Source organism: Phyllobates terribilis, unplaced genomic scaffold (genome assembly GCF_046119375.1).
Source record: "Phyllobates terribilis strain yellow unplaced genomic scaffold, ASM4611937v1 Scaffold_10__3_contigs__length_209671492, whole genome shotgun sequence".
Classification (NCBI taxonomy): Eukaryota; Metazoa; Chordata; class Amphibia; order Anura; family Dendrobatidae; genus Phyllobates; species Phyllobates terribilis.
In genome coordinates, this window is record NW_027362770.1 from 146,240,781 (window position 1) to 146,312,869 (window position 72,089).

At 45.9% G+C, this 72,089-nt stretch overlaps 2 protein-coding genes across 4 annotated transcripts; one reads left to right on the forward strand and one right to left on the reverse strand.

Annotated features, from left to right (window-relative positions):
- Positions 1-4,366: 4,366 nt before the first annotated feature.
- Positions 4,367-12,294, forward strand: TTC1 (tetratricopeptide repeat domain 1). The gene is made up of 7 exons (XM_073649902.1): positions 4,367-4,696; positions 4,901-4,961; positions 8,252-8,364; positions 8,814-8,850; positions 10,364-10,512; positions 11,739-11,793; positions 11,880-12,294. The coding sequence occupies exons 1-7, from the start codon at positions 4,463-4,465 to the stop codon at positions 12,011-12,013; spliced, it is 783 nt and encodes a 260-aa protein (XP_073506003.1). The 5' UTR covers positions 4,367-4,462; the 3' UTR covers positions 12,014-12,294.
- Positions 12,295-17,377: 5,083 nt separating this feature from the next.
- Positions 17,378-46,187, reverse strand: PWWP2A (PWWP domain containing 2A). 3 transcript variants are annotated; one of them, XM_073649893.1, is made up of 3 exons: positions 43,449-46,187; positions 23,717-24,687; positions 17,378-17,530 (listed from the first exon to the last, which is right to left on the reverse strand). In XM_073649893.1, the coding sequence occupies exons 1-3, from the start codon at positions 46,118-46,120 to the stop codon at positions 17,517-17,519; spliced, it is 3,657 nt and encodes a 1,218-aa protein (XP_073505994.1). In that variant the 5' UTR covers positions 46,121-46,187; the 3' UTR covers positions 17,378-17,516. The 3 variants fall into 3 exon arrangements, with proteins under 3 accessions (XP_073505994.1, XP_073505993.1, XP_073505992.1); XM_073649892.1 differs by having other exon boundaries at positions 17,396-17,530; positions 22,978-24,687; XM_073649891.1 differs by lacking the exon at positions 17,378-17,530 and having other exon boundaries at positions 22,471-24,687.
- Positions 46,188-72,089: the final 25,902 nt, after the last annotated feature.

Here is a 72,089-nt window from a genome sequence, read left to right on the forward strand (position 1 = left end):
TGACCTGTGCTTAACTTCACTCCTGACTTGAATCCTTTTCACTTGCAGGGGCACTTCTGTCAGATGCAGAACACACACACCACCTTTCTCTTCAGCTCCAGCCAGACAGTAAACAACTTCCCCACAATCCCCCTGGGGCTCTGCTAAAACACTCCCCTTCTCCTGTGACTGTGTTAACCCCTCTAGTTGCTGGATGCTTTTGGAGCACAACACTTCCTGTCTCATGTGCTTGTGTTACTTCTAATAGTTGCTGAATGCTTTTAAAGCAGCAGCACTACTTCTGCATGTCACAATATATTCCTATAAGGCTGTAATACTTGGGTCGGGAGACATGCGGCCAGTCTGTGCATTGCGGTCCATGATTGGACCAAGATCCAAGGACGTCTGCATGAGCCCTTAAACAGTATTTACCTGCAGATTGACACAATTGACATTATATATTATTATATTCCCTTTGGGAAGAGGTAGGTCTGTGAAGGTGATAGGTGATTCCGCTGCTATTTGCTAGGACATAGTAATATGAAAAGACTTTCTTTGCTTGGAGAGTCCTGCCGAGAATAGTAATTTGGGGCCATTGCAGACTGTAGGATTCAGAAAAGGAGGTAAATGTCTGACCAGTGGGTGTAGAAGGTGTGGGGATTGTAAAAGGGAGAGAAAATTGAGGAGATTCAGAATGAGCAGAGGAGAAGAAGTAGACTTGAGATTGCGTAAAGGAATAAAAGTGTGAAATGGATAGGAATGGAAAGGTGATGGAAATAGGAATCGAGAGCGTGATGGAAATGGGTTGTGGAGTAGGATATGAACTGGGACGTGTCATAGGTCTGGGAGGGGAGATGAGGAATGGTACTGGAATATTACCCAGGAATGAGACAGGGGATGGTGCAAGATATCACAATAATTAAAAAAATATAAATAATAGGACGACAATAGCTTCAAAAAGCAGAGGAAAAAAATGTGAAGCAGACAAAGAATAAACGATCAGAGGCCAACATGCCAGAAGGAACATATGGTAAATAGTACTGACAAAGTTCGTCAGACCATATCTGAAACTAAAACATTCTTTGATAATAAGATAGATTCTTCCTTGATGCGGCTGAACCACAAGGGGCTAGTTTAATAGATTAATGTCCATCATGCAGTGGTCATGTAACGACCACCCACAGTGTTATGATTAAAATCAATCATACTATACCTTACATTCACATCAACCTCTATGGACATTTAACGTGGCGCAGGACGGCAGCCGTGGGCGAGGTACTCGTCTCCAGCACCCAGGGACGTTACATGAAAGTGAGGGTCCTGGCTGGGTCTGAGGACTTGTGCTGTGAGGGAGCTACGCCCTGTAACCGATGTTGCTGGTTGGCCAGGACCAGATGTTAACTAGTTCATGAAAGGAGACTGCCAGTTCTTAACAAACAAAGCTTTATTAAACAGCTATTGCATGTCAACTATGTACACAGGATAGCGGGTACAGAACTTCTCACACGTTTCTTCATTAATACAGAGCATCTCAATACATAGTCTCATTACTTCCTCACCCTCACACGCTCCGACCACCACTGGTCTCATTTCCTTCACCATCACCCAACTTAGTACAGTCCGTGAAACTCATTTCCTCTTCCCGCAGTTCTGTGTCTTGTTCTCCTCAAAGAGGAGAGAGTTTATCAATATGGCCGGACTCAAGTTCAAGCTCTCTGACACTTAAGGAACTCAAGTTCTATTTCGTCCCAGTTGCATGGATTTATACAGTGTGACCAAGTTGTCAAGCACTTTCCAAGTGATGCTAAAATCGCTTGGAAAAGAGCTTGATAACCCGCATGCAGAAATCAAATGTGCAAAACGCGTGATAAACGCTTGTCCCTGGCAGAAAAAATGCATGTACGATCCGCAGGCGTTTTTTCTGCCAGGGAGGTGCGGAAACGTTCAGGAAAAATCCGGAGCATTTCTGCATCGTGGGCACATAGCCTAAGAGCTGTAAACTACTCGGGGGCCGTGCTACTAGACGTACCTTCTCCGGACCCTTCTCACTTGGTCACTCTGCTCTCTGGTCAGTCCTCTGAGCTGGCACTGTGAGGATTCACAGTTTGCAGTCATATAAAGTGACTAACTTAAGGCCGGTCAACCCCTTTAACCAAAATGGCCATTTTTCTGCTATTAAACCCCTCCTCCCCATTCCAAAAAAAAGTGCAATAAAAAGAAATCAATATATTTCCAAAAATGTTATCAATAAAAATATCGACTCTCTATGTAGAAAAAAATATAAAAGTTATGTCTCAGAGAATGACAACACAAGACAATTTTTTTTTACAAAGTTATGTTTCTTTTTACAGTTTTTTTTACATTGTTTAACTATAAAAATAATAATAAAAAAAAGTACACGTTTGGTATCGCCATAATCGCACTGCCTTAGAGAATCATGTTACCAGGTCATTTTTACCGCACACTGTACGCCATAAAAAACGAAACACAAAAATAACGTCAGAACTGTGTTTTTTCACTATGCCACTCAAAGTTTTTTTTTTTTACTGTTTTTCAGTACATTATATGTAGAGATGAGTGAACTCGAACTGTAAAGTTTGGGGTTCGTACTGGACACTCAGTATCCGTTGCTGAATTCCGAGCACGGACTTCTCCCGAAAGTCTGTTTTAGCATTCGTAAGTGTTCGGAGTGAGAGAATCTGTGGCGGTACTCTGCTTCCTTTAGCAGCCCCCGAGTCCTTACTACGAGCATTTTACAGCACCAAAGTTTGGGTCCCCATTGACTTCTATGGGGTTTGAGTTCAGGTAGAGTTCTGGTACCCGAACTTTGGACTACAGTTCTGACGAACCCGAACATACACGAGTCTGCTCATCCCTAATTATATGGTAAAGTGAATGGTGTCAATTAAAACTACAACTTGTCCCGGTAATTAGTAGGGAAAAAAACAAACAAAAGCACAAAAATTAAAATGAAGTCTTTAAAGGGGATGTTTGGCTTTAGCCTACAAGTCTGCAGTTGCTCTATGTGACTGCAGACTTGTGACTCCTCACATTGCACACACTGTGATGATTCTCCAATGTTGACACCTGGAGTGGGCGGTCATGTTAACGCAAATGTATGATTTGCTTACTTCCAGACACATTCTGACTAGACATGCCTGGCCTCATTTGCATTGGAGAGGCCACGCACGTCTGGTTGGCATGTGAACGCAAGAATGCAAATTGCTTGGTAACTGAGAATCCTCACAGCATGCAGTGCGCACACTGTAGGCTAAGGCCGGACAACCCCTTTCAGAGGTTAATAAATTATATTACAAAAATACATAACATTTGGATATAAATTTATATAAACAACCCCTTCACGACCTTGGACGTATGAGTACATCTAAGGTCGTGTCCCTGCACTCTATGCGGGCTCTAGCATTGAGCCTGCATGTTTTCGGGCACATGACAGCTGATCTGTAAAAAGTATAGGAAAAAATGTTTTTAAAAATATTTAAAAATGTTTTAAAAATATAAAAGTTCAAATCACCCCCCTGTCGCCCCATTCAAAATAAAACAAAAAAAAACATATTTGGTATCGCCGCGTTCAGAATCGCCCAATCTATCAAAATATAAACTAAATTAATCTGATCAGTAAATGGAGTTATGAGAGAAAAAATCAAACCGCCAGAATTATTTTTTTTTTTTGGTTGCCGCAATATTGCAATAAAATGCAATAACGGGAGATCAAAACATCGTATTTACCCCCAAATGGTATCAATAAAAACATCAGCTCGGTGCACAAGAAATAAGCCCTCACTCAGCCCCAAATCCCGAAAAATGGAGACGCTACGGGTCTCGGAAAATGGCAACTTTTTTTGCAAAACTTTGGATTTTTTTTCACCGCTTAAATAAAAAAGAACCTATACATATTTGGTGTCTGCGAACTCGTAATGACCTGAAGAATCATAATGGCTGGTCAGTTTTATCATTTAGTGAACATGGTAAAAAAAATAAATAAATTGTGAAATTACACTTTTTTTTGCAAATTCACCGCACTTGGAATTTTTTTCCTGTTTTCCAGTACACAATATAGTAAAACCAATGGTGTCGTTCAAAAGTACAACTTGTCCCGCAAAAAATAAGCCCTCACATGGTCATAGTGATGGAAAAATAAAAAAGTTATGGCTCTGGGGAGAACAGGAGCAAAAAACGAAAGAAGAACGGAAAAACCTAAGGTGGTGAAGGAGTTAATGAGCAGATTCTAATTTACTACAATGACATTATTATATAAAGTTTTGTGGCTGAAACAAAGCCTGTGTTTATTGTTCTTTCGCAATAAAGTTTATTGAAATAATGCCGCTTAGCAGAACAGAGCGTGACGTCAGCAAACGAGTTTTCCGGAAGTGACGTTCGATTCCTGAGGAACCCGAAAGTGAACGCCGGAAGTGACGTTTGACATCGCTATAGTGAGTCGGAAGCGATAGGAGCTGAGAGAGAGATGGAGGCTCCGGGGATTGAACGCTCCGGTGAGGAAGAGGAGGACTTTCATGACTGCACCGAGGAGCTGGCGGAAGCGAATAGGAAGAGGGAGTCAGCAGAGGGAGAGGAGGCTGCAGCGCCGGGTGGGGAATCAGAGAATGGAGAATGTGCTGCATCGGGGGGAGAAGATGTGGAGCTGGATGAGACGACACTGCTGGAGATGGAGAAGGACCTGACCGAGGAGGAGAGAGAGGTGACCAATGATGGGAGTGGATGTGATGGCGGATGAGAGTAGATGGAGCCTCTATGAGGCCTGTGGCTGTAATAATGAGGGGTCTGTCCCCCCTGTGTGGCTCTGGCCGCTGTGTAATATTCCCCTTTATCTTTGGCCGTGTTCACACTTGCAGCAGTGATGGGGTCGCTGTAGGTGCAGTAATGCCACATTATCTGTTCATAGGAAAGAAGAAAGCAAAGCACCGAGCTAAAGGAAGAAGGGAATGAGCTCTTCAAGAAAGGAGGTAAGAGCCCGTCTGCTTCAGATAAAGGGGCGTGTGCGGATTAAAAAAAAATATATATATATTTTAAAGGGGTTTTTCCCGGCTGCTGTTTCTTTAAAAAAAACACTGTGACTTAATCACCCTCCCCGGGTCCAGCTGACGTTACATTGACGATAACTGATTGTCTGCAGCGCTGCAGATATCAACAGACACTGGGAGCAGTGGCTCAACCCAGAGAGGCTGAATAAAGCACAACAAACTGCAGCCAGGGGACAAAGTTTAAAAAAAAAAAAAAAAAGGAAAATCCCTTTAATTTAAAGGGAACTTTGGCTACTCCATTTCAGCGATGGGCTGCTTGCTGCAGTGCTGATGAAATCATTGTTTTAGTTACTGCAGATCTACTAGTTCCCTGTATAACCCCGCCCACATCACTATCGGTGTACACTGCATAGGCAGAAAGCTGCCGATCAGTAGTGAGGGCGGGGTTATGCAGAGCTCATGAATATGAAGGAGCGGGTTTACTAGTCTTCTAGAGATGATCGCCTGTTTATAAAGCAGGGATTTTATCAAAACTACAGCAAGTAGCCCAGTAAGTGCCATATCGCTGGAATCAGGGTCTCTGCCCCTACATCATGCTGCTCTTGGATTAGGTGACAAAGAACCTGGTGACGCACTTCCTATAAGTTAATATAGAGTGGAGCAATCTGTACCAATTATTACTGACTATATTTATCTTATACTATTCTAATAGAGCCGGAAGCCGAGCTCTAGATATATGTCGATTTACAATAACCAATCAATGGCAATTTTTTTTTAACTGAATAAACCCTTTTTAGGCCACGTTCACACGCTCAGTATTTGGTCAATATTTTAAATGAGTATTTGTAAGCCAAAACCAGGAGTGCGTGATAAATACAGAAGTGGTGACGTGTTTCTATTATACTTTTCCTCTGATTGTTCCACACCTGATTTTGGCTTATAAATACTGATGGAAAATACTGACCAAATACTGAGCGTGTGAACGTGGCCTTAAAGTGATACTGTGATAAAACTATTTTTAATATTATAGGGTTATGTTCTCCATCCTCATGCTCTTCAATTTCTCTAGCTCCCCAATATAGTCCATTGTTTTCGGTGCTCCGTGTGCAAATAAGCAGAATCGTATGAAAATTAACATAACTGGTCTCGGTTATCCACCCTCACGTCAAGCAGTGGAGGATGCAATTTGCCCCCTCAGAGAGGAAGAGGACTTGAACTCTAGTGCCACCTATAGGAAGTAGCAATCCTGAAAGTCAATTTCGTCCCTTTATTGTAGCATGACTTATAATAAAAGCCAAACCAGAATCTAAATTTGCAGACCTGTGTTTCGGGGTGTTTGCCTCTCCTCAGAGCAAAGACTAAGATCTGATTTGACTGTATGAGAGGCGTCTGATTGGGGTATAAGGGGTAACGTTTCTCCTTGTGTACAGTGACATGCCAGGATAGGGAGGATTGTAGGCCATGCAATGCTCCTCTGGGAAATCAATTGCATGGCCTATAAGTCTCCTTACACAGGCAAGTCACTACACAAGGAGAAACGTTACCCCTTAGACCCCAAGCAATGGAGGAGACTGTGAAAGCCGCTTCTCTGCAGTGTAATAACGTGCCTCGATGCTGTTTGATGCATCCCTTTCCGTCAGCCCCCTTGCTTGTCATATATAGGTTATTAATGGTGGGCGCCTCCGTGCTCCTCGCCTGAAGTGTAAGGGTATGTGCACAAGTTGCAGTTTTGCCTCAAAAAAAAAACACAGCATTTTACTATTCCAGCAAATTTGAATCCATTCCATATCTGCAGCATGTCGAGTCTTTCAGACTTTGGAGTGGGGAATCATTAAAAAAAACATTTTCCACAGAATTTTTCCTGCTTCTGGAACGGGATTTGCAGAAGAATTTTCAGAACTTGTGCACATAGCCTAACTCTGGTAAGGGACTGGAATAACATGTATGCATATGGATCGCTGCCACTTTTAGTGGATTTGTCGCCCCATCCAGCTCTTCCCCAGCTGCGCCCGTTTTGCCAGAGCTGTCGAAACTGGAGTGATAACACCAAAACTCCAAAAAAAAAATTTTGAGCAACAATTTCACGACATTTGAAGGTTTTCGTCAGAATTGTGCCACAAACACCATGATGAAATCGTGGCCATAGTTTTTATTTTTTTATTACTCCTCTGCGTTCTTTGGCTTCTAAAGTTTACTGCACCTAATATGCTAATTTTGCCATCAGCCAAGGGGGTGTCAGCATAGATTTGTTTTCTGGGAATAGTTATTTTTACTCCTGTAAGATATATATATATGAATGGGAAGAGGCAGAGCATGCGATGGTTGCTGGGTGTGACGCGGGGGGGTAACCCTGCCCACAACCCAGCAGCCACCTGGATGCGGAAGACAAAGACCCCGGCTGCTGCCAGCACTTGTCATGATGTAAGCGGATGTCAGAACTTGGTGCCGCCGGGGGTCACGTGATGGCGCTGCTCACAGGCACTATCTGCAACCTAAGGTAATTACAAAAATCCTTAGGGGCCCTGGGGGGGATACATTGGGGGGGATAATATAAAGTACTGGACAACCCCCTTTAATCATAAGGTATCATCACACAAGGAGTAAAAAAAGCAACTCCCTAGAGAAGACCAGAACTGGCCTTTTTCAATATTATTCATTCTAACCTTATACTGAGGGTTACTCACTCCTGGTGCTGTCAGTATAAGCGCTGGTAGAGGAGGAGTGCTGCGCTTTAATGTCATTCCATAGATCCAGAGCATTGGACGGTGCAGCTCTAGTCTCCCGATACTGTCATGTGTCATCCATAATGTAAAGACAGCAGTGCTGGCAGAGGAGAGCTGCAGAGTGCAGCAACGCCTGTCACATACACTGCTGGCTATCAAGGCATTATTTCTCGATCTCTAGGATAGATCTAGAGCGTTGATCATACTGAGAAAGCCACTTGGGGGGGGTTCTTTTTTTTTCTTCCCTTGACGCTGCCTTCTTATGATTGGGCAACGTCGCACAGGGGAAAAAGTGAATGCTCTGTTAACATTCTCTTGGTTGCAGGGGAAATTAGCATGTTAGCTGTTCTGAAGTTGAGAAGCCCATATCTCCACAACAAAGAGGAAAAATAAAAAACAGCAAGTTTTCATATCTTCGGCCCCAGTTTAACATGTAAGAAGTGGTGAAAGGTCCTCTCTACATTACCATTAAAAGTGGATTATGACGTCTGTAGGCACCAATGTTTTAACTTTGTACATCACTTGATTATTCTTTTACCTTTTCCTCAGATTTTGTCGAAGCTGAAGACGTCTACTCTCAGGCCCTTCTGAAGTGCCCGGCCTTTTACCATAAAGAGAGGGCTATTCTGTATTCTAACCGAGCGGCGGCCAGAATAAAACAGGTAAATGTTACGTCTGGATAGAAATTCATCTTATTGCCGATCCGATAAATAAAAGGAAAGGATGGTCCCCTTTGGGGCGCTCTGGACTCTTAGGCACCGCCTGGATGTAGGGAAAAGAAACTGTGAAGGAGCCATCAGCCTCAGGATTGTGATGCTATACCCTAGCGCAGTTTTCGTCAGTATATATTGGGAGTCAGAAGCTTCTGCTGGCGTACAGTATAATCTGAACAGGTTCTTACACTGGTAAAGGGGAGACGTGCTCCCCATCCATCCTGATCACACTATGGGCATCCTCCTACATCGCCTCGCTGATGGTACTAGGAATGGAAAACTTGATGTTGGATTATTTGGTAGAACTCCCACTATAAACACTTTGTTGGGAATTGGGGCTCGACACATAAAGGGTCTGAAATTTTAGTTCCACTGTAACCTACTTGTATATTTCACAGGACAAGACAGAACCTGCAGTAACCGACTGTACAAAAGGCATGTATGCTCGATTTACTTACTTTAACCTGTCTGGTAGTGAATTTATATCACTATTATTTTTCAGTATCCCCTTAATGATTGCCGTTGTGTTATTTAATTATTTTTTTAATGCCAGTCATTAAAGGGTTTGTCTGGTCCAAATCAATAAGACAGCCGACTTATGAATCCCCCCAGCACACGCCCGGTGCGATGCGGGGCTTCGCCAGTTTCTGACCCGGGACCGGAGGGTATGTATGAGTTACACATACTCCCGGGCAGAGCCTGTCTAGTGGCCATACACTTGTATTGAGCGAGGCTGCTGCCCGTTCAGTGGGGTCAGCTTCGCTCCATACAAGTGTAACTCATACATACCCTCTGATCCCAACTCAGAAACTGGCGAATCCACACAGTGACTGCAGGCTTGTATTTGGACCGGACAACCCCTTTAAAGGAATCACAGTCTTCAGTGCCGCTTGTTTACGGTGCTGAGGAATAAGTGTATAGTCCGTCTCCCCCAATGGGGCGAAAATGTAGCGGTTATCAGATGTATAATATGGCTGACATCCTGCTGCTTCAGTCACAAGCGGTTTTAACTCAGATCACAGTGGTTTAACCCCTAGATGATGCTGTCAATTGCAACAGTGGCTTCTAGATGACAAAAGCAATTGCATGTCCCTAACACACCCTCTTAGGCCCTGCCGTGAGCAAGATCTAACAGGATGTGTCAGGGCTCGTGCAGACGACCGTATTCTCGGTCCAAGTGCGGATCACACTTGGACCAATATTTTCGGATATGTCCGATTGATTTCACTGGACTGAGCCGGTACGAGGAAAAAATCGCAGCATGAACGATTTGCCTTCCACATTCGGATCTCACTTGTGAGTCTGTGGAAATCATCGGACTGCACTTGGATGACATCTGAGTCCTGTCCGATTTTTCACGGACTGAAAGAATGGAGAAGATTGAGAAATCTTTTCATCTATCTTCTCCTCATCCGAGAGAATTGGATCAAGCTATGATCAGAATGTAATTAGCATGATGGACCCGATTTTTCTCGGTTGATACGGTCGTGTGCCCTTAGCCTAACACTGACCGGTCTCATGCATTGCTCTACACGAGTATTGCATGGGATCAGCGATCAAATCATTCAGGTGAACAATGTTAACAAAACTGCTAAAAATGTCGCCGTTTCATAATACGGAAACGCAAAATGGAATAAAAAGCGATCAAGAAGTTTAACCTGTACAGTTGTGTCAAATGCCTGCTCCATGAGCTCGCATCTTTCCCGGCAGATGATGGCTGTGCTATTCAGCCATCATCTGTTTCTTAACAGCCGCACATGGAACAGAGCTCTGCCCGTGGCTATTAAATTAAGTGCTTGTCAATCCAACAGCCACGATGCAGCATTCACCGGGCGCTGATGAGTTGCCATGATGGCCAGGGTCAAAATTGGCTCCATCACTAAGGGGTTATGCTGTTGTTATAATATTTTATTTTTATAATATATAATTATTTTTTTTTTGTCTGCAGCAATAGAGTTAAATCCTGACTATATCCGTGCACTGCTGAGGAGGGCTGAACTCTACGAGAAGACTGATAAGCTGGATGAGGCCCTGGCAGATTACAAATCAGTCCTAGAAAAAGACCTGTCATGTCGCCAAGCCAAAGAGGCCTGCCTGGTAAGGGGCACCCACGACTTTCATCGCAGTGAGATGATCAGACTGGTATTTATACAAGATCACATCGGACCAGGACCTGCCCTGTTTACTTGAACAGGTGGTTCTGCTGCCGGTCTCAAAGTGATTATGTATTGCTAGGAGGATATGTAATCACTATGATTGGGGAGATCCAGTCTCTGGGACGCCCATTGATCTCAGATGAAAGGGCTGTGGCACTAGTTTAGCGCTGTGGCGCTGTGATCCCTTTACTGGTTTCCCTGCAAAGCTGCAGCCTGGCTGCCATTGTGCAGGGAGAGACCATGCTGCGGATTAGCGGTGGATCCATAGGTCACTGATTTTTTTTATTTTTTTTCCTGACATATTTTAGTGATGTGCTAGCACCCCAGAAGGGAATACCCCTTTAAGGTTACTATACAATTCATATACCTGCTGGCTGAACGGTGCCATAAATCCTTTACATTTGGCTTGGTTCCGGCAGCAGCATGTCTCCTGCAACAAGAAGCAATCAGGCATCTTAAAATCCTACATGCCCAATCCACTTACTCTTAACAGTTGTCGAGAGGCCGCTATTTAGGGAACTTAAATCTAATGTGAATGGTGAACACCTTATACAGTTTCTGAAAGAGATGAGCACAAGCAGAGACACATTTCTATTGATTTTAAAATGGGATCAGTCAGCAGGTTTTTCTATGTAATCTGACAGCAGCATGATGTAGGGGCAGAGCTCCTGATTCCAGCAATGTATCACTTATTGGGTGCAGCAGTTGTGATAGAATCACAGTTTTCTCTGCTGCAGATCTAGTGGAGCTGTGTGTAACCCCGCCCACACCACTGATTGGCCGTTTTCGGTGTATACCTGCAGAAAGCGGCCAATCAGTGCTGGGGGTGTGGTTGGACTAGAAGGCACAAGACTCCTGGTCCTGTAGTGATAATCTCCTGCTGATAAAACACTGATATTTTTTTTATTGAAGCAAAAACACAGCCTAGTAAATGACACATCCCTGGAATCAGGGTCTCAGCCCCTACATCATGCTGCTCTCAGATTACATAGCAAAAAATTGCTGTTGAATTCAATTTAAAGGTAATAGAACAACACGCCCTGTTTTGTCAATTGGTGAGGCACCTGACAAAACAATCAATCTACATTTTGTACATGGTCTCAATCAATGAGGTTTTTCTGTAGTGAAACTATTAACCCTATCATTTTTTTTTTTTTTTTAATAAAGCGTTTGCCCCGACAGATCGATGAAAGAAATGAGCGTTTAAAGGAGGAAATGATAAGTAAGCGGATAGAGCAAAGCTTCTACCTTATGAACAGTACGACCTCCGGCTGTGAAACCTTACACTGCGTTTTGTCTTATTCTCAGGTAAATTAAAGGATTTGGGAAACCTGGTCCTTAAGCCTTTTGGACTCTCCACACAGAACTTTCAGGTTAACCAGGACGCCGGCACGGGCTCGTACTCCATCAACTTCGTGCAAAATCGCAACGATAACAGATGATCTGCCTCCAGCTGAAGGGTGTGGATCATCACAGTCGGAACAGACCGGAGTCTTCCTCCTGAGGAAATCGTCAGATACTTCACCTCATCAAACAGAGCCTGCCTGCCGTCCCGTGTCCATAGATATTCCAGTTTTTTTTTTTTGCTTTCTCACTTTGTACCTGGCTGTGATACGGCGAGAGCAGTTGGGACAAATGGCCGTTCTCATTACATGTTTGTGAACCGATCAATGTTTTAACTATTGGGACTAGAAATATATAAATTATTTAAAAGGAACCAAAAAAAATCCTGTTAATGTATCCTTTATCTATATGACCTGGCATAGTTTTTTTTTTTTTTGGGGGGGGGGGGGGGGGCGGCGTAGGTTTACTGTATATTTTTAATAGCTAGGGGGCGACATTTGCATTTGTTTGTTTTTTTGTATTTTAATGATCATTTACTTAAAGGGGGGTCGTACCATCAACAACATATTCCCAATCCACACAATAGGTACAATTATATAATGGCTGGTGGTGGACTGAGAGCGCCCCACCGATCATAACAAGAACAGGGGTTCCCAAAGTCCCGTGTTAATGGAGCTGTAGTGAGCATGTGCAACCACTGCTCCATTCACTGCCAATAGAAGTGCTGGCCATGAGTATTTGGGCTACCCGTTCTTGGGATTGGTGCAGTCCCTCAAGGGCTTATACATTTATCCTTGTGGATAGGTAATATTCTCATTTAGACATTTATCAGGGAAGACAATCTTAAAGGGGTTTTCCACTATGGGGCAACCTTTTATTGATGTGCCCAGAGGGAAAAAACAAACAAAACATACCTCCCCTGCCAGCAAATCATTTCTCGTCTTATGCACATTAATAAGAAATTGTGTAATGATTTTAAAGGGAATGTCCACCTTTATGCATCCTGATTTCATGTCCACTAAAAAAAAAAGTTTGTCAGCACAGAATGATGGCGGATGTCATGCTAATTGACCGTCGGCTCACCGCAGTGAGGTAGCGGGTAGCCAGTAGTCAATCGGTATGACAGCAGAGTGTAAGAGAAGAAGCTGCTCTGTCTACGGGACGTACGCAGGGGGAGGTCCGTGAGGATGTAAGAAATCATAATACTTAAAAGGGATTATTCACTACTGGACACCCCTTGGATGGTCCTGCTCTCGCGCGACTGTTGCAGCCGGTCAGTGACTGCTGATTTGCTGCAACAGTCACCTGATGTTGTTTATATGGTGCACATTATAGTAAGTATGGATGTGCCACCTCTGCACACTTTAGAAGACAAAAAAAAAAGACAACAAGGGTGAAAGTTTTTCAAGTTCTGGCAAAAATAGGGTGCACCATCATGTCATGCCAGATCAGAAGTGAAATATTACGACAACACGCTCGAAAAAACTTACAAAACATTCATCTTTATTGAGTTTACACGTTCTCTTGCATGGACGTAACACAGTGAAATAAAAGAATAAAAAAAATAATAAAATACAACGTGGAGTCTTTCAAACCACATGAACAGTTTTTAAACAGCAGATCAAGGAAAAAAAAAATAACACTAGAAAGTAAAGTTCTCAAATGAGAAATCCAGATCTGGATGAAGTGCTACTCTGTACGCGTCATGTTCAGCGGACGCAGGTTAACGCTATAACGGATTAGTCACTATGCCGTAATTATAGATAGGAATAACGTGTAGTTCTCTCATTTTACATGATGCACATATCCGTCAGACACCTTACGGATGGGTATGACGGTCTTCGCCCCAATCCATTAATCTTCATGGAATGGACCATGCCATGGATACGGCAGGAAAGGAAAAGGCCTGGACCGGTTCAGTTACTGCTCAAATCACAATCCCGCAATGCAACAAGCTGTCAGCAATTCCCAAAATTGTCCTGAGTATCTCTTTTTTTTTTTTTTTTTTTTTTTTGTATGGGTTCAATATGTTATCCCTGTGAGGATATTAATGCACGCCAAAGGGATAGTGAGATACTTGTACAGAACTTATAACTGAAATTTTACAGCCGTGAGACGGCCTCAAGGCCTTCCCCCAACTGTTGCAAACTTGTATTGCTATATGATAAGTTTGGTTTAGTGGAACCAACAGGGTTCAAAACTTGGTAAAAAAAAAAATCCTGAATCAGTAATCTGACAGTGGTCTAACTTGTGCCTGACCTGATCTCCCGACTGCCTGACAGTGGCCCACCTTGTGCCTGAAATGCTCCCCCAACTGCCTGACAGTCATCTGACAGTGGCCTAACTTGTGCCTGACATGATCCCCCAGCTGCCTGACAGTGGCCTAACTTGTGCCTGACCTGATCCCCCGACTGCCTGACAGTGGCCTAACTTGTGCCTGACCTGATCCCCCGACTGCCTGACAGTGGCCTAACTTGTGCCTGACATGATCCCCCAGCTGCCTGACAGTGGCCTAACTTGTGCCTGACCTGATCCCCCGACTGCCTGACAGTGGCCTAACTTGTGTCTGACCTGATGCCACCCCCTACTGCATGAGTCCAGACCGTAAAATAAAGGTAAAATCAAAAAATATTTACAAGAGTCACAATAACCACAAAGAATAAAGCAGACGCTGCATATAATTTACGGAGGGGCAAGTAGGGGGAGAAAATAAAATATCAACTGGAATTTAACATTAAGGGGCAATTTGCATTAAATAAATGTTTGGAAACATGTCATCAGATTTGTGTGAACTGCTCAGTCTACCCTTCTTCACAACTGACACATTAATGGAGAAAGGGGCTGGCTTGGAGGTTGAAATGAGCCAGCCCCCTCCCCACACACACACACCAACGCAGGAAACGCTCGCCCCTGTCCAGCTGAGAACTAAATTAAGCATCGGAGTATCACGTTATGAGTAGATGAATTTACGGCCTTTTACTGCGGCGCCTATGACAACACTTCTGGTTCGCGTCACCTTTGTGTTATCATGGAGGCATTAGGCCACACTGCAATTTTCACTTTTATATTACAGGTAAGAAATTTAAAGGGATTGTACATGTCATGAATATGAGATTGGGGAGGGTCCTATTCTGGCGCCCTCAGAAGTTATCTGTTTACTGCACCTGCTGTATAGGGGCTATTTTCGGGTGCATGGCCCAGTTGATCAGTGGAGGCAGTTTGTTATGAAGCTCCATGCTAACAAGGTGATACCCGTTCTGTAAGGGAGCATCAATCAGGTCGTGAAAAATCACATGTACATATTAAAATATTTAAGCCTTAATGACCCTATGGGCATTCAGCTGATATTCTAGAGTTCCTGACACTGATATGACTTTACGGGAAGATGTTGAAAAATAGGGCTCTGAAAGGCCCCGTCAAAAAGGGATAGTGGTCCTGCGTGCGTGTCATTGTCTCTGGGACTGCCGAGGACAGCGCTCGTGTGGCTTCTATTCCAACAGGGCATTTCACAGCCCAATTCTCAGAATCACTGATGGTCCTAGCAGTCGGACCCCCAGTTATCAGCATTTTATCACCTATCCTACGGGATAATTCGTCAGTACATAAAAGGAAGGTATCGTCAGAAGATGACCTATTGTTTAAAGCAGGTTTTTGTGTTAAATGTATTTTAAAAAAAAACAAAACAATATTGACAATTTTTGTTTTTTATATTAAAATCTGTATTTAAAAAACATTTGTGTGTGTATATGTAATTTTATATATATATATACACACAATAATGAGAGAACTTTACACACTGACCACTGGGGCTATTTTAGACTTATATAGCTGGTTACTATTCACAATAGGTGGTATTGCCCACTGCTGACTTTAATCTTCCTTTTCTTCCCAATGGCCTTTGCACGTGCTCATTAGATGCTTTGCTATGAAAAGATAAGGGCGGAGTCAGTCTATTGCTGCTAATGTGCATGTGAATTTATTGAAGTACGAGTTTGGAATAGCTCCAGTGGCCAGTGTGAAAACAAATATTTATAGATATGCAATTTTTTTTTTAATACAGATTGTGATATAAAAAATAAAACACTACACAAAAATTAAAAGTATATATATTTAAATGGGTCATTTACTGATGACCCATTCCTTTTAAAGGGCTCCTCCGGCCACCTAAATATTTTTAAAACTGATCAAAATAGGGTAAAAAAATTGCTATTTTAAATTATCAAAGTTATATTATTGTCAGAAAACTTTCAATTTAAAGTTCTACTTGTGTGAATGCTGTGGGACATGGAGTCCCAACTGTCCTCAAAAAGACCTGAACCACCCTCGCATGAGACATTTGCTACCTTAGCAAATACTACAACTACATTTGAAGAATTTCTTCTTGTAAGCCAAATGGCTACTGTCAGTGCTACTCCGTTGCCAAATCCAGTGCAGACTTCATCCGAGGACTAATACAGGACAGTGGGTTATTTTGGAAATGTCAGGCATGTAAAAGTAACATTTTTTTTTTAAAGGGATTTTGTCAGCATGCTTTTGCCATGTAATGTGAGAGCAGCATCATGTAAGGGTAGATACCCTGATTCCAGCGATGTATCACTTTCTATGCTGTGTTTTGCTTTATCAATAAAATCTGTGTTTTATTAGCAGAAAATTATCACTACAGGACTAGGTGTCTCATACCTCCTGGTCCAACCACGCCCCCAGCACTGATTGGCAGTCAATATACAGTGTACACAGAAACCGGCCAATCAGTGATGGGGGCGGGGTTATACACACCTCAGCATTCCGAGATGTGCAGCAGAGAAAACTCAGATTCTATCATAACTGCAGCACCCATTAAACTAAGAGACATCACTGGAATCAGGGTCTCAGCCCCTACATCATGCTGCTGTCACATTACATAGAAAAAACGGCTGACATATTCCCTTTAAGGTATATTAGCAAGTCAGAGAATCCGGCTCTTCTCATGAAACCCCTTTAACATTCAGTTAGACATATATTGTAGGAACAGTAGAAGTCTGGAATGAGTTTTTAAAAGTTAGAAATCCTTCACTTGAAAATCTATGAAATTCTGTACTTCTGTAAGTGGAGATGACTTACAAAATCTTCTGACCCGGCCCGTAAATATTTTGGTCCCCCCCCCCTCAGATTGCGGCTACTTGTCCAGCCGGTAATACTGGTAAGAAAAGCTCACACGGTATAAAATATACGTCACGCCACCAAATAAAAAAGAAAGAAACAAAACGGCTTTCACATCAAGAAAACAAGTTCAGTGATGAACTTCAATAAAACGTTTCAAAAGGAAAAAAAATCTCACTCTACTGGTTTTTGTTTTTTTACAGCCTCATGCTTTCATTTTTGCAATATTTGTAGCTATTTTTTTCTTCTTTTTTTTCTTAAATAAAATTTACAATAGAAATAACAATCTGTATAAGTTATACATTATTTTCACAGCTCGGGATTTTACACTTCACACGTCCTCGAAAAGGACACAAGACACCAGTTCTTTGACTTTCATGTACCGTAGGAATAAAAGAAAAAAAAAAAAAGAAAAAATCTCCACCGTGTGGCGCCATCCGGAGATTTCAAAGGCAGCGGTTGCTAGTCTGTATTGTCTGGAAAGAGAGAAATGGAAAAAAAATAGATATTATTTCCAAAAGGAATGAGTTAACTCCTTAGATACTATTCAAGTCACGGATTCATTGTAATTTTTAGATTTTCATTTATCAGAAATTTCTTGCAATTTGCGCTCCTCTGCCCACAGATTTAATATTTATATCCTACTCCTCCTTTCTATCCGACTCCTACCTCCTATACCACTCCGCATGCCACATCAGAACGGCTGGGGCTTCTGTCAATCATAGGTGGGAATTGGCACTGGAAATTTACATACAGAGGACTCCTAATCTTCCACATGTAATTAAGAGGACTCCTAATCTTCCACATGTAATTAAGAGGACTCCTAAAAGGTTCAGCGCCTACAGACTAAGAGAGACACAAAAGAGATACATATTCTGATTTCGGGTCTTGACTCCTACAATATCTTTTAAACCCGATGACTCTTCAGGAAATTCTGGAGTTATTTCTGAAGCATCTTTTGAGTTTTATTTTTTTTTTAGTCGTTTCACGAGAATTTACCAACATTTTTTGGAGCATTTTCCTATATTTAAGTCTTTTTTTTTTTTTTCAGTCCACTGAATGATGGTTTTGTTTTTTTTTTTAGCAAAAATGATGGCAAAATGCTAAAAAAAAAAAAAAAGACGTCCGGTCGCCTTTTGATCTTTCCCATTAACTTGTAAGGTTCTTTTATTCTTTGCAATGTTTTCAGATAGCATTTTCAAGCAGTTTTCGCTACAGAATCCACCCGAAGAAGACGGCGTGTGTACATAGCCATATATTGGTTATAGTAGTTTGGGGTAGGTAAATTTGGCGAGTCCCTTTAAGTCGCCTGATAAAACCATCTACTGACAATATTTATTTTGTTTTCGTCTTATTAAGATTACTTTCTTTCTGCACGTTATACTAGGTAAAAGTAGCTCAAAAAGGATGGCTTTCCTGTTGGCCAGTTGCATCTTTGGCGTTTCAGACTGGACCTTTGGCGTTTCAGACTGGACCTTTGCCAATTAACTTGATCACGCAGCAGACTTCAACTTAAAGGGGTTGCGCATAGTCTCCTGACCGATCTGACGCTCACATGCAACTGTCCAATGTCTAGTTAGTACAATGCACACCAATAGAATCTGAGAAAGATCCTCGCCGGTGAATGGTTCATTGTCTCCGTGTCTCTCCGCACCTGATAAGGTATCTGGGCAACACATTTAAAAAGGACCTTTTACTGTATTTTTTATGTAAACTGAGTTCCTCCTCCAACTGCCGCTGCTCCAGTGATTCTGGGACAGGTTTTTCTTCTTCTTCTGCGCCCCTCTGTTCCAAAGTTATGCCCCCGTGGTTAAAGAAAAAAAATCTATAAAATTTTTCTTCAACCAACTGGTCGTATACCAAAGAACTTGCTTTTTCTCCGTTGAAGCTGGCTAATCAAAACATGGCCATGTCCACAGAGAAGTTCTGTGATACACGCCCAAATGGTTGAGGGGAAGATTTACATGAAGGGGCATAATATTAAAAAGGAGGGGCGCAGAAAAACTATTCCAGAATCCGTTGGAAAACGTGCTAAAAAAAAAGCAACAAATAGAAAACAGTGAAGCTGTGTCTCACATCACGCCAGGGATGGTAATGTCACACCAAGGACGCCAAAAGAGATTCCTGAGGCTCCCGTCTAGCGGACAGGTACCGCTAACCTGGATCGGAGACCAGCGGATCAATCCGCTCATCTCTACATAGGTCTTAGGACAAGCTATAAAATATTAGATTGGTTGGTGGACCACTAGCTTCTCCACTGATTGAAGGAGCTGCAGCACCCTAGCCAACAGTGTCCCCATAACTGATTAGCAGGCATAGCACCACACATTTCATAAGGACTGCGCATGATACTGCAGCTCAGTACCAATAAATGGGACAAAGCTACTCGCTATTAAAGGCGCAGAACAGTGCCTGATAAACAATGAAAGAGACAAAGCTCAGACCAGAGAAACAAAGTCCCTTCGATCAGCTGATTACATACGGTGCCAAAAGACAGAACCCATGGGTAGCCAATCATTGTTGAAATTCCGCAAAAAAAAGTTTTAAAGTGAATGTCGACAGATTTCACAATTTTTACAAATTATAGGTTATGGGTCTAGCTATAGAATTACAGAGCTCCAGTCTACGACCCACCCAGCCTGACTGATCGTTGCAGCTTATACTGAGCAGTGAGAGATCTCAGCAGGGAAGAGGGACACTGAGGAGCTGTCAATCAGAACAGGCGGGCAATGATTGAGTTCAGCCACTCCAAAGGAAGTACACTTGCTTCATCAGCTCTAAGATCTATTTATCAACGTATGCAGTCTGTATTGTGAAATCTGGTGACAAATCCGCGTTTGAATGGATGAGAAGAGATATTACATGGCTAAAATTGTAAATGAAAATGGAACACATGGGGTCAGTACTATAAAATGTGTAAAATATAAAAATGGTAAACCGCCCCTAGATGAAGTGACCAAAAGGAAAAATAAAATTACAAAATGACCATTTTTTTTTTTTTAAAGATTTTATGAAACCCTACATGTCAGTTTCTGTTTGCAGGAAAGAACTCATGAAAACAGGAGCATTCAATTCATCCTGAAAAATTTGCAATTATTATGAAAAGTTTGGACGTTTATTATATAGTGGTATATAATAGAGGAAAAAAAAATAAAAAAGTCAATGTATTTTTTTTTCTATATATTGGGTCTAAGCATCAAGACATCCAATTCTTTGGAGATGACACTTAGCATCATAATTGTGCACTGTATTATTACCTCATTAGTAGGAAAACATAGCCTTGTCTTACCAACAGGCCAATTATTACATGGAAATTATTTTAATATTCAGTAAATCTTGTGAACTGGAAAAAAAAAATGTATTAAAATAAAATAAAAAAAAAATGAAACTTTCATACATAAATGGTTAGTTCAGCTATTTGTATATAAAATAGATATACTATGTTCTGGTAATGCAGAGTTTAAAGGGATCTGGGAATTGGAAAACACCAAAGAAAATTTCCTACATCAGTAGTGCTACGTAAGGAAAATCTTTTGCGATGCGTGTGAACAAAAGTGGAAAGTTGTGAATTATTATAAGTGTGCACGTACAGTATATTATATATAGCATAAAAAAAACACATTTCAAGTCAAATATTGATGCAAACGGCTTGTCAAATTCATAAAAAAGTATAGAAAAATAAGTGTATATTTAAAAAAAAAAAAAAAAATGGTGATTTCCATTACCATTGGGATTGAATTTAGAGTGGATAGTCCTCTTAGAAAAACTATTTTGTAATATAAGAATGCATCACTCACCCTCCCCGGGTCCAACAAATTGTTTCAGCACTGATGTCACATCGAGAGCGCTGTAGCCAATCAGTGAGCCTCTGAGCTCCAACACTGCCATGATGTCAGCACAGACTCGGCGATGGACCCGACGAGGGTGAGTAAAGCACTTTTTTTTTTGTCTTTTTTACTACTAATGGAGCTTCTAAAGGAAAAACTCCTTTAAAAAAAAGTATACAATACCAGAGATTTTTCAGCATCCAAGTATGAAGCGTCAAAAAGTTCAGATTAGCCAATTTCTTTTTTAATTGTATGACATCGCAATGTCATAAAAAGTATTTTTTTTTTTTTATCTATTGCCTAAGAACATTTTGCCTTCTTTCCTGGTAAGAAACCCCAACCTGATCCACTTTCCTAAAAGTAAAACTAATCACTTCACCAAATACTGTGTAATGCTTCATTTCACCTGTAGAGGCACTGCTGGGAAAAAATGACCACCTGCTGCCGAGTTCCTGCATAGATCACAGTGATCGCTTGGATAAAGGCGATCTCTATGCAGCAGGAATATTTTTTCTTTTTTGGAGAATTATCCAAAGAGTTGACAGAACTAAAATGTTTCATTGTTTAACGAAAAATTGAAATTTATTGTTTAGTTTCACCTTACGGGAGAATTGGATTAATATGATCCCATTTACTATGGCCTGGCCGCTGATTATGAAGCAGATGATCCGCCATTTTTACTTTTTTTTTTCCACAGTAACACACAACAAATTCAGATTTAGTTTATTTTATTTACAATTTTGTACATTTTAGAGCAATACACAATTACATCGGTTCCATATTTTCTGACCTGCAAACAGATACCTTAAACTTTCATGAAAAAAAAAAAAAAAAAAAAAAATATTGGAAAAAAATATATATATTCATTTGATAAAGTACATCCAAAAATAATGTAACAGTGAGACAACGACAAAAGCACACACATGTCTGAATCAGAACAGATCCTAATAGAAAGGAGAGGAATCTGTCCAGAAAAAAATACATACATATATATACACACATATATATATATATAAAAATCATACATATACATAATGTATGTGTATATATATATTTTTCTGGACGGATATATTCCTATTTAACATATTACGGTGGCCCACGGGTGTCATCATTTTTCATCTAGACTTCTGTCCTGGGATGATATAATAAAATAAAATAATAATCCACCTTTTACACTTCAGAATCACTCTATGTACATCCCTCTCCTCTTCACATACTGATCCACCATGATGGAAAATGGACGCTACAAGCCCGTAAGATAGCAGAGGGCTAAGTGGCGGTCAGTGGCCAGTGAGGCTTTCCGTGCCTCGTGTCTTCATAGAATTACAAAATATTTATGGAGTGAAATGTTAAATTACAAGGGGGTTGTCCAGGACTATTAATCGATTGCCTATTCTTAGGATAGGCCATCAATTTATGAGACTGACTCCCAGACCCCCTTGATCCCTTCATTGTTTATCCAGCTACAGTGCCGTACATTCAAGTATGGCTGCTACTGGTACTGCAGTTCAGCCCCGTTCACCGGGTTATTAAAGGGAATCTATCAGCAGGTTTTTGCTATGTAATCTGAGAGAAGCATGATGTAGGGGCAGAGACTCCGATTCCAGCGGTGTGTCACTCACTTACTGGGCTGCTCGGTGAAGTTTTGATAAAATCCCTGTTTTCTCTGCTGTGGTCAGAATGCTGAGCTCTGTATAACCCCGCCCACACCACTGATTGGCAGCTCGCTTACAGTGTACACAGGAATCTGCCAATCAGTGGTGTGGGCGTCGCTACAGATTAGGATGGCACGACACATCTAGTCCTGAAGAGATAATCTCCTGCTGATAAAACACTGATTATACTTAAACTACAGCAAGTGATACCTCCCTGAAATCGGGCTCTCCACCCCTACATCATTCTACTCTCAGATAACATAGAAAAAAACATGCCGAAAGATTCCCTTTAATAAGTAGCTAGGAAAATGGGCGTAGGGCTCTTTTAGCATGGGGAGCGGGGGGGGGGGGGGTGGTAAGGAAACAAAAGAAAAACACTTTATGGTTGTGACTAAGCTAAGGCAAAAAAAAACACGATGTACAATTTCTAATCTTGCCTACCTTATAAGTGGGTGGGATCACGTTTCGAACTGGGTCAGGAGGGCTCGCACTTCGGGGGTGAGCTGCTTGGCAGCCTTAGCTGCCTCTGTGATGGCCTTGCGATAAAGACCCTTTCTCTTCTTGTTAAATCGGGACTGGAAGTTTTCTAAAAAGGGGGACAACTGTGACAAAGCAAGGAAGGAAGTTGTTGGGGACCCAAACCATGATATGCTGGCCTCCTGCCGGACAAGCAGGCCGTTATCTTTTCGACTGATAGTTATGGTGAGTATACGGGCGGGCCACCATGGGAAGCCATATATCTTCGCCCAAACAATGTCCCCAACACATATGGTCCTGCCATCGGGGGTCACGCACTTAGAAACATTTTTGGAAAACACCTTTATTTTCAAGGAATTGCTTAACTTTTTCTCTTCTTTGGAAGAGGAGGAGGAAGATGATGAAGGAGGAGGAGCATGCATGGTGCCTGGGGGGAAATCAAAGTTTTCAGTAGAACTACACTCAGAATGGATGGACTTCATATCATCTGTACTATCGCTACTACACACTGACGCATTGGAAGAGTCTGCTTTTGTTTGATTCAAGGTCATGTAAACTGTGATATTGCTTTTGCTGCCTTCTTTGCTCAGGGCTTGCTGCTCGTCCTGCTCGGCAGGCGGTACGCAGACACTGGCGTTCTCAATAGCACTGTTGACCTCTTCGGGGCCATTGGAAGGGGTCTCTATTTCTGAGGGGGCCTCACCTGCTGAACGGGTGGCAGTGTAGCGGGTCTGGGGTCTGATGGCAATCTTACTGCTGCGCAAGCTCTCAAGTCCGATCTTCAGCGTAGAGTCGTTCTCCTCGTTGCGGTACCTTTGAGGTTTGATGCGTAGTCTTGGTGGAAGGGTCCCTGAGGTCGTGTTCTGAATGCGTCTCGTAAAGTGGACTTTGCCGTGAGTGTTTTTCGAGGAAGAGGTCTCCTTTTGCTTTTTCTGTGCCTTTTCTTTGGCCATTTTTAATACTTCCCGAGCCTTGGCATGATCCATGTTCTTACTCTGTAGCACCTTCTTGGTGTGCAGCTGAGCTTTGGGGGCGTTGGTGTGAGAAGCCACTTTTACCACTTTGCCTCGCCCGTGCCCGAGGTTGGAGACCTTGGCCACCGGATTTTTTTTTTGACTCTCGTTCTGGCTTTTTCCATTTACTTTATGATCAGTCTTAAGTTTCTTATTCACAGTAGTTACACTCTCGGGCCTCCTCCTTTTCCCTTCTTCCAGCTTAAAAGAGTCATTACCAGTCGTCTTCCGGACCTCCCTCTTGTCGGTCACCACATTTTTGCACTTGTCGCACAATACCTGCCTGGGCCGTAGCTTGATAGCGTTCATGATCGAAGTGGGTTCTTCCCTGTAAATTTTCTTTTTGAGTCTTTTGATTTTACGTGGAGGGGGTTGAGGTATCGACTGGTTATAGGTGTCCCTGATAAACAAAGGAGGGGGGTACGGAGCTCCTTCATGAAAAAGTGGTGGCGGCTTTGAAGTCCACAGGTTGTTATTATTATTATTAGTAACTCCACAGGGCTCGCTGGATGCGATGGGGGTCACGTCCACGGGACCATTCCCATTTTTCAGTGATTCGTCTTCTTGGAATGATGTGCTTTGAGGCTGGACGGGTTCCTCTGCTTTATTTTTATACTCGCGTTTAGGGTGAAGCGTTACAGGGATTCCATGAGGTCCAAACCTTGAAACAAAAAAAAAAAAAAATGTAAAAATTATACAAAACTATAGAAATAACCATATACCAAAGATACAAACAAACTGGACACAGACCTCAAAACTTAAAAAGGTGCCCACACCCTAGGTCAGGGATGTCAAAACTCAAACACAGTGCCAAAATGAAAAACTTGGACAAAGTCGTGGGCCAACCAGTATACAGTACAATGGGCCCCACATAGTCCTCCATACAGTACAACGGGCCCCACATAGTCCTCCATACAGTGTAATGACCCCGCATAGTCCTCCATACAGTGTAATGACCCGACATAGTCCTCCATACAGTGTAATGACCCGACATAGTCCTCCATACAGTACAACGGGCCCCACATAGTCCTCCATACAGTACAACAGGCCCCACATAGTCCTCCATACAGTACAACGGGCCCCACATAGTCCTCCATACAGTATACTGGTCCCACATAGTCCTCCATACAGTACAACGGGCCCAACATAGTCCTCCACACAGTGTAATGACCCCGCATAGTCCTCCATACAGTGTAATGACCCGACATAGTCCTCCATACAGTGTAATGACCCGACATAGTCCTCCATACAGTACAACGGGCCCCATATACTCCTCCATACAGTATAACGGCCCCACATAGTCCTCCGTACAGTATAATGACCCGACAGTCCTCCATACAGTATAATGACCCGACATAGTCCTCCATACAGTACAACGGGCCCCACATAGTCCTCCATACAGTACAACAGGCCCCACATAGTCCTCCATACAGTACAACGGGCCCCACATAGTCCTCCATACAGTATACTGGTCCCACATAGTCCTCCATACAGTACAACGGGCCCAACATAGTCCTCCACAGTGTAATGACCCCGCATAGTCCTCCATACAGTGTAATGACCCGACATAGTCCTCCATACAGTGTAATGACCCGACATAGTCCTCCATACAGTACAACGGGCCCCACATAGTCCTCCATACGGTGTAATGACCCGACATAGTCCTCCATACAGTACAACGGGCCCCACATAGTCCTCCATACAGTACAACAGGCCCCACATAGTCCTCCATACAGTACAACGGGCCCCACATAGTCCTCCATACAGTACAACGGGCCCCACATAGTCCTCCATACAGTATAATGACCCGACAGTCCTCCATACAGTATAATGACCCGACATAGTCCTCCATACAGTACAACGGGCCCCACATAGTCCTCCATACAGTGTAATGACCCGACATAGTCCTCCATACAGTATAATGACCCGACATAGTCCTCCATACAGTACAACGGGCCCCACATAGTCCTCCATACAGTACAACAGGCCCCACATAGTCCTCCATACAGTACAACGGGCCCCACATAGTCCTCCATACAGTACAACGGGCCCCACATAGTCCTCCATACAGTATAATGACCCGACAGTCCTCCATACAGTATAATGACCCGACATAGTCCTCCATACAGTACAACGGGCCCCACATAGTCCTCCATACAGTATAATGACCCCACATAGTCCTCCATACAGTATAATGGGCCCGCATAGTCCTCCATACAGTATAATGGCCCCGCATAAACCTTCATACAGTATAATGAGTCCCACATAGTCCTCCATACAGAATAATGGCCCCATATAGTCCTCCATACAGAATAATGGCCCCACATTAACCTTCATACAGTATGAGTCCCACATAGTCCTCTGTACAGTATAATGGGCCACATAGTTCTCCATACAGAATAATGGCCCCATATAGGGGTGGCTGTTTTGGTGTCACGTGCCAAATATAACCACCCTGCGGGCCAGAGTTTGACGTCTGTACTAGATCCATCGCTCTCGAGCATTCAGACATGCGCAGACCATCAGTTTATGTGGTAAATCAGCAGCAAAAACCTCAGAAGTGGCTGCAAATTTTGCAGAGGATTTTCCCTTCCTGAGTGGACGTATGATTACGGTCACGTAGGAAAATGGTCGTCATCACTGAATCTCTTTCATTTCACAAAGTAAACTGCACGGCGGTCATTTCTGACCATCGGTAATCCGTGCTGATTGAACAGGACAATGGAGCGGGCAGCAACCAGTCTACACGTGCTCTGTTCTGCTGGGAGTAGCATTTCGGGGGGTGTTGAATACCCCATTTTCCGAATGTACATTTGATGATGACCTTAAATGTCTTTAAAGGGGTTGTCCCCTTTCAGTGAATGGTTGTTCCTGAGCACAGTTTGGTATTTAAAAAAAAAACCTGTTCTCACCATCTCATGGTCCACCATTGAGTCTCTGCCGCTGCTCCTGGTGTCTTGCATTGGATGTGGCATTTCAACATCATGGCAGCCAACCAGTCAGTTCAGCGGCTCAGAGTTGTGCGTTCTGTCTACACTAGCAAAGCCGCTCAGCTCAAATGATCGGCTGGGGCACAGTCGGCGTATTGTCGGCACCGCTGCCAGAGCAGTGGAGAATCACTGGTGGACCAGAGGAACATGAGTACAGCGAAGGTTTGAGGTTTTTTTAACATTAAAATTGCATTTAAGGACAAAATTAAATGAAATGGGACAACCTCATTAATGCAACATTTTAAGTCTTCTAAAGAAGCTTATCGAAGAAAAAGTTTTCTGCAAGTTTCAGAGGCTGAAATAACAATTCTCGCAAGAGTCATAACTTTCTATAGCTATAGTTCAGGCGCTCGGTGCATCATTGCGTGGCCAAAGAATAAAACAATGTTTTTTCAGCAATGGAGCAACGGATTGCCTTATGTTTTAAAGACCTACCATACTGTTCGGACTACCGGCCGCACCTTTTAATCAGTGCTGATCCACAAGTGTTTTTCACGGATAGCACTTGTACTAGAGAATGCGGCCGTTCACATATCGGTGATTTTCCATGAAACTTTTGTTCCGCACAAAAACGCAGATATGTCCAATCTTGATCTGAGTGACAGATCAAAATGGGCAACGTAAGTCTACAGGTCTGTGAAAAAAAAAGACAATCACTTGGATGCCATCTGAATGTGGTCCGATTTTCATGTACTGTTAATAGGAGAAGGTGGAGAAACTCCCCCCCATATATGAGAAGGACTGATAAAACCCAAAAGCAAATCACTGATTAAACTTGGTCAGTTTTTCTCTTGTGTAAAAAAAAAATGGACGTCTGAATGTTCCCCAAGACAAAGCCTCAAGTTTAGATAGGAAAAAGATTTCATACTAGTTAAAGCTTCTCAGGTGATGGAAAGAAGTGAGTGTGTGGGGAGTGATATCTATACACAACACTGCTACACCCACACAGTGCCCTGCAACATCCCCACTTCCCACACACAGAGCTCCGCTACCCCCACACTTCCCACACACAGAGCTCCGCTACCCCCACACAGAGCTCCGCTACCCCCACACAGAGCTCCGCTACCCCCACACTTCCCACACACAGAGCTCCGCTACCCCCACACAGAGCTCCGCTACCCCCACACAGAGCTCCGCTACCCCCACACTTCCCACACACAGAGCTCTGCTACCCCCACACAGAGCTCCGCTACCCACACACAGAGCTCCGCTACCCACACACAGAGCTCCGCTACCCACACACAGAGCTCCGCTACCCCCACACAGAGCTCCGCTACCCCCACACTTCCCACACACAGAGCTCTGCTACCCCCACACAGAGCTCCGCTACCCCCACACTTCCCACACACAGAGCTCTGCTACCCCCACACAGAGCTCCGCTACCCCCACACTTCCCACACACAGAGCTCTGCTACCCCCACACAGAGCTCCGCTACCCCCACACTTCCCACACACAGAGCTCTGCTACCCCCACACAGAGCTCCGCTACCCCCACACTTCCCACACACAGAGCTCCGCTACCCCCACACTTCCCACACACAGAGCTCCGCTACCCCCACACAGAGCTCCGCTACCCCCACACAGAGCTCCGCTACCCCCACACAGAGCTCCGCTACCCCCACACTTCCCACACACAGAGCTCCGCTACCCCCACACAGAGCTCCACTACCCCCACACAGAGCTCCGCTACCCCCACACAGAGCTCCGCTACCCCCACACTTCCCACACACAGAGCTCTGCTACCCCCACACAGAGCTCCGCTACCCCCACACTTCCCACACAGAGCTCTGCTACCCCCACACAGAGCTCCGCTACCCACACACAGAGCTCCGCTACCCCCACACAGAGCTCCGCTACCCCCACACTTCCCACACACAGAGCTCCGCTACCCCCACACAGAGCTCCGCTACCCCCACACTTCCCACACACAGAGCTCTGCTACCCCCACACAGAGCTCCGCTACCCCCACACTTCCCACACACAGAGCTCTGCTACCCCCACACAGAGCTCCGCTACCCCCACACTTCCCACACACAGAGCTCGGCTACCCCCACACAGAGCTCCGCTACCCCCACACAGAGCTCCGCTACCCCCACACTTCCCACACACAGAGCTCTGCTACCCCCACACAGAGCTCCGCTACCCCCACACAGAGCTCCGCTACCCCCACACTTCCCACACACAGAGCTCCGCTACCCCCACACAGAGCTCCACTACCCCCACACAGAGCTCTGCTACCCCCACACTTCCCACACACAGAGCTCCGCTACCCCCACACAGAGCTCCGCTACCCCCACACTTCCCACACACAGAGCTCTGCTACCCCCACACAGAGCTCCGCTACCCCCACACTTCCCACACACAGAGCTCTGCTACCCCCACACAGAGCTCCGCTACCCCCACACTTCCCACACACAGAGCTCCGCTACCCCCACACAGAGCTCCGCTACCCCCACACTTCCCACACACAGAGCTCCGCTACCCCCACACAGAGCTCCGCTACCCCCACACTTCCCACACACAGAGCTCTGCTACCCCCACACAGAGCTCCGCTACCCCCACACTTCCCACACACAGAGCTCTGCTACCCCCACACAGAGCTCCGCTACCCCCACACTTCCCACACACAGAGCTCCGCTACCCCCACACAGAGCTCCGCTACCCCCACACAGAGCTCCGCTACCCCCACACTTCCCACACACAGAGCTCTGCTACCCCCACACAGAGCTCCGCTACCCCCACACTTCCCACACACAGAGCTCTGCTACCCCCACACAGAGCTCCGCTACCCCCACACTTCCCACACACAGAGCTCTGCTACCCCCACACAGAGCTCCGCTACCCCCACACAGAGCTCCGCTACCCCCACACTTCCCACACAATGCTCTGCTACAATCCCACTTCCCACACACAGCGCCCTGCTACTACTACACATCCAACACACAGAGCTTCGCTATCTCCACACACAGCGCTCAGCTACATCCACACTTCCCACACAGAACTCTGCTACATCCTCACACAATGTTCTACTACATCCAAATTTCCCACACAAAGCTGCTACAACCCCACTTCCCACACATAGCGCTCTGCTACATCCACACATCCCACACAGAACTCTGCTACATCCACACACAATGTTCTACTACATCCACATTTCCCACACAGCGCAGCTACAATCCAACTTCCCACACATAGCGCTCTGCTACACCCCCACATCCCACACCCAGCGCTCTGCTACATCCCCACTTCCCACACCAAGAGCGCGACTACATTCCCACACAGCACACTGTGCTACACCCCCACACAACGTTCTGCTACATCCACATTGCCCACACACAGCGCTCTGCTACACCCACCATGCCCCCCAGTGCACTGCTACACTCCCCCCAACATTTTGAACTTCCTTTCAGGCACGTGACTGATCACATGACATTAAAGGTCCTTCAACTAGTAAGGACCTTCGACACCCATGCAGCTTTAGTGATGCACTGGATCTGGTAACTTTCTTTCCTGCATAGATCAGTATTAGGCTGGAGGAGAGAATACTGCGCCGCTGCATAGTTCTCACAGTGATAGAGGAGAAAACTGACAGTGTCCTTCCCAATCATAGGAAGCCACCTTGGAGCTATAAGATGTACACTTATAGCAAGATTTTTTTCTTGACAAAGTGCGTATAATAGTCAAAAATATCCGGTACATGCACATAGCTGTCTGGGAGAAGGGAGGTGGAATGTGCTGGCAGACTCCATTTAAACCAACCAAGTGAATATAGTAATATCCTCTAGGCCGTGCCCTACAAACCCATCACCGGTCAGACACAACAGGTGCAAATGCCAGTACGTAAACAGCAATGAAATGACTAAAAAGCACTAGGCAAACACGAGGTACGCAGCGGACAAAATACATCATTTACATACTACACCTGCAAATCACTGTTAGAAAACCAGTGTGAATTTTTACCAAAATGTAATAAAATCACTAATTTCAATAAGCGGAAAAAATTAAATGGGAAAATGTATTAAGGACAGTTCCTCTGCAAATTACTCATTGCAGGGTAAGGCTCAATCTAAGTCGTAATCTTCCTGATAAGATCCCAAGCAGGTAGAATTGAGAAAAATGGTTTGCAGGATCCTGGCTCCGCGGCCACCTCTATAGACCATGGCCGCCAGATCAGAAACCCCTCCTACCTGCCCTCATCAGCGACGCCTCTCTTGATTAGTCAGACGTCTGCATGACTTCATCATAAAAGGGAACCAGGCGGGTAGGAGGAGGTTCAATGGGATCTGGTCTGGTGGCTACGGAGTACCAATGTGGCCGCTGGACTAGGGCAATAGATACATAGGGAATAAATGTTCGATCCCTGCGGCTATAAACACTACCCAGTTCCCCATCAAGACTTGTACAATCTCGATGCGACCACGCTTAGCTGTTTTCATTGTACCCGTAGAGACTTTGGCACATACTGGACCGGCCACTACATGATAAAAACAGGTAGGGATGAATAGAAAGGACTTCCAGGTTCTGTGGAGTCACATGATCCTCCGCAGCCAGTCAGCAGCCATGAAAAGGATAAATGTGACACTCCTCCAGCTCTGGACAGAATCAGTCTCCTTCCCCCTCTGACAGCAGACAATATAATCCTTTCTTGCTTTCCCTGTAAAATAAAAAGCCTTCTCAGCTATCCTGCCATGTAAAATACAAAGGACTTGCTCCTGCACTGACCAAAAGGACAGAAAGCCATTTCTTCTGCAGCGAGCAGGATCACTCTGCAGAAATCTGGCTGTTGTGAGTGACTGGGCATGTGCGACCATGTTGTGAGTGACTGAGCATGTGCGACCACCGGCACTACGCAATGTGTTAAGAATACCATGCAAGTACCTGTCAATCATGACCGGATCGTTTTTTCAAACGCATGCGAACTGAAAGCTTCCGACATTACCTTACCAATGGCAGGTCTCCCGTCTCAAACAACACCATCATAGGAGATCGTCAAATTCGGGTCACGAGACCCATACTCTGACCCGGACGCACATGTGTGAATCTGGACTTAATGCCATAAACAATTTTTTTTTTTTATCCATCGCTTTTGCACAGGAAAAATCTTTCCCCAAAATAATGACAACCCAGTTCCCGATACCCACAAGTGACCTTGGCATTTGGACACTTCTGAGTGTTCATAGGGGCTTTTTGTGTTTTTTCTTAAAGGAAATTTGACTTTTAGGATTAAAACTAAATACAAATGCCACAGTAAAAATGGTTTTCAATGAACAGGAAGATCTCACATTGTGAAGCCAAGAGTCAGTGACAAGAAGCGCCGCGTTCACAATGGAGTCATTCAGTCCAATTCCTAAAGGATCGGATGCAAAGTCAGATCCAACTCTTGGGGCAAAGATGGAAAAAAAATATACAAGAGGGCAATTCAGGTCACCCTGAATCCAAATATACATGTTAAGTGGACGGACCCTTGATTTATTACAGAACTGGATCTTTATCAAACAGGTCTATGAAGAGAAGAATAGTTTTGGACGAGTAGCCATATTCAATATACGGCTGGAAATGTGACGACAGTCGCGAATTCGAACCATGTATGTGGTCTACGTTCAGGCCCATAGTCTAATTTTACCAATATACATTCACTTCAATGCAGATTGAATAGAAGGTGGAAACTGTACATCACGCATGGACTACGTTATTGGAACGCTTTACAATTAAATGGAAGTCAATGGCAGACAAATGCAACCGTATGGGCACATCGGTGTATCAGCCAGAGCCATACATTAAGAGCGACAGTATGATTTGCCGTATGGGCGCAGTCGGGAGGTCTCCATATGTGAGACAGACAGCCAATCCTACCAGTGAGCTCAGACTACTTATTCCTAGTTTTACAAGGAGCTGGGGAATCTCACCGGACCGAGAATCTAAAGAAGGTATACCAGAAGTAGCTGGAAGTCCCACCGGGCCGAAAATCTGAAGAAGGTACACGACAAGTAGCTGAGAGTCTCACTGGACCTAGAAGCTAAGGAAGCTGGGAGTCTCACCAGACAGAGAATCTAAAGAAGGTACATAACATGGAGCTGGGAGTCCCACCGGACCTAGAATCTAAAGAAGGTACACGACAAAGCAAAATATATAAGAAAGGTAAGCAGCAGATGTGGATTCTCTGCTTTTAACGATAAGGTCTCATGATGCAGCCGAAAGCCAGTCACAAGCGGAGACAAATGCTTGCACAAGATTGAAAACTCGTATGCACATCTGTCCCAGCGGATGGACCTGGCAGTTAGCCACATTGTGGGCAGTATGGTGACTCGGTGGTTAGCGCTGTTGCTTTGAAGCGCTGCGGTCCGGGGTTTAAACTGTGCCGAAGACATCTGCAAGGAGTTTGTATGTGCTCACTGAGTTTGCGTTGGTTTCCTCCCATACTCCAAAGACATACTGTTAGGAAAACTAGATTGTGAGCTCCAATGGGGACAGCGATTATGTCAGGAATATGATGGCACCATATAGGCATAATAAATAATTGTGGGACGCTAACTGTAAAATAACAGTACTCCTTAAGTGACTGAAGACTGATTGTTTTGTGTTTTTATGCACTTGACTGCAATCCGCAGATCCAAAGACTTCAAGTCTCAGGTGGTCAGCTGTTAAGAGCCAGGGATATTTAGGGGCGACTAAATGGCAGCCATTTAACCGGAGTGATTTCCTATAGAGGGTACGGAGCAGGATAGCCTCCTCTATGATGCATATATGCACTATAGGACACGTGGAGAAGAACTGTCTTTATGTGACAACTCTAAAAAGGTTAATGTGACATTCACGTCTTAAAGCTCTGGACAAACAATATAATCCTTTCTTGCTTTCCTTGCAGAAAAAAAGCCTTCTCAGCTACGTCGCCATGCTACAACAGTCTTCACAGACAGTCATTTCTCCTGCCTAGAGGATCACTCTATAGAGACCGAAACACAAAAATATCCATGTAGGAGGCCTTGTGGCTACAGTTCGCCTGTTACCTGGACTGTGGACACCAGGGCACATGTAGGGAGGTTTTTTTTTTTAGGACACGAGAGCCTTGGAAGATCCACTAAAACTAAAAAGTTTGTTCACTACTGCAGAAATCATTCTTAAATGCTTCATTGGCACAAATGAAAACACACACATCTGGCTCCAGCTATTTCGGCACACTTCTGGCGGTCACATGGCATTGTTATGTCACGTGAGAGCTACAGCCTATTCGTGGCCGCAGATTGGCTGCAGGGTTCACCCTTACGTCAGACAGAACTGTGGATGCACAGTGCCAACACCGCTGGAAAGGCACCAGTCTGGGAGGCAAGTATGCAATTTTTTATTTTATTTTGGGAACTGTAGCATTTAAGATACGCAATGCTGATCACACACAACATTTCCTACACGTTTTAACATCCAAAATTACAGTAGTGGTACGTCCACACAGGGCAGAATATTCTGCAGTGGAAAAATCCACATCGGCAAGTTCTGCACCAAAAAGTTTTTTGGCCTCTTTTTGCTGGAGATTTACAGCAGAATATCACATTTTGTATTGCAATGGGTAAAATCCATCATTGCAGGAGGCCATGTGTACAGAGATGTGTAAGTGACCAGTGAAGAGTTGCACTGAAAGCGATGAAGATGGGCAAGCGCTGTGTCCATCAGTCCCATATACTTGCATGGACTTGCATGGGAACCCTGTTCTCATGACTGGCGGGGGACACAGCAGCAAGACTCCCACACTTATCACCTGTGTCATGAATAGATCATTTGTGATACTTTATCGGATATGTCCTAGCTTTACTTTACTTAGTTCATTGTCTTAAACTCTAGGAGAACCATGGAGACAGACTATAGATCAGCTTCAACCCAACACTGACCGCTGCCCCAACGTGCCAACCAGAAGGCATATAGTAGCTTATGAACGTACAATACTGTGGGTCACTGTGTCCTTCGGAAATGGGTGATCTTGCTTTTTTTGGCCTGAATGGAGCTGTATTATAAAAGACTCGGAAATTGCAAAATCTCAAAAGACAAAGAGCCAAAGAAACAGTGCTCAAACAGAGAGGGTCCCTCACCGAAAGCTTCAAAAGGTCTTTAAAAATATACTCCGACCCAGCGATAACAGATCTTCTCCTATCGTCTTGGATTCTATACACGCAACGTTCATCTAAGAGGTTATAGGTTTAGTTTTTTATTGGCTAAATAGGATTTTTTTTTTCAATAGATTGTGCAAATAAAGCCTCCAAATGCATAAAAGGGAACCTGACATCTGATTCAAGCAGCATGATTGAAGCCAGGTATACTTCCGATCCGAAGATCCAAGGAGAGTGCGCAGTGGCGCTGGGAAGAGACGGCCAGAGGTGTCGGACTAGTCTAGTCTCTGGTCATAGCCCTCGGCCGGATATTTAAAGTATATTTTCTCTGAAAACACCAGAGCGTTTTAGAGAAATATCTACCGGGTTCTTTTTAAAGTCGGGTGAAAGTAACGATCTCAGCCAACCACCTTTGTACGGAGGCCTCATGATTCCCATCTGAGAGGTCAGGAGAGCGAAGGATTGGTCATGTTGACTTTCAAGACCTGATCATTTTGTTTCCCTGGGAGATAAGCCACCGCCAGCAGCATAAGGACTCCCCTCACCCTACACAGGACACTCACAATCAGCCAAAAATGCAAGTGTATGGGTAGGATGGAGAGAGAACGGTCTACCAGATGAGCTATTGGCATCCTAAAGAAAGCTTATCATCCTCTTCCATTCTTTTTCCTCTTAAAAGGGAACTATCAGGACAAAATGACTGTTCAAACAAAGCACAGGTACTCGGTACAGTCATGGTGTAGCCGAACTGTCCAGTGCACATAGCCACCTACTTGTTTTCCATCTACCTCCTGGATCACAACCAGTTCGTTTAGGTGCCTCTGTCAGTGCCTGACAGCAGCATCTAAATGGTTAACTAGCAGCAATCTACATACATAGTTTATAAGGCCGAAAAAAGACAAGCGTCCATCCAGTTCAGCCTATTTCTTGTGCACTGCAGCTATTCCGCAGCGTTGATCCAGGGGGAAGGCAAAAAAAACCCATGCGGTATAGGCCAATTTACATCATTGAGGAAAAATTCACTTCCCGACTCCAATCTGGCAGTCAGATTAAATCCCTGCATTAATTAACTATCACTAAGCATAAGATGTAATTTTATTGTTCTCAAGAAAGGCGTCCAGGCCTCTCTTGAACTCATTAAGTGAGTAGGACATCACCACTTCCTCTCCCAGAGAGTTCCAGAGTCTCACGGCTCTGACCGTAAAGAATCCCCTTCTATGCTGGTGCAGGAACCTCCTTTCCTCCAGACGCATAGTGTGCCCCCTCGTCTTTGTCACCATCCTTGGTATAAACAGGTCATGGGAGAGATCTCTGTACTGCCCCCTGATGTATTTATACATGTTTATGAGGTCTCCCCTAAGCCTTCTCTTTTCCAATGTAAATAGGCCTAATTTTGACAACCTTTCTGGGTATTCTAGTCCCTCCATTCCCTTTATTACCTTAGTCGCCCTCCTTTGTACCCTCTCTAGCTCCAATATGTCTTTCCTGAGCACCGGAGCCCAGAGCTGTGCACAATATTCTAAGTGCGGCCTTACCAGCGCTTTATACAGAGGAAGAACAATGTTCTCATCATATTCCCCTATTCCTCTTCTGATGCATGCCATGACTATTTGCCTTCGCAGCTGCTGCCTGACACTGGGCACTCCAATTTAATTTGCTGTTAACCAAGACGCCCAGGTCCTTCTCCATGTCAGATTTCCCCAACGGTTTCCCATTTAATATGTATGGGTGACTGCTGTTTTTCTTTCCCATGTGCATGACCTTACATTTATCGGCATTGAACCCCATTTGCCATTTTTTGGCCCAACTCCCCGATTTATCTAAATCCTCCTGTAGCTGTGCCCTATCCTCATCTGTATTAACTACTTTACAAAGTTTAGTATCATCTGCAAATATTGCTATTTTACTATGCAACCCTTCCACTAGATCATTAATAAATATATTAAATAATCTGAGCTAGCTCAGGTAGCTGTTGTGGGGTGTGTAACACAGCCAGCATCTGCTCGGTATGGAGCAGGCACAGCCCCTTAGCCCGCTCCATATATGAGAACCTTGTGACAGTTCACAGTCAGTCAGTGTGCACAATGGTAAGGTACACGCTCCGATCCTGGATGGTCCGCATACAGATTATACTTGACACAGGACACCTTTTACTCTGTCGACACGTCATCGATGCAGTGTGAGACGGGGGCTGGCAGACTGCCGACCTTGTGAACGCTGTCCTGTTCAAAGGGACGAACAGGATGTGGACCCCCTAAAATAAAGGAGGGAACTTACAAATCAGGTAATCTTCAAAAATGTAAAAAAAAAAAAAAAAAAAAAAAAGTGTATAATTTGCTATCTTAAAGGGGGTTGTCCAGTGAGAACAAGTTATCACTTATCCAAAGGAAAGATGACCACTTACTGATGAAAGGGTGTCCGACCGCTAAGTGTTACACACCTGCCCCGGTCCGTTAAGATTTTCTTGTGCCCCACATCGGGCTTTACACTGTGTTCCAAATTATTATGCAAATAATATTTTCTCAGATTTTCCCAAATTACCTATATGAATTGCAGTCATTGTAATTTTCCAGTCAAATAACTATTAGAGTACAATTGAAAGGTTTTTGTACAAACTGCCTATGATAACAGTATATTTAAAAAAAAAACACTCAAACTGCACTCAAAATGCATGTTCCAAATTATTATGCACAGCAGAGTTTTCAACCTTTTCATTTTAATAAAGAACAAAAAAAATGGTCATTTTTGAAATTATAAGCATTAGCAGGTTATTACAAACTGAAATCAAACAGTTTTCAACTCAAAACTTTATTCTAGGTGATGTTACATTTGCACATAGGACCCCTTGTTCGAAAGGAGCTTCTGAACGCTCTCGTCCATTGAATTTGTCAGGTTTTGGATGGTTTCTGCTTCAATTGTTTTGCATGAGGACAGAATACCCTCCCAGAGCTGTTGCTTAGATGTGAACTGCCTCCCGCCATCATAGACACTCCTTTTGATGATGCTCCAGAGGTTCTCAATGGGGTTGAGGTCAGGGGAGCATGGGGGCCACACCATAAGTTTGTCCCCTTTTATGCCCATAGCAGCCAGAGATGCAGATGTGTTATGTGCAGCATGAGACGGGGCATTATCATGCATGAAATGATCTCGATGGTCCAGATGGATGGAGTGGAGGATGGCTGGTTGATGGACACCCCATGCAAACACGGCGCTAACAAGGAGGAGGTGGAGTAATGTTTTGGGCTGGAATCATGGGGAGAGAGATTGTCGGCCCTTTTAGGATCCCTAAAGGGGTAAAGATGAACTCCATAATGTATGTTGAGTTTCTCAAACAGCACTTCCTTCCATGGTTCAAGAAGAAGAACCGTGCATTCCACAGCAAGATCATTTTCATGCATGATAATGCCCCGTCTCATGCTGCACATAACACATCTGCATCTCTGGCTGCTATGGGCATAAAAGGGGACAAACTTATGGTGTGGCCCCCATGCTCCCCTGACCTCAACCCCATTGAGAACCTCTGGAGCATCATCAAAAGGAGTGTCTATGATGGCGGGAGGCAGTTCACATCTAAGCAACAGCTCTGGGAGGGTATTCTGTCCTCATGCAAAACAATTGAAGCAGAAACCATCCAAAACCTGACAAATTCAATGGACGAGAGAGTTCAGAAGCTCCTTTCGAACAAGGGGTCCTATGTGCAAATGTAACATCACCTAGAATAAAGTTTTGAGTTGAAAACTGTTTGATTTCAGTTTCTAATAACCTGCTAATGCTTATAAATTTCAAAAATTACCATTTTTTTGTTCTTTATTAAAATGAAAAAGGTTGAAAACTCTGCTGTGCATAATAATTTGGAACATGCATTTTGAGTGCAGTTTGAGTTTTTTATTTTTTTTTTAAAATATACTGTTATCATAAGCAGTTTGTACAAAAACCTTTCAATTGTACTCTAATAGTTATTTGACTGGAAAATTACAATGACTGCAATTCATATAGGTAATTTGGGAAAATCTGAGAAAATATTATTTGCATAATAATTTGGAACACAGTGTACAAGTAGCCTGTCGTGCTCCCATGTGTTGTATTTCCTAGGCCTATGTAAGGCCTTCCAAGACATACACCTGAGTCTTAACATTGAATTAAGACTCTCTAGTAACTCTTTTGTATGTCTGTGCACAGCTCCTGTCCCCAGGCTCCAGGCAGTCTCCTGGACTGGCCGGCAGCTTCCATATTCCGTATTCAGACTATGTAGTCACTCCGGAGATCTGTCTGCTACCTATGATGCGTGTCCGGCAGTTTTCAGGACATCTCCGAGCCACCTGCTGCTTCCATGTTATTTTGTTACTCCGGGGTATTGTCTGCTAAATATCTGCTGTCTCCAGGACCCCATTTAAAACTTTGCTTGCCTCTACGTGTCCGCCTGTGGATCCCAGGACCTCTCCTGTCCACTTGCGGCTTCCAGGAACCCTTTAAACCTTAGTTTGCCACCTCTGCTATTTGTTTCCCGCCTGCTGCACTGATGCCTGTGTGCCAACCCAGTCCTTAGGCTTAGAGGATCCACCTCACCTGTGTGCCTGCTTTCTGTAACAGCGAGACCCACCGTGATCGGCAGAATGGGGAATTTTTATCAATTTTATTCCAGCTGATCGAATGCCAGACCGCCGCTCCATTTATTCTCTGAGGGGCTGCTGGAAAAAGCTGAGAGCAGTGCCTGTCTGCCCCATAGGGAATGAATGGAGCAGCAGTCAAGCATCAGGGGATAAAAGTGCCCTACTCTGAAATTGGTGCAGATCTGAGAGGTCGGACCCCCACCAATCAACAAGTTATCATCTATCCCTTGGATAGGGGACAACTGATTTCACCAGACAACTGCTTTAAGCGTATTTAAAGGGAACCTGTCAGACTAATGCTGCCCGAAACCATGGGCAGCACGAATAAGAGACAGGCTCCATCATTACAAATATCTGTTTTACTCAAGTAAAGGTAGGAGCCGGGAATGAGGCGACTTACTAAACGTCACTGTCTTCTCCCTCACCAGCTCAGCTAGATTGACAGGTCTCTCCTCATACATAGAAAGGGATCCCCAAATTATATAGTATCTACAGTATGGGGCGCGCACGATAACAGTTTATCTATATACATTTTGCAGCCGATTTTGCCTTTAAATTGCAGTGTAGACAGGACACTCGGCAGGGTGGGGCGGGGGTCCGTGCTGCAATTTGGGAGTAGAATTTGCTATGGAATATATTTTGAAAAATGGTTGTGTGCTACAAATGTTGGATATTGCGCATTTTAGGGCAGAAATCCATGTCAAATCCAATGAGGATGATAAAGGGGGTAATTCTTGCGCAGATATACTGCAGCACATCGGCGGCAGAAATCTGCGTTGGCCTTGGATTTTGGCTGCAGAAATACATCTCAGATTTTAATGATGACATATGAGCAGAAGTAACTTGTTTTCACCGTAGTTGGAGGGGTTAAGTGTCGCTATAATGGCGTATTCACATGTCCTTACAAGTTGGTCCGAGATCGAATCACAATGCACGCGCGGACTGGCCGCGGTTTTCCCAACCTGAGCGGTCACGCCTGAGTCGGGAGACCCGCGGCTAGGCCATGCATTGGGGTCCGTGTTGGGGCCGATTTGTACAGACGTCTCAATGTGCCCTAAAGGGACTGTCAGCAGGATTTAACATCCCAAACTTTCTCAAAGACAAGTCCAGCAATACCTTTACATGGTCGATCCTCCTTATTGAAAAATCGGTGTGAATTGACATGCAAATGAGGCTGAAGATCTATTTGTAGATCTGAAGCCTCTGTCACCCCAGCTCTACTCTCCACCTAGCACTGGCTCCTCCTGCTTGACAACTTCTTTGTCTGAAGCCAGAGAAGGCGGCACTGGGTAGAGAATAGAGCTGGAGTGACAGGGGCTTCAGATCTACCATAGCTCTTCGGTCTCATTTGCATATCTATTCAAATTCTGATTTCTCAAACACGGGGGAATGGACTGGCCATGTCAAGGTATTGTTGGACTTGTCTATGAAATAGTTACATGCACATATAAATAGTTTGGGGGGAGTGGGGGTGAAATCCTGATGACAAATACCCTTTAAGATATCTTTCCAAAATGCAGGCGGAAAAATCTTCAGGTTATAAAAATAAATAACTACAGAGCCACAAAAGGCTGGATAAAAAAATTGTGCAGAAATTGACGTGCAGTGTGAACATGTCAAATGTTTCTGTACATTTAACCCTTTGCAAGGCATCAGGTCAAATTTCATAATTTTTTTTTCCGATGGAATTACTGTGCTGTTGGTCGCAGATCGTACAGTAAGGCGTCTGAAATATCACTGGTGTTATGGGTATAGGGATGTACCCAAATTCATGTTAAATAAAGCTACATGACAACCATAGACCGACGGCAGCATGTCCCACAAACCGCGCAGGATCTCTCACACGTCACTAGGCGTGCCCAGAGTAAATATGGATTCCCGATGCCGCCCAGCCACAAAGCAAAGCCTTTCAGACCCCATTGTAGGTTATTTATTAAAGGAGTCGTCCCCTGTCAAAAACCTTTTTCCAATAGTCTCAGTTACCTGTAAAAAAAAACAAAAAAAAAAAAAACAAATGGACATTTACTTCCTCTCCCCAGCTCCGGGTCTGACTCTGCACCATTGCTCAGGTCTGACCACATCAGAAACATGTCAACAGCGCTGCAGTCAATCACAGAGCTCCGTAGGCAGTACAATATGCTGAGCTCGGTGATTGGCTGCAGTTCTGTCGACGTGACATCGTCACTGCAGCGAGACCGGTTGAGCGGCGTAAATTCAGCCCTGGACCAAAGAAGGGTAAGTAAAGGTCAAGTTTTTTATCTCTGCTCCTCCACTGAGAACATATGTATGCCAAATGTGCATGGGAGGAGGGTGGAAGTTGGGAGAAATAGCTGTCGACTAAAATGACCCTCTAACGGCTATCTAAAAGCTGGATTAAAATATAGCATATTAGGCGCCAATTTTTAACCTTAAAAGGGAACCTGTCAAGTCCCAAAACGGTGTTAACCTGCAAGTTAATAGCTGTACGGCTGCCTCAGTAAAAGAAGCTCGCTCGATATAGAGTGACTGACAGCCAGCTCTATACTGGCTGTCAGTCAGTGCCGGGCACACTTACAGCCGTTGCTCACTAGGTACTGTGCGCAGTCTGAAGCCGCACCATTCGAGCCTCTATGACTGAAAGCTGGAGGTGGTCGGAAGGAATAAAGTTAATTTCCTCAAGGCAGCCAGGCTTTCAGTACAGCAGCCACACGGATTAAGAACGCTATTAACCTGCAGATTAACCCCATATCTCCAGGTTAATAGGGTTTTTTGACATGACAGGTTCCCTTTCAATTTGTCAAAAATCTGTGCACATAGAAGAAAAAAACAAAACAAAACAAAAAAAAGCTACTTCCCAAAGTTTGTGGATGAGATAAATGGAGGCCGTCATATCCCCAAATGCAATTAACCTGCAGATTTAGGTGCAGGTTAATGCTGCCCGGCCACCTAACTTAAAGCCCGGCTACCGGGGGAGAAATTAACTGCCGGCTTTCAGTCAGAGGCGTGCACGGTGAGGCTACAGTCACTGCACATTGTCTAAGCACACTCCAGGATTTTGATTGACAGGTCACACTACACGGATGTGCTTCAGAGGTACTTGTCAATCAAAGTGCTTACAGCCAGTGTTCACAATGCTGTGAGTGGGGTGTAGCAGCTCCGGACATGCCTCTATGACTGAAAGCCGGCGGCTCTCTATGACTGAAAGCCGGAGGCTCCGAGGAGGAATAATGTTCATTCTCTGTCCGTAGCCGAACATTCAGTAAGGCGGCCAGGGAGCAATGTAAGTAATTCTATTAAACTGAAAATTAACTCTATATCTGCAAGATAATGGCATCTGGGGACAAGACAGGTTCCCTTTAAGTCAAAACTTTACTGCTACTATAAAATGCTGCGGATTTTAGTTGTGGAAAATATGTACATAAAATCCGAACCCATGAACAACTTGTAAAGCTAGGCCTAAGGGCATGTTCTCACAGGACAGATCGGGTGGATTTATTTAATTAAGCATAATTTGACAACTGTGAATTCCTTAAGAGGTCAAATTACACTGCAGATTTTCTCCGCAGGTCTTACAAAATGCTAGAATTTTATTACACAGCCAATTTTTCAACAGGAAAATCTGCCACTTATCCAAACCGTGTGAGCATACCCCAAGACTGTAGGATTTGAAAATAACCTTAATGATAACGTCAGGCACTAAAAAACAAAACACAAAAAAGGTAAAATGGTCATTTCTCCTTTCCGTACCTTTTCGACAGATCCATTAGAACCCCTGAGAAGATTCTGTCTCCGTGGCGGAAGGAAACCACCATTGCATCCTGAATTATGTGATCGAGCGTAACCTGAACTTCAGAACCAGGAATGAGATTGATTCCCCCAGTAACCAGAGCCTCTGCGGCGGGCGGCAGCTCTTGATGCGGGTCAGGATTGTCCATACATGTATCTACATCTGCCCTAACAGAGGAAAGCGTGGGCTCCTCCGGGAGGTCTTTAGTCTGTACAATATCAGCAGGCGCCGTTGACGCCTCATCGTCTTCTTCCTGTACATGGGCATCAGCGTTAGAAGAGTCCGCCATGGCCGTTTTAGTTTCCCTATAAAATGGATCATAATCAACGTCTTGAGAATAATAGGCAGAACTAGTTTCTACGTTCGGCTCAGTTTCCAAATGACCGGATTGAGAGTCCAGCTCTTTTTCCATAGATGTTAGCTCGGAGCTTATCCCGCTGTCCATTGGAGACACGGCGTCCTCCAGCGTCTGCTCCTCGCTAGGAGAATGGACGTCCTCGGGGACAGAATCAGACATGATTAGTTGCACAGATTCCTGTTCAGGTGACTGATCTGACTGACACTCAAGAGATACATCGTGACTCTCCGGACTGTCAAGTTTCACCACCAGGGCCGGCTGTAAGAAAAGCTCAACTTCCGTACATTGCCTGGATTCACCGAGAACTCCATCATTTTCTACAACATTTTCTAATTGAACTCTCTCTTGAAATGATTTAGGAACAGATCCATTGTCACAGTCAAAGTCTTCGTAAGGGACTGAATTAGGCATTACATCCACCCATTTGGGAACAATGTTGTCGGCAATCTCCGGGTCAACTTCTTCTTCTACAGTACACACCTTGGACTCGACCATCTCAAGCTCAAGCACAGCAGCCTCGGGCTCAACCGAGGACTCTGCCTTGACGGTCTCAGACTCTACCATGCCCAGTTTGGACACGGCAGCCTCAGACTCGACCATCTCCGGCTCAAAGACAGCAGCCCTGAACTCGACCACCTCCGGCTGGGCCACGGCAGCCTCGGATTCGACCACCTCCGGCTGGGCCACGGCAGCCTCGGATTCGACCACCTCCGGCTGGGCCACGGCAGCCTCGGATTCGACCACCTCCGGCTGGGCCACGGCAGCCTCGGATTCGACCACCTCCGGCTGGGCCACGGCAGCCTCGGATTCGACCACCTCCGGCTGGGTCACGGCAGCCTCGGATTCGACCACCTCCGGCTGGGCCACGGCAGCCTCGGATTCGACCACCTCCGGCTGGGCCACGGCAGCCTCGGATTCGACCATCGCCGGCTCAAACTCAACCATCTCCGGCTCAAACGCAGCAGTCTCAAACTCGACCATCTCCGGCTCAAACGCAGCAGTCTCAAACTCGACCATCTCTGGCTCAAACGCAGCAGTCTCAAACTCGACCATCTCTGGCTCAAACGCAGCAGTCTCAAACTCGACCATCTCTGGCTCAAACGCAGCAGTCTCAAACTCGACCATCTCCGGCTCAAACGCAGCAGTCTCAAACTCGACCATGACAGCCTCAGATGTAACCATCTCCAGCTCGGACTCGACTAGCTCCGGCTCAAACAAAGCAGTCTCAGATGTGGCCATCTCTGGCTCAAACACAGCAGTCTCAAACTCGACAATCTCCGGCTCAAACACAGCAGTCTCGGACTCTACCATCTCGGGCTCAGCCATGACAGTCTTAGATTTAACCATCTCCAGTTCGGACAAGGCAGCCTCGGACTCTACCATCTCCAACTCTGACACGGCAGCCTTAGATTTAACCATCTCCAACTCGGACAAGGCAGCCTCGGACTCGACCATCTCCACCTCAGACGTGGCCACAAGCAGGCCAGAAGCCTCAGACACAACAAATTTTGGGTTCGACACGGAAGTCTCAGACACGATCATCTCCATCTCGGACATGACCAGCCCGGAGGCCTCGGACACAACCAGCTCATCACTTAAGTCCATCATCGGCATTATCGGACCATCCGGCTTCAGCGAAGGGTCTTGTTCCTGTAAGAACACATCAGGAGCCGGATCGGTTTCCATCCCTGACAGCGGATCTTGCACGTCCGCCACCTCCACCGGGTCGGTGGTGTTGATGGGATCAGGGGGGGCAGATACCTGCATTTGTAGGGGGGCAACGTCCTCAGGAGGTTCTCGCATTGATGCAAACGTCTCGTGAAGTGATTCTTGGAAGGCGGCTACCTGTGGAGGGTCCGGCGCGGCCAGGACGGGCTCAGGAGCACACTGCAATGGTCCTGATGTGACCTGAGGATGGGGGGAGGATGCACAGAGCAGATGCACCGGCTCAGGGGCTGCTCCTCCATGACAGGGGGCAGGAGGGGAGTTACAGTCTGTCGCCATTTGCATAGGTTCCTCTTCTCCCAGCACTGAGGGCCCCAGGGCAGCAGGGAGCCCCTCCACTTCACTTTCCCAATGAGGCCCTATACACTCCGGCTGCTTCTCAGTGTCGGGTAGCCGCAGCTCTGTCCCTCCATTACCGGCCTCTTCTACCACATCACCGTGCAGCTCCGTACTGACACGGTGCGGCCTATCATCTCCAGAAATCGGCTCGCTGTCTGGCTCGGCTTCTCCTCCCTCCCCCGAACCAGGCGCACCAGCAGCGGCCGCCATTTTCTCTTTCGCGTCTAACACCCCCCTCCTTCTCCTCCTCCTTCTTCCAGAGAGACTGACATAAAAACCCGCCCCCCTGCTACTAATATCAGCAAGTGATTGGCCGAATCGCCCATCAATCAAACGGTATCAAAGCAGCAGCACTTCCCATTGGCCAGTTCCCGAGCTACCTTTCCCAAGGTAAAAAAGAAAGCTGGCCGCCGATTGGTTCATGAGATAATATCCCGTACAGCTCATTGGCTGATAGCGGTGTCAATCTTTAGAGACACGTTGTGCTTATTGGTCGACTTAGAAGTCAATCAAATTTCTAGCCTTTTTGGTCTTGTTGCTAGGCAGCAAGCCAACCGCTATTACCAGTAATGCAGCAGATGGAGGCAGCATGGCCTTGGTGTTTTTATGAGGCGGTGTCATGGCTGCAATGTTCTGCTGCTTGTATGATAAAAATAATAATGTACAATTCTAATAAAATGTTATAAACAGTAAATAAAAGGCACATAATCATCTTTCCCATCCCCCGCTCCATCTGTGCCATGGTCCCCATGGATCTCATGGTGCCATGTTGGCCGTACTCACACGGCAGAGATTGGTTGGGTACCGTTGCACGTGGCGGGAAAACATCTGTAGCCATATGCATCTTTTACCAAAAAGTGTCCGAAAACCCCTTTAAATATAGTAAATATCTAAAAAACCCATGAAATTATATGTTTACACCACTCCATCCGACGCTCGGCATTGTGCTTGGTGATGTAAGGCTCGGATGCAGCTGCTCGGCCATGAAGATCGAGTCCCGATGTACAGTTTTTGTGCTGATGTTAAAGGGATTGTCCGGCCTTAGGTTACAGGTCTGCAGTCCCTCTATGTGAATCCTCACATTGCGCGCACTCTCAGGATTCTCCGGCACCTATGAGATTTGCATGCATTCGGTCACATACCGACTAGACGTGTGCGGCCTCGCTCAATGCAAGTGTAGTGAGCGAGGCCGGACACGTCTAGTCGGAATGTGGCCGGAAGTATGCAAATTACATACTTGTGGTCGCACAGGAAAATCCTCGCAGTGAGGATTTACATAGAGTGACTGTAGACATGTAACTTTGGCCGGACAACAAAATATGGGTCCATCGTGGTCTGAAATTAAAAACAAAAACATTCTCACCTACCGGACCACCGCCGATACTCCACACTATTGCTCTTGTCCTCCATCGGACTGCAGCCACTTATTAGTTGCATTAGTCACATGGCTTCCGACTCAGAAAAAAAAGCAAGGAGGCCATATCTTCCTTCTCAGACTACGCGTGGTACGTGACGTCACCGCTACGACTACTGATTTGCTGCAGCGGTCCCATGGCACCTCTTTCCCACTGGGAACACGGGCTGCAGAACTAAGGAATGGCAGGTGAGTATATGCATTTTTTTTTTATTTTCAGACCACCAGGGACCCTTTTGCAAAATAAAAAAAAGGGATGGACAACTCCTTTAAGCCCTTAACCCCTTCACGACCTTGGGATTTTCCGTTTTCATTTTTTGCTCTCCTTCTTCCCAGAGCCATAACTTTTTTATTTTTCCATCAATATGGCCGTGTGAGGGCTTGTTTATTGCGGGACGAGTTGTACTTTTGAACGACACCATTGATTTTACCATATAGTGTATTGAAAAACGGGAAAAAAAATTCCAAGTGCGCTGAAATTGCAAAAAAAAGTGCAATTCCACAATTGTTTTTTTACCAAGCTCACTAAATACTAAAACTGATCTGCCATTATAATTCTCCAGGTTATTACGAGATCGCATATATCAAACATGTATAGGTTCTTTTTGATTTAAGTGGTGAAAAAAAATCCAAAGTTTGTAAAAAAAAAAAAAAAAGGTGCCATTTTCAGAGACCCGCAGCGTCTTCATTTTTCGGGATCTTGGGCTAGATGAGGGCTTATTTTTTGCGCCCTGAGCTGACGTTTTTATTGATACCATTTTGGGGTAGATACAATGTTTTGATCACCTGTTATTGTATTTTATTACAATATTGCAGCGATCAAAAAACTGTAATTCTTTTTTTTTCTTGCTACATCGTTTACTGATCAGATTAATTTACTTTATATTTGATAGATCGGGCGATTCTGAAAGGAGCGATACCAAATATGTGTATTTTTTTTATTGTTTTATTTTGAATGGGGCGACAGGGGGGTGATTTGAACTTTTATATTTTTAAATTTTTTTAAATATTTTTAAAAACATTTTTTCTCTACTTTTTACTTGCTTCAATAGTCTCCATGGGAGACTAGAAGCTACGATCATCTGTGCTACACATAGCAGGGCTTCCTGCTATGCGTAGCAAAAATCATCACCTCCTATGAACGCCAACCACTGGCCGGTGTTCATAGGAGATCTGCAGCGAAAAGCACGGGGGGTCTCCTGCAGACCCCCCGTTGTCATGTCAACCCATCGGCGCCCCGTGATCATGTGACAGGGGCTCCAAAGGGCGGGATTTGTGACGTGCTTCCGGAGCGATTGCGTTAAATTCCGCTGTCAGAGATTGACAATGGCATTTACTATGTTAGGGGCAAATGACAGCTGATCAAATGAACTGCCATGTGCCAGAAAAGATTCGGGCTCAGCTAAGGAGCCTGCATCAAATGCCAAGACACGACCTATGACGTATCTATACGTCATAGGTCATGAAGGGGATCAGGCAATCTTTTGTTTTTGCGCTTTCATTTTTTTCTTCCCCCTTCTTCCAACAGCCAGAACTTTCTTTTATCTTTCCGTCGACGTTGCCTTATCAGCGCTTGTGGGGTTTTTTTGGGACAAATTTTATTTTTGAATGTCACCATTCACTTTACCATATGTGCTGGAAAAAAAAAAAGGGAAAACAAAATTACAAATGCAGAAAAATTGTGAAAAAAACTGCAATTATACCATTGTCTTAAAGGGGTTCTCCATTACTTGGACAAACACTTCCCAATTATTATATGTAAAATTACCCCTATGTAAAATAAAAGCAGCCTCTAGGCACCTCCGATATTGGTGTTGGGTCTCCCAGACCCCTGCAGCCAATCAGTGGCCGCTAATGGGCAGCTTCACTCTCACTTCCTTCAGGCGAACCTGACATCCAGAGGAGGTGAGAGGGCAGCAGTTCTGACTTTTTCCGGATGTCAGTTTCATCCAAAAATGAGAGTGAAGCGTCCCATTAGTATGACAGAACAATGTCATATGAAACCCAGGAGACCCGGCTACAACATCGCTGGATCAGCGCCAGTACCATTCATGAATATAGGCTACTTTTATTTTACATGAGGGAATATAGTAACTGAGAAGTGGTTGCCCTAGTAGTGGACAACCCCTTTAATTTTTTTAATATTTTAGCAATTGAAAAAATACTTTAGAACATTATAAAAAAAAATTCTTTTTGTCGCCTTTTTCTGAAATCCATAACTTTTATATTTCTCCATTGATGGAGTTGTGTGAGGATGTGTTTTTTTTACATTTTTATTGATACCATTTTGGGGTACGTATGTTTTGATCACATATTATTACATTTTTGGGAGGAAGTTCTGTGATTAAAAAAAATGCCAATTCTTGGGTTTTGATTTTTTTTTCTTCCGCCATCTACTTATTTTTTTAGATCTGATTAGTCTTGACAATACCAAATATGTTAATTTTCATTATTATTTTTTTGTGTCATTTTATTACTCTGTGTGCAGAACTATTAGGCTATTTGTATTTTTGATGATTAATTTTATTATTGAACAACTACAGTGCTGTCGGTCAATCCAAAAGGTTAATATACCTGAAACTTGCAGACTATTAATGTGCAGGATTATTATACAACTAAATAAAAAACGTAAATTTTTCCTTCTCAATTGTTTATTATCATCTGTTAAAGCAAGAATAATAACCAAACAGATAAAAATCTACAAAAATACATTTCTGACATTTCCCCAAAAATATCTGTGACAATATAGCAGCCCTTCTTTTCAGTAACAGTCATAAGCTCCATCCATGGAGTCTGTCAGTTTCTTAATCTGTTGACGATTAACTTTTTGGGCCGCACCAACCATGGCCTCCCAGACACCGATCAGAGAGGGGACTGTTCTCCTTCACCGTAAATATCCCATATAAGAAGAGCCCACAAGTTCTCCGTAGGGTTTAGGTCTGGTGAGGAAGGGGGCTGGGTCATTATTCTTCCATCTTTAAGGCCTTTCCTGGCTCAAAACAGTGGAGACTTCGATGCTGCGATGGAGCATTGTCCTGCAGAAAAATCATAGTTTTCTTGAAAAATGCTGACTTTTTCTTGTACCTCTACTGGAAGAAAGAGTCTTCTAGAGACTGGCAGTAGGTTAGGGAGTTGATTTTGAGTCCATCTTTAACTCGAAAAAGGTCCTACTAGCTCATCTCTCATAATCCCACCCCTGAACAGTATCCCACCTCTTTCTTGCTCGTGTTTAAGTGGAGTTGGAGGCTTGTGACCATTACTGATCCAGCCACGGGCCCATACATCTGCTCTGTCAATAGTCGCTGTCATCCCATCAGTCCATGAAACCTTTGAAGAATCGGTCTTCAGATATTTCTTGGTCCAGCCTTGACGTTTCACCTTCTGTGTCTTGTTCAGTGATGGTCGGGTTTCGCCTTCCTTACTTCGGCCGTGTCTCTGAGCATCGAACACCTTGTACTTCTGGGCCTCCAGGGAGGTTGCAGTTCTGGAATATGACCGCACTGGAGTATAATGGCTTCCTGGTGGTTTCACGTTTGATTCTTCGCATATGTTCTCAACCTGTTTTTTGAGACCCTGTTGACTATTTGCAACAAAACTTTGGATGATTCTGTGATTGCCCCAATATCTTAGCAATTTCAGGAGTGCTGCTCCATCTGTAAACTGGTAACAATTTTTGACTTTTCCGAGTCAGTTAAATCTCTTATTTGGCCCATTTTGTCTGAGGAAAACAAGCTGCCTAATAATTCTGCACACCTTGATAAAGGGTGTTGTATCCTTAGGCCTCACCCCCCTCATTACACAAATGCACATCACCTGATCTGCTTCATCCAATCAGCATTCATGTTCATACAGCTTGGACTTGGAAAATCTGCCTAAAAATGATGATATGGTCAAAATACTCACTTGCCTAATAATTCTGCACATAATATATTTACATTTGGGAAATAAGGGTGTGATCTAAACTTTTATATATATTTATTTTTTATATTTTTAAAAATATATTTTAATGTATTTCTCGCACTTTTCGTTAGTCCTCTTAGAGGACTTGAACCTGTGATCACTTGATTGCCTTTACAATACACTGCAATACTACAGTATTGTAGTGCATTATAAAATTTCTGGACTCCCATGATGCTAAGCTAAAGGCTAGGGCTTCCTAGGAAAATTACAATGGCAGAAACAGAGGCCTTCTGAAGATCCCCGGATGCCATTGTAAGCCGTCAGCATCACATCAGGAGCCGTTGAGCTCCGAATTGATTGAGGCTATCCATGGCAGAAGCAACTCTTGGATCCGCTTGATATAGTGATAGCATGCAGCCTGTCACAATGTGACGGCTTGAAGTAAGGGAGAGGGGCCTACAACTGTCCCTGGAACTGGGAGGTACTCTTGATGGTAGAGACGCCTGGGTCTCCGACCTTACTGTGCTCCTGTTAAAGCCTAATCTATCCCCTCCACCACCCCATGAGGGATGGGACAGAAATGTAAGGGAAACCAGACACAAAGACAGGGATTACTGAAACCACTATCATATAAAGACACTCACCAAAAATAGGGAGGAGGTAATGAAAGGGAGGAATAAACAAACTATAAAGGAATAAGGACAAGGAAATAAACACTCACGCTGCTACTGCACACAGATCACTACAACTACTACTCCAGACTACACAGCTCAACTCTTTCCTGGAAGAAGATTATTTCACCGGCAAGGAAGAAACACCCAGAGCCAGTATATATATGGAGAGAAAATGATAAAGCAGTTGAAGCTGAGAACAACCACTCTGTATGGTCTCAGCCAGCATGCAAAGAGTCCTTAAGCCTTTCAGCACTGAAGGAAAGGGGATCCATTTAAAAAAGGACAAGAATCACACCGTCTCTAAAGAGGACCTACGATTCATTACCCAACGTGACCTTCTAACTCCAGGTCTCCCGGAGAGACGTGACACCCTCGTGACACAGCTGCTGGATATGTACGACGTCCATCACTTAGGAGTTAAAGAATATTCAATTGATCGAGAAGCATATACTGAATGGACCGCCCATGTGTAGGGTCCTATGAGTAAAGGAGACAATGTGAAAATACCCATTGGATGAATGTCATCAGAACACGCTAATTTGGTCCAGTGTGGTCTTACCTCTCCAAAGTCACAAAAAGTGTGTAAGGATATGCAATATTGTGTAGCTGTAAGGAGATGGACATACTACCCACGTTCCCCCTTGAAGACATGACTGCTGTTATGATGTGTAATGTGTATTGGGACATGCATTAGCAGTGATATTGCTGTATTCCACCTGACAATAGGGAGAGTTAGGGTTAATGTTTGGGACTAACCCAGAGTGGGAATGGATAAGTTGCAGGGACTGAGACAGTTTACTGTAAGGGAAACAGATAGGGCCCAGCATGTACCAAAAGTAGACCTATGGTCTGAATAGTGAGCTGAGCCGCATGACGTGGGTGTCCCTGACGTGAGTGGTGACCGAGACAGTGGATATGGAGATCCAGAGTGGAGGAAGGAAAGTGACCGAAAGGCAGAGTGATGCAGTGGAGACCGGTCCTGGGACAGGACGCCTAGCAATTTGGCCCCGAGTTTACAACTCAGAGAGGTAATGGGCCACGATGGAACAGAAAAAGCGATACGAAGAGAGTGCCCCAGGTGGGAGTTCCAAGGTGTCAGCAAGCGGAAAAGCTAAGAATCTGCTATAGTGGCAAACTAGTTCCCTAAGAGGAAATAAGGAAGCGGAACAACTGGTTGAAGTCTAGGACTCTCACTTACTGGACTGTAGTTGGATTGTGGTGAAGACAGAGAAACTTGAGGGAGAAACAAGTACGGTTAGAAGACGTAGAGACACTGTGTGTGAAGATGCTCTGTATTGTAGATGAAACGTTCATGAAGTTATGCACCCACTATCTATTGTACATAGTTCCCACCAAGTTAATGTTAAGTAAAAGACTGTTTATTTTTGCGTGGTGGTCTCCCTCATTGAACTTTACACCATCTGGTCCTGGCCAGCCAAAGTCACCGGCATCATGCAGCCTGCCAAGGCTTAGTGCCCCTGTAGACAAAGCCCACACACCCAGCCAGGACCCCCATCTTCATGTAGCGTGCCGAGACATGGAAGACGAGAACCTCACCCACGGCTACCACCCCGTGTCATTAAGTTTTGTTACGTTGGGCTGAGTGGTGACTTCCCCTTAGGTTGCCACCATGTTGCTGGAGACTACTGGGACCGTTGCCAGGGAAGGATCTATTGTGATATGACACATATGGTAGCAGTTCTTAGTAAAGACTGTTTACGTTTTGTGCCTGTCAGTCAGTACCATAAAGTTTATGTGGCTCTTTGAAGTCATAACCGTTAAGCTTGTGTGCCTTCTCGGAGAAATAGTAAAAGTTAATTTCAGTTTACAAACTTTCTCTGCAACATTTCTTCACGGCCACACCATGTTGTCTGCCACATCTGGTGTGACAATGCAACCCCAACAACCATTTGAAGCATCATTAGTTATTGCTTAAAGGGGTTGGCCACTACTTTTTTATTGAAGGGCCTAGCCTTAGGATCGGCCATCAATATCCTGCCGTTAAAGGCACCAACGGACGGAAGTTCTTGGATGCTGCCGGAACACAGCAGCTTCATCAAAATTATAGAGGCCGTGACCAGGTACTATAGGTCCAGCCCCTATTCATTTGAATAGGGGGTGAATCTGCAGTATCCGGACACTGACACTATATAAATGATGGCGCTGCTGTGTTACGGCACCATCCAAAAATTTCCGTCCGGAGCTGGTAACAGCTGGTGCCAGGTGTCACACCTATCAGATAATGATGGCCTATCCTAAGGATAAGTGACGCGCCCCCTGGGCCATGGGGGTACCCGGAGCCGGGCCTTGTAGATGCTGGGGGTTGTAGTCACTGTGGCGGCGACCCGGTCCGTGACCGAGGGCGGTCAAACCGGTGGCAGTCTATGTGTATAGGTTATATATAGTCCGACTACGCCACCTGTGGAATGCGGTTATTAGGAACCACCTCTGCGGAGCAGTCCACTGAAGCTGGTGATATGCGCAGCAAGTGTAGTATAACTCCCCACAGGAAGAGTATAGCTTCAGGGCAGCGCAGGTGAATGATGGTGGTTGTGCGGGGCATCTCAGTGCAGTGAGTGCTGGCGCGGTAAGAAACACGGAGACAAGATGATGCAGTCCCAAGGTCTTTACTCACGGTTATCAGTTTCCAAGTTACACTGCAGGTCATAACTTCCCGCGTCGTACTGTGCGTACTCAGTGAGGGGCTCAGTCCACCCTCAGGTATCTCCAGAGCACTTTTCAGGACCCCGTTCTGTGTACCTTTCTCTGGCCTCTCTCTTTGTACCTCACACCTAGCGGCACCTCTGTCCAGTGTCCTCGGGCCTTGGCGGGCGACGTGTGTTCCGTCCCCTGGCCCTATGTGGCTACCTTCCTGATGGCTGGTGTGGGCGGCCTGCCGTACTTGAAGTGCTGCAGCCTCCGGTTCCCAGTTGAGCCTTGTAGTCTCTGCTGGTTGAGGGATCCGGTTCCCTTTCTTCTGGCCTGACCCCACTACCTCCTGGCAGCGGCGGGCGTACGGGTGGCAGCTGCACGGCCCGTACCCCTGGGGTCCCTTCGGTTCCTTTCCTGGAGCCTTCCTGCTCCCTCTTTCCTCTCCTTCCTCCTTCAGGCTCAGGCCTCTTGACTAGGCCTGCCTGTGGAGCAGAGCCCGTACAGAGCCTCTGCTCCTTGTCACTTCTCCTCTACTCCCTAACCAACAACTCCCCGAACCAAAATGGTTCCTTACTTTTATACCTCCTACTCCAGTGCTCCCAGGATCTACGTCCTCCACCCATCCACTACCTAGTTCCCCCTCTCTAGGTGGTTCCTCCCCACTCCAGCCAGGGATCAGGGACAGTTGTGCTTCCCCACAGGAGCATTGTCGCCCTGTCCCCCGGAAATGTGGTGTAGTGAATGTAGTGTTAGGGTCCTGAGCCATACTCCTTCCTTACCTGAGAGTGAGATACCACACCTCTGGGTGAGATGCAATACCTCTGTGGCGACCGAACACTCAGGGGCGCCACACAAGCCATCAATAAAAAAGTAGTGGCCAACTCCTTTAAGGTTATTGCTGTCTAATACATATGAGCGAATCAAATACATGTTGAATTTTGGGGAATTTGCTGGACAGGACATGGGAATTCAAACAACCGGGCGGACTTCCCCATAATACCTTGCAGCTATCACATGACATGGCATAGCGTAGCCAATCAGGAAGGACTATCATAGCCTGTATAAAAGCAGAGGCAATGAATACAGCAGTCATTGTGTGGTGAATCTGGATAGTGAGAGGACGTCACAGCTTAATATATAGCAATAGAAATAGGGAGAGAAAGCCATAAAAAGACATTTTAAGGACTTTGTTCACATATTGCCACCGCGTAACGCACTTATGTAAATGTATAGGAAATTACACTTTCCTATACAGGGGGACACTGCAAAGAGATGTATACCATTCGATATATGTCTCTTTACAATGGGTCCCTATAGTGAACGGATGCTTCGGGATCCATCCAGACAGTGCACACACCTCCCTAGCGTTTGCACCCAAAAGTGTCTACAAGTGTAGTGTGGACCTTGCCTTAGTTCGGGCGGCTGCCGGAGCAGTTTCAGCTAATTGTGAGAGTGTTGAACCCCCATCAGTCTTATATTGAGATGAGTCATCAATTATTTGGTCCTGGACAACCCTTTTAAGAATCTATGCGGCACATGTCTCCGGAAGCTCATGTAAGGCATTATGTATTGGGCACTAAAATGGCAGATTTGCAATTTTCACTCTGCAACATCAAATGAGAACTAATTTATGGAGAATGCCAGTGGAATCAAAATAGTCACTGTACCCTGTAGGATTCTGGTACTCACTCAGCCGCGTTATTGGTAGGCACAGGAAATGGTTTCTTTAAAAATGTCCAAAGCAGGTTTCATATACTTTCATAAACCGCACTTTTAGAAGTAAACAAAAGACAGCCTTGTCCAGCACAGAGTAACAAAAACAGAAAATAAATCATCCATACAATATGGCGGGTTCCCCCGCTAACGGTCAGTGTCCATTAGCACAAAACACTCTGGAGGTCTCCACACCTCCAGCCACAGACACTGAATGAGACACTCGGTCTCCATTTTATTTACACGCCCTGGGGTGGGGATATGTGAGCAGCCAATCCCTCCCAACTCTTCTGGCTGCTCGTAAAAACCGACCCTGATAAGCCCAATTAACCCTCTCAGCACTACGTGTGCATGTTTTTCCTGGGTTTACATCACCGAAGCTACCAACCTCTGTGATACATATCTCCTCTCAAGGACCTGTCCGGCAGCCATCTTATATACCGCTCCCTCTGCCCAAAGCTGGGGGGCTTGGCACCTTCCGCTAACAAACAGTGGACCCTCAACAATGCATCAGCATTGCCATGCAGTTTCCCTGGCCTATGCTCTACATGGAAGCTAAAATCTAGGAAACACCTGGTCACTCGGGCATTGTTCCCCTTCTTCTCGCTCATCCACCTTAGTGGGGCATGGTCTGATACCAGCCTGAACTTCCTGCCTAAGAGGTAGTATTTTAGAGTGTCCAACGCCCACTTGATGGCCAAACATTCGTTCTCTACTATGGAGTAATTCTTCTCACAAGATGTCAGCTTCCGGTTTAAATACATTATGGGGTGGCCTTCCCCATTCATCTCTTGGGATAGGACGGCACCAAGCCCGGTATCTGACTCATCCGTTTGGACCACAAACTCTTTAGAGAAATCTGGTACCACCAACACTGGCTGTTTACACAGGGCTTGCTTTAGTTCCCGGAAGGCCGTCTCAGCCACTTAGCCATAGCCGATTTTGTCCCTTTAAGCAGGTCTGTCAAAGGGGCGGCTGTCATGGCGAAGTTAGCGATGAACCGGCGATTATAGCCCACGATGCCCAGGAACGCTGTGACCTGCTTTTTTGAGAGAGGTTGTGGCCAACCCTGGATTGCTTCCACTTTATTTGTTTGGGGCTTTATCACGCCTCTGCCTATGACATAGCCCAAATATTTGGTTTCCTCCATGCCCATGGCACATTTCTTCGGGTTGATGAAAAGCCCCGCCTTCCGCAGAGCATCGAATATCGCCTGGACTTTACTCAGATGGCTTCCCCAATCCTGGCTGTAGATCACGATATCATCCAGGTAGGCTGCTGTGTACTTCTTGTGGGGAGCTAGGATCTGGTCCATGGCTCTCTGGAAGGTAGCCGGGGCTCCTTGCAACCCAACCGGCATCCTTGTGTATTGTAAACATCTGTCTGGCGTTGAGAAGGCCGTCTTCTCCTTGGCATCTTGAGACATGGGTATTTGCCAATATCCTTTTGTGAAGTCAAGGGTGGTAATGTACCTGGCTGGTCCTAACCTTTGAATCAGTTTATCTAGCCTGGGAATTGGGTAGGTGTCGAACTAGACCCCGTTGAGTTTCCTATAGTCATTGCAGAACCGCCATTCTCCATCTGGTTTCGGCACCAAGACTATGGGACTGGACCAGTCACTCTTGGACTCTTCAGTGACTCCTAGACCCAGCATGCGCTTCACCTCTTTCGAGATTACCTCTCGGCGGGCTTCAGGAATCCGGTATGGCTTCAAGTTTACTCGGACATAAGGCTCCGTAAGCACCTCATGCTGTATGATCTGAGTGCACCCTGGTAGATACGAGAACAGGTCCCTGTTCCGCCGTAGCAACTCATGGTACTGTTGTTTCTGGGCACGTGACAACTACTCTGCCACCTTGACCTCTCCCACATTGGCTTCCGACTTCGCCACCAAACACGGAGCTTCCACGGGCTCCCTATCTCGCCATGGCTTAATCAGGTTTATGTGGTACAGCTGGTAGGGCTTCCTTCTCCCTGGTTGGTGGACTTAATAGTTGACATCACCAACCTTTTCCACTACTTCATAGGGGCTTTGCCACTTAGCCAGGAATTTTCTCTCCTCCGTAGGTACCAGCACCAGTACCCGATCCCCAGGGTTGAAGTGTCTCACCCTCGCCAACCTATTGTACACTCTCGACTGTGCCTCTTGTGCTTTGAGGAGATGTTCTTTCACAATGGGCATCACCTCTGCAATCCTCTCTTGCATCTGGGCCACATGTTCGATCACACTCCTGTAGGGTGTAAACTCCGCCTCCCAGGTCCCCTTTGCTATGTCAAGGAGACTGCCGGTGTGTCGGCTATATAACAGCTCAAACGGAGAGAATCCAGGCATGCAGATCTAACAACTCCAGATGGCTGATTAAGGTCTGACCGACCGAAACGTCTTATATATTCTGGAATCACTGTGAACAATAAAATTATCAATTCACTTTGAATGAAGAGCGAGTGCCAAGTTTTTTCTTATACTTAAAATTCAGTGAAGCACCGGTGGATTCAAGATGCTCACCAGACTGCTAAATAAATTCTTTGAGGGGTGTAATTACACCCCTCAAGGGGTGTAATTTCCAAAATCACTTGTGGTGGATTTCCACTGTTTAGGGACATCAGGGGTTCTGCAGGGCGTCCACTATCCATTCCAGCCAATTTTGTGCTTTAAAAGTCAAATAGCGTTCTTTTCCTTTTGAGCCCTGCCGTGCGCCAAAACAGTAGTTTTCCACCAAATTTGGAGTTTCAGTGTACTCAGGAGAAATTGCACAACAAATTGTATGGCCCATTTTCTCCTTTTACCCTTGTGAAAATGAAAAATTTGGGGCTAAAGCAACATTTTTGTGGGAAAAAATAACATTTTCATCTTTTCCTTCCACATTGATTTAATTCATGTGAAGCACCTGAATAAACTTTTTGAATGCAATTTTAAGGAATGCAGTTTTTAAAATGGTGTCACTTTTGGGTATTTTCAGTCATACAGGCCTCTCAAAGTCACTTCAAATGTAATGTGGTCCCTAAAAATTTGGTTTTGTCAATTTTGTTACAAAAATGAAAATTGCTGATTACCCTTTAACTGTTCTAACTTCTTAACAAAAAAAATTCTGTTTAAAAAACGATGCTGATGTAGGTGTAGCACCCTGAGGACTCGGCTGCTACAGGGGTATTGCGACCCAGAGGTGTGGTATTCCACTCCCGGGTAAGGATGGAGTGTGGGACTGAGCTCAGTAGGCTGCATGCACTACATACATCCCATTTCCGGGGGACAGAACTACGGTACTCCCACCAAGTAAATGTGCAGGTACGACAGCGTCTGTCCCTGGCTGGAGTGGGAGGGGGGTGGAACATCCCAGTAGTGTAGGGGCAGATAGGGGGAGTACTCTGGGTAAAGCTAGGAGCTCATTGGGTGCTAGTCACCTGGGCTCACACATAGAGGGAGTATATAAGGTGGGCACCATCTTAGGACAGGGTCAGTCAGTCAGTCGAGTTCAGCCTGAGGAGGAGCAGAGCAGAGGAGCTCAGCCAGGAGGGCTGACTGGGAGCTGTGGCTCCAGTTGGGCCCAGCTCCAGAGCCAAGCCTGCAGAGGAGAGAGGAGAAAGAAAGGCCCAGAGTGGAAGACCAGAGGGAACCCTAAGAACCCAGAATCAGATCAAAAAGGGTGAAGGGTTGGCGGACACGGGTACCGGAACCCGAACTGGTGGAGGCCACTTATCCTCAGCCAGGAACCGGAGGTCGTGGTCAAGATTTGCCACAACCCTCACCAAATCCACCAGAAAGGCACACCAAGTATAGGGTCAGGGAACCCAGAGGAGGTTTGACCACCAAGAGACCCGAGGGAGCCGGCCAAAGGTGGATCCCTGGTGGGAACGGCCAGAGACAGAGAGAGAGAAGGGAGCTCAGGACCACGCTCCGGAACTGCCTGGGGGTTAGCCGAGTCCAGGACCTGGTGGATGCAGCACGGCTCGGGTGGTCACTCAAGGCCAGAGTGACTGAGAGAACACCCGTGAGTAAAAACCCTGAAACTGCATCTCCTGACTCTGACTCTTCTTACTGCACCGCCACAACCCCCATCATCTTCACCTGCTGCCCTGAGGCCATACCCCTCCCGTTGGGGGTTATAACATCATCGCTGCACCCATACCACCGGCCTCAGCGGACTGTTCTGCAGCGGCGACTGCAAAGCCGCACTCAACGGGTGGCGTAGTCGACATCCAAGTTAACATCTTCTGCCATAGACTGCCACTTAGTTTGACTCCCTGGGCACGGACCGGGTCACCGCCACGAGACTACTACCCCCATCTGATCCGGCTCCGGGTAAGCCCCCGTGCACGCGATGCCGCACGACACAGAAGGCCCAGGGGCGCGTCATAGGCATGTGGTAAATGTTACTTAATAACTTTGGTGTGGTATAACTATCTGATTTAAGGGCATAAAGGATTGAAAATTGCAAAACTTTCAGATTTTTTGTAAAATTTTTGATATTTTTGGAAATAAACGCAAATCACATTGACCAAAATTTACCACTTACATGAAGTATAATATGTCACGAAAAAAAAATCTCAGAATCAGTGGTATCAGTTGAAGCATTCCAGAGTTATTACCACATAAAGTGACACTGGTCAGAATTGAAAGGTGAAAACAGGCTGGGATGGGGTGAAGCGGTTAAAAATCCCCTCACCAAGAGAAATAACTATAAATCAAAGCCAGCAAAATCATTCTATGAAACTGTAAACAGGTATGCGGATGCAACAGCGCAGACACTGAGGAGACAAACAACCAACTTAACAAACAACTAGTTATTTAGCTAACAATTGTCTTGGATTTGGTCTCTCGTCTCTGGCCTTGGCACGACCCACTAGGCTCGGATCTCCTGGATCTGGTTTCTCGTCTCAGCCCACTCATCTCGAATCTCCCAGATCTAGTCTCTCGTCTCTAGCCTTTGCTCAGCCCACTCGTCTCGGTCACTCAGTTCTTCACTCGCATCTGACTACTCGGATTGGCTCTTTACTCGAATCTGATCTCTCATAATGGCCGCTATAAGCCAACTCGCTCTACTGCACATCTGTCCTGCTACAGGTTTGGGTGCCAACTACTCCTCTTCACTGCCCTCCTGGGCTTTTTATAATTACTAATTGCGCCACAGGTGTCATCTGACCTGGTGTCTTCTCCAATCTGTTCCCCGAGGGAACATGCACTTCACTCTTGGGTTCCTACTAATGCAATTCTCTCTGCTTCCACTTTCTCTATCGTCTTTGACCAGCAGATGGCGGTGTTCTCGTCTTCTCTCTTGTCTATCTCCTTACAAAACAACAGCTTACCACTAACAGTAGCAGACCACAAGGCCACTATGGGCTCATGAGTCAAGCCCGTGACATTCAGGGGCTTCAATAGGAGCAAACGTACTTTGTAAGTGCCACAATACATGGGAAGTATGCCCTTCTATGTCTGTGCCTATGTACTGTGACAAAATCTACTCCACCAAATATGTTTGGCAGGCCTTCTTTACTCCAACATATGCCTCCAAGAAGGGAACAGATTAACAAGCCTAATAGAAATGCAAAGATGGCAGCTGTTGCTGAGGTACGGATGGAGAGACAGTAACTTCTCTCTCTCTGCCAAACCACTTAGTTAATGTGCTTACTAATGATCGCAGCATCTATAGGGTTAAGGATCAGAGTTATCTTCGATCTCTGATACTGCAGCAGAGTGTCAGCCATAATATACACCTGATGCCCAGTCGGATGGTGTGGATGGATCCATCCACTGAATTAACCGGAAATGGTTAATCCTTTCTGCAAACGGAAGTAACATTACGTCCAACCTGCATTATTCTTATCACCAATGGACATCTATGGCTTATTACAGCTATAAAAAATAGAGAAAGTAAATATTTTATGAGACTCTATATGTTCTGATTTTTGGGGGTTAAATGTTTTTATCCAGCAAAAATATTAAAACACAAAAAAGTGTACCAACACATAAAATAAACATTTATATTACTCAAATTACATGGTCTATGGAACAAAGAGAAAAAAAATTGTCAGCCAGAAAACGCCACAGCAAAAATTTATGTTAATACTTTTCTTTCCACCAGATGGCGATCAATGAATGAGTAAATTGTGATCTCCTACAACTCTGCATTTATCATTTTCCAAGAGGCTCATACATACATGTGTCTCCTGGGCTTTTCATGCTTTCTCAATGCTTTATTGCAGAAGGAAAGTGACTGTACCAGTTAAGTTTTTTGCTTTCTTATTGGCATGCATTATCCCCTAGAGTCTAAGAGTACCCCAGTAACAGCCACAGTGCCCCAGTAACAGCCACAGTGCACCAGTAACAGTCACAGTGCCCCAGTAACAGCCACAGTGCACCAGTAACAGCCACAGTGCACCAGTAACAGCCACAGTGCACCAGTAACAGCCATAGTGCACCAGTAACAGCCACAGTGCACCAGTAACAGCCACAGTGCACCAGTAACAGCCACAGTGCACCAGTAACAGCCATAGTGCACCAGTAACAGCCATAGTGCTCCAGTAACCGTCACAGTGCCCCAGTAACAGCCATAGTGCCCAGGGGCGGACACAGACTGTAGTGGGCCCCTGTGCAAGAAATTTTGGGGGGCCCCCCCTGCCCTTCATAAGGCAACAAAGTTATGTAAACATAACCCCCCATGTGCATCTCTCACCCCCCCATGTGCAGCTCTCATCCCACCCATGTGCAGCTCTCATCCCCCCCATGTGCATCTCTCATCCCCCCCATGTGCATCTCTCATCCCCCCCATGTGCATCTCTCATCCCCCTCATGTGCATCTCTCATCCCCCCCCATGTGCATCTCTCATCCCCCCCCATGTGCATCTCTCATCCCCCCCCATGTGCATCTCTCATCCCCCCCCATGTGCATCTCTCATCCCCCCCCCATGTGCATCTCTCATCCCCCCCCATGTGCATCTCTCATCCCCCCCATGTGCATCTCTGATTCCCCCCACTCCTAGTTAATTAATTGTATTTAAAAAAAATAAAACTTGTTATACTTACCCCCATGCAATCCCTGCAGAATCCTGGCGCTCGTCCACGTCGCTGCCACCAGGTTCTCCTGACGTTCGGCCATGTGACGGCGCCACATACATAGCCATCAGCTTTTGTTTTGGCCAAAAGATTTTTAAAGCCGCCACCACGATAAGGTAGACTCTTCTGGGCGGGCCCTACTCTAACCTATTAAAATTTTCTTAAAATATCCAATACTCTTTTTAGATATATTTTTATTTAGTTTTCTTTAAGGGAATGTGTCATATACATTTTTTTTTTAAATGACCAATAATACCACATACAGGGAATACCGCCACACCATGACCAGACCACATATTACCACAACATAGTGACCGAATAATACCACACAGAAGGGAGAAAAACTGCCACACCATGACCAGACCACATATTACCACTACATTACTAATATTACCACCACATTACTAATATTACCATAAGTGTCATTATACACGGGAGCTCTATACATGGTATGTATAACGTAAGTGTCCAGGTAATCTAGTGATCACCAGTGAAATTATACACAGGAGCTCTGTATATAGTGTCAGTGTACAGGTAATACAGTGACATTATACACAGGAGCTCTGTATATAGTGTACAGGTAATACAGTGATCATCAGTGACATTATACACAGGAGCTCTGTATATAGTGTCAGTGTACAGGTAATACAGGGATCACCAGTGACATTATACACAGGAGCTCTGTATATAGTGTCAGTGTACAGGTAATACAGTGATCACCAGTGAAATTATACACAGGAGCTCTGTATATAGTGTCAGTGTACAGGTAATACAGTGATCACCAGTGACATTATACACAGTGTACATGTAATAGACTGACTCACCGGTGACGTCTCTAGGTGAAGTCCTTCATCTTCGCTTTTCTCCTTCATCCAGCACAGACCGCCATCACTCGTCTCTGCATAAAATAACACAGTTATCTAGAGCACATTCCCCAACTTCTACATTACGCAGCTGAATACAGACGTGCATCCACCATCAATATATGGTTAGTTATTAGGCAACCTACCATTCCAAATATAAATTGTAATCCACCACTGTGCCCCCATTAACTGTAAATAGGCACTTAATATATAATTTAATTAGAACCTCTACTCTTTCCGCCAATTTGTTACCAGTCACACTCCTGCATCCGCAACGCCCCCTACTCTATACTTCCTGCTCCCCGCATTCAATATTTACATGCACCCCCTGCCCCAATTCATTATATCATGTCCGTGCTCTCCCCACCCCATCATCATTTATCATTTACTCTCCCCCACCCCACATTCGTTATGTGCAGCTCATTATCCCCCTACTCCCAATTCCCCCATGTGCAGCTCTCATCCCCCTCCATGTGCCCCTCTCTCATCCCCCTCCCCCCTCCATGTGCCCCTCTCTCATCCCCCTCCCCCCCACATGTGCCCCTCTCTCATCCCCCTCCCCCCCACATGTGCCCCTCTCTCATCCCCCTCCCCCCCACATGTGCCCCTCTCTCATCCCCCTCCCCCACATGTGCCCCTCTCTCATCCCCCTCCCCCACATGTGCCCCTCTCTCATCCCCCTCCCCCACATGTGCCCCTCTCTCATCCCCCTCCCCCACATGTGCCCCTCTCTCATCCCCCTCCACCACATGTGCATCTCCCATCTCCCCCCACACATGTGCATCTCCCATCTCCCCCCACACATGTGCATCTCCCATCTCCCCCCCACACATGTGCATCTCCCATCTCCCCCCCACACATGTGCATCTCCCATCTCCCCCCCACACATGTGCATCTCCCATCTCCCCCCCACACATGTGCATCTCCCATCTCCCCCCCCCACACACATGTGCATCTCCCCCCCCCACACACATGTGCATCTCCCATCTCCCCCCCCCACACACATGTGCATCTCCCATCTCCCCCCCCCACACACATGTGCATCTCCCATCTCCCCCCCCCACACACATGTGCATCTCCCATCTCCCCCCCCCCACACACGTGCATCTCCCATCTCCCCCCCCCACACACATGTGCATCTCCCATCTCCCCCCCCACACACACGTGCATCTCCCATCTCCCCCCCCACACACATGTGCATCTCCCATCTCCCCCCCCACCACACACATGTGCATCTCCCATCTCCCCCCCCACCACACACATGTGCATCTCCCATCTCCCCCCCCACCACACACATGTGCATCTCCCATCTCCCCCCCACACACATGTGCATCTCCCATCTCCCCCCCCCACACACATGTGCATCTCCCATCTCCCCCCCCACACACATGTGCATCTCCCATCTCCCCCCCCCACACACACACGTGCATCTCCCATCTCCCCCCCACACACATGTGCATCTCCCATCTCCCCCCCACACACACACATGTGCATCTCCCATCTCCCCCCCACACACACACATGTGCATCTCCCATCTCCCCCCCACACACACACATGTGCATCTCCCATCTCCCCCCCCACACACACACACACATGTGCATCTCCCATCTCCCCCCCCACACACACACACATGTGCATCTCCCATCTCCCCCCCACCACACACATGTGCATCTCCCATCTCCCCCCCCACCACACACATGTGCATCTCCCATCTCCCCCCCCACCACACACATGTGCATCTCCCATCTCCCCCCCACACACATGTGCATCTCCCATCTCCCCCCCCCACACACATGTGCATCTCCCATCTCCCCCCCCACACACATGTGCATCTCCCATCTCCCCCCCCCACACACACACGTGCATCTCCCATCTCCCCCCCCACACACATGTGCATCTCCCATCTCCCCCCCACACACACACATGTGCATCTCCCATCTCCCCCCCACACACACACATGTGCATCTCCCATCTCCCCCCCCACACACACACACACATGTGCATCTCCCATCTCCCCCCCCCACACACACACACATGTGCATCTCCCATCTCCCCCCCCCCCACACACACACACACATGTGCATCTCCCATCTCCCCCCCCCCACACACACACACACACACATGTGCATCTCCCATCTCCCCCCCCACACACACATACACACACACACACATGTGCTTCTCCCATCTCTCCACTCCTAGTTAATTGTATTTTAAAAAAAAATAAAACTTGTTATACTTACCCCCATGCGATCCCTGCAGAATCCTGGCGCTCGTCCAAATCGCTGACAGCAGGTTCTCCTGACTTCCGGCCATGTGACGGCACCGTCACATGACCGGAAGTCAGGGGAATCATCAAGGCGCTGCTGCAACAGCGCAGCTCAGCGCTGAAATGTCCCGGACCCGGCGCATAGCATGGGGCCCCGGAGAGAGACGCACAAGAGGGGGGCCCCCGAGGGGGCCCCTACCGGCCGGGCCCCATACTGGAGTCAGGGCAGTCATGCCCTGATGGCGGCCCTGCTGGAGGCTGGAGGGGCCCCCTCTCCCTCGGGGCCCCCGTTCAATGAACCGGCTGCACGGGCGGTAGTTCCGCCCCTGATAGTGCCCCAGTAACAGCCACAGTGCACCAGTAACAGCCACAGTGCACCAGTAACAGCCACAGTGCACCAGTAACAGCCACAGTGCCCCAGTAACAGCCACAGTGCCCCAGTAACAGCCACAGTGCACCAGTAACAGCCACAGTGCACCAGTAACAGCCACAGTGCCCCAGTAACAGCCATTATTTCAGTTCTTCAATTCAAAAAGTGAAACTCATATATTATATAGAGTTGTTACACACAGAGTGATCTATTTCAAGTGTTTATTTCTGTTAATGTTGATGATTATGGCTTACAGCCAATGAAAACACAAAAGTCATTATCTCAGTAAATTAAAATAATTAACAAAAAACACCTGCAAAGGCTTCCGATGCATTTAAAAAGGTCCCTTAGTCTGTTTCAGTACGCTCCACAATCATGGGGAAGACTGCTGACTTGACAGATGTCCAGAAGGCAGTCATTGACACACTCCACAAGGAGGGTAAGCCACAAAAGGTCATTGCTGAAGACACTGGCTTTTCACAGAGTGCTGTATCCAAGCATATTAATGGAAAGTTGAGTGGGAGGAAAAAGTGTGGTAGAAAAAGGTGCACAAGCAACCGGGATAACCGCAGTCTTGAAGGATTGTTAAGAAAAGGCCATTCAAAAATTTGGGGGAGATTCACAAGGAGTGGACTGCTGCTGGAGTCATTGCTTCAAGAGCCACCACACACAGACGTATCCAAGACATGGGCTACAAGTATCGCATTCCTTGTGTCAAGCCACTCATGACCAATAGACAACACCAGAAGCGTCTTACCTGGGCCAAGGAGAAAAAGACCTGGACTGTTGCTCAGTGGTCCAAGGTGTTTTCAGATGAAAGTAAATTTTGCATTTCATTTGGAAATCAAGGTCCCAGAGTCTGGAGTAAGAGTGGAGAGGCCACAATCCAAGCTGCTTGAGGTCTACTGTGAAGTTTCCACAATCAGTGATGGTTTGGGGAGCCATGTCATCTGCTGGTGTAGGTCCACTGTGTTTTATCAAGACCAAAGTCAGCGCAGCCATCTACCAGGAAATTTTAGAGCCCTTCAGTCTTCCCTCTGCCGACAAGCTTTTTGGAGATGGAAATGTCATTCTCCAGCTGGACTTGGCACCTCAGCAGTGCCACAAGCTGATCGCCTCCATGCCACGCTGCATTGAAGCAGTAATTGATGCAAAAGGAGCCCCAACCAAATAATGAGTGCATTTACTGAACATACATTTTAGTTGGACAACATTTCGGATTTTAAAAACATTTTTCAAGCTGTTATTATAAAGTATTCTAATTTACTGAGATAATGACTTTTGTGTTTTCATTGGCTGTAAGCATAGGCGGATTATAACGAGGGCAATCTGAGCTACTGCCCGGGGCCCGAGGCTCCGGGGGGGCCCATGAATTACCCCCATTATAATTCGCAATCCCATGTTTTTTTTGGCCACCGCAGCGGGCCCGCAGCCGCAGGCGGCTTGAATGATGCTGAGCCCGCCCTGCCACATGACGTCAGGCATAGCGGACCCAGCATACACAGCACGAGCGTCCGGGTGCGTTTATTTAAAAGTAAGGTGGCCATTCACGCTGTGCAGCCGCTCCTAGCCGGCCACCTCTGCCGCATGTTGTCATGACGATCACGCACCGACGCTGGGCCCGCCCTGCCTCATGATGTCAGGCAGAGCAGGAATGGCCCGGCCTCCAGGATGTGTGAGCTGGGAGTGGGCGGTGTGCAGGGGGGAGACCCGCCAGAGGCTGGCGCCGTACAGTCCCCTGAGAGGTAGGTGTGCACTGTGGTGTCAGCATGCTGCGCCTTGTAGTGCGCTCTGTCTTACACCTTCACTTCTTGTTTTTACTTTGGTGTCACGTGACCTGAGGTGTCCGGATCTCTGCTTGTGGGAAGGTAATGGAAACAGTCATTAGTTGCTCCTGAGCGCAGGTGGTGTCTATTCACTGACAGCAGCAGAGGTCTCACACAATGGACGTGGCTGACACTGACAGGGGTGTGCTTTATTATCTCTGCTCAATAAGAGAAAGTGACATTTTTGTAAGAATCTCACAATCCGATTTTTTTCCTATTTTCGGTTCTGATTTCTTTGTCATTTGCAATGAAAATACAAAACTATTCTCACCTGTGTGCTGTGTCAGTAAGTGTTGTCATAGGGTCTGTGCAGTGTATTGTATGGCCCGTGTGTGTGTTTATCATATCCGGTCTTCACAGAGCAGCAGAGCGCACACGCAGCCGCCGTGCACTGCCGGCGCCAGGAGATGGGAGAAACGATCAGGCATGATGGGGAGCGACATGTTCGAGTAATGGCTGTGTGTGGTCACTAAGGCTGGAGCTACACAGGGATGTGTAAGGTGCAGGTGTAAGGTGCCTCAACGAGGTAGTCGTGGGCGAGCTGTAGCCCTTGCTCGCTCTGGCACCCTACAGACAATACGTGTCCTCCCTCTGATGTGTCTGTGTATGTGGTGCGCTCCACTTACTTCAGACCATCCGATCGCAGCTGTCTCCAGGTATTTCTCTTCTGGGACCAGGGCAGCAATAAATTCAGAGGACACGAGGCTCTTAACTATAATTTGGACTTTACTTGGGGAAGAGGAATATATACAGTATTTACAGGCAAATATAATGGATAAGGCCCAACAGGTTATCATCTCCCTCACAGGCGCTGGCAACATCTTCAGCCCTGGTTCCCTCTTTAAGTGAAGCATCTCTGTGACTAATCTCTAGCCCAAGAGAAGCTTCCTCAATATCAACAGTGTATCTGGATCCTATATCTCCCCCACGTCTTAGCCTGGAGTCCTATCTTCCTCTGCTGCCTGCAAACTGAAAGTGCCCCGGGTCCTCAATACCTCCATTGAGTTTCTCCAGCCGACTAACAGGACTCTTGCGTAGAGAGATCTTCACACTGGTGATCCTACTCTCTGAGGGTACGGAGCTCCCGTCTACCCTAGCAGCCACCATATAATCAGGCTGTCCGTATGGTTCACTGTCCCAACTCTTTCTGACTCATCACTTCCTGCTTCTGGAAACTAAGCAGAGATTTTCCTAATGTACCCACCCTCTGTGGGCTGTCATCACAACCATTAACCCCATCACTGTCTGCAATACTGCTGGCAGACTCAACATGGCATCTGCACCCGAGACAGTGGCATCTTGTGGCTGGTTACAAGTACTGCAGCCCACAAGGAATTATGTTAAACTGAGCTCTAGACATACTCAATGTCTGACCATGGCACCAAGTTCCCCCTCTACTCAACGGACTGGACCACAGCAGCTAACCCCTTAGCTTGGCCTAACAACAGTTCAGAGAGATCTAACTACGGGAAAATTTTCTTTAACTACTTCAGTGCCAAAGGAAGGTTACATCCTTCCTCACTATTACATTCCCCCACACTTTAATGTTGGTCATCCCCGACCATATTAGGCAACCAATACCCATTAACATTTATAACATCTTATCACATTACTAAAACATTTTAGTATGAGACTGGTCCTGAAGTCTTCTTCTTGGGTGGGAGACCGGCCCTTCTCGGTTAAGGGTCCTGGAACAGCAATTCAGGACCGTTCATTGTCAACTTTCAAAACTTCTCAAAAGTACCAGTCCTTCTTGGTAAGGACCCTGGAAACACAGTGTCCATGTCCATATTTTTTAAGACAGGTCAACACACCAATAGCCCTCAATCTCTTTCAAGGGCTGCATTCTGAGGCACACGGTCACAGGGAACAACCCATGAGTCTCTTTCTTCTTGGCCCAAGCGGGGGTCACCGGTTCTTCCCACTAGGCCGCAAGTCTCTTAAGATTAGAGGATATCCATCCTCAAGGTGTGCCTCAATGTGAACCCTCTCACAGCACAAAGCCCCACAACCAGCAGGAGGAGGGAATAAGAAAGGGGCAAACAAACCTTCAGCCGTCCGTGGCTACTACAGGCCCACCTGGCCTCGAGGGTATCTCAAACAGTCCCTCTGATTCCTTTTCAGGAAAAAAAAAACACAGGCCTCCTGGCCATGAAGGTATCATCAGTCCTTCCTAGAATAACAAAGATGAGACGCCTTAAACTTTGTTTCCTGAGACTTGACTGGTCTCCAGCCTTTAAATAGGGGTTCCTCAGAACTCGACCCCTCAAAATAGCCTGCTGGACGAATTGAGTAACTGCAACAGCCCAGAGGGCACCTTGGTCACTGCTCAGGTGTCTCCTGGAATTTCTCCATCTTCTTCCAGACTCCTCGCAGGCAGAACCAAGCCACTTCCTGCTGAAGTTATCACTGGAACTACCTGCATATCTGCATCAGGCTCCCAGAGTGAAGTCAAAGCCCAAAGTCCTTCCTGAAGCTCCTCTACCATCTTCCTCCCCTCGGCATACCACCGCTCTATGCTTCTGAGGAATTCACCTCAGCTTCTTTGGGTAGGCAACTGAGCAGCATGCATTAGTTGCTGGCCTGCGTCCGGCCTTACTGAACGGGATGGAGCTGAGGCTTGCATACCTTCTGCAGTGGGCTCCACCTCTTCTTGTTATTCTAGAGCGGTCACGGACTCTCCAGTCCCCGGAGCAGTGTATACTGAGTGCCTCCCTTCAGGCTGAGCCACAATAACTGGGGATGGTAGTATCTCTGGAACTACTTGATCGCTGTGATCAAGTTCCCAGGGCAGACAAAAGACTCCAAGTCCCCGCCAGATCTCGTCCACTGCATACGGGTCTCCATATTGACTTTCACCGCTCATGTCTTCCATCTCTTCGTCATCACCGCCAATGCTCATTCGCAATACAGGCTGGGCTCTTGCCTCGTGATCACGGTGTGTCATCACAACTGATATCTTCCCCAGCTCCTTACCTCTCATGTGCTGGGACGAAAATGGCGCCAGTTGCTCCTTGACTACGTGCTTCCTGCACGTCTAGCTCTGCCTCTTACTAGGCCGAATCCCTGACGTGGCAACCGCATCACACTTCACTCTCGGCGGCTCCGCCTTCAGCTGCGCCTCCTTTCCTGACGCACTGGTACTCACTGGGCCAGACTTCACTCTGCGCCGCGCCCTCTTCTTCACCGTACCTCCCATTCTGGGACGAATCTTCACCGCTGGGCCCATACTCCTCTGGGCCGGAACTCGTAGGGGCTGGACATCTTTTCGCGCTCTCCAGCGCTGTCCACTCCCACGATAGGCGGTTCTTCTCCTATACTTTACCGCCATTGTCGCCATCTTGGAATCCATGCTTTGGGCCGCCATCTTGGGCCGCATGCCTTCCAACACTTTCCCTTCAGTGTTCAGCGTCTGCTCTTCCCCGTTTTCTTCATGCGAGGAGCCCGCAT

Bases quoted from the DNA above. Each gene is read 5' to 3' on its own strand.
- TTC1 (XM_073649902.1), top strand. From the start codon at position 4,463: ATGGAGGCTCCGGGGATTGAACGCTCCGGTGAGGAAGAGGAGGACTTT. The intron at 8,365-8,813 runs GTAAATGTTACG...TATATTTCACAG, and splicing joins CGGCGGCCAGAATAAAACAG to GACAAGACAGAACCTGCAGT. The intron at 11,794-11,879 runs GTAAGCGGATAG...TCTTATTCTCAG, and splicing joins TTTAAAGGAGGAAATGATAA to GTAAATTAAAGGATTTGGGA.
- PWWP2A (XM_073649892.1), bottom strand. From the start codon at position 46,120: ATGGCGGCCGCTGCTGGTGCGCCTGGTTCGGGGGAGGGAGGAGAAGCC. The intron at 24,688-43,448 runs GTACGGAAAGGA...TTTTGTTTCAAG, and splicing joins CTAATGGATCTGTCGAAAAG to GTTTGGACCTCATGGAATCC.